The following is a 59187-nucleotide window of genomic DNA, read 5'->3' as shown; positions in this document are numbered from 1 at the left end:
AGACCCTTGATTCTGCTGAGCATCTGACTCATTTGGTTGTTATTGGGAACCACAAAATCCCAACAGTTTCAATATGCTTTTTCTTTCCAGAAACACATTTAGCCCCCTGTATCTTTCACTCCTGGCTAATCTTCCCCCCTCCCCCACAACAGAGAAAGAAAGCATGTGACAAGCTATACAACCTGGAGCAGGGGGGAAGGGCTCAAATCAACCTCTCTGAAGTCTTCCTGATGGCACTGGGAATGTTAAACCTGTGTAGCTGCCCTCACACTAGATAATACATACAATAGTGTCAAAGAGAACATTCATGTTCATTTTCTTTAATTCTTCCTACTATTGTCCAATGACATGAGTCTTAAAACTCTTGATCATCTTACTGATGGCTAACTGTCACTGTCAAATCGGCTCTTCCTTCTTTTTTAAACTAGCATGTCTTTGAGCAATGTCTGTGTCATTGTTTCTCTAAACACACATTACTGGTCCTGCCTGTCTCTGTAGATTTGCTCATGTGCCTTAGATGGACCATTGCTAGATTAGACTGACCTTAATTTCTTACATAAATGTTCTACAGAAGGTTTTTAAAGCTGTGTCATCCTTTATTCTCAGACTTCACTTGTGAGTGGAAAAAAGGTCAGTTGCTTTATTTCTGTACTGTCGCTAAAGAATAGAAATAGAAGAGAGTGATTCGGTCCCATCTTGTCCTTATGCAGGGAACTATTGGCGGATAGGTTTCTATAGCATGTTCTCCAGTTCTTTGTCCAGTCTTGTTTTATGGGGCTCAAGCACTGGAGCTTTTGCCATTTCCCAAGAGTGACTATCGATAATCTTCTGGATACACAGATACTACTACTATTTGTATTTTCGTAGTGCCTAGAAACCCCACTCAGGGACCAGGACCCCACTGTGCTACATGGTTTCCTTTAAAATACAGCTCAACTTGAGGGAATCTTTCCCAATGTTTATTAGTAATACTTTGCACTTCCTACAGCACATTCCATTCATGGATCTCAAAACACTTAAACATGCTTGAAATACCTCTCCCAATGACCCCTGTGTGAATAATAATACTTACCTATTGCCCCCATTTTATAGATGAGGAAACTGAGGTACACAGAGATAAGGGCTCAATTCTGCAAGCACTCCACACTTAGATATCCCAGTGACTCAAATGGGATAGCTGTAAAAGGAGGGAGTGCTGGATTGGAGACCTAAGCACCCCAAGATCACACAAGGAGTCTCTGCAATCCAGATTAGAACATGGACTTCAACTCACAGTCCTATGCTTTAAGCCCTAGGCCATGCTTTCTCTCAGAAGACTATAAGGGGAGGATGTGGTTTTATGGGGGGATTGGTTGGTAACACCATACTCTTTCATCAGCCAGAGCAAATAGGCAACAGTTAAAAAGTCTCACATACTGCCCTGCTCTCCCTTCCCCCGTTATTTACAGTGTAAGCTCTTTGGAGCAGAGACCTGAGGGCGTAATGTGGCCCAATCTTATCCAGTAATAACTGTGCTTCTTGTTTGGGACTTAGAAACTATGGTGAATGGTACTCTTAAAATCCCTTAGATTGATTTAGATACAGTAATAGCCTTACTCAGACTTTTGCACAAGCACCCTGGAGTGCCTGCCTTTGCTTTCTGTGTTTCACCGAGACACTTCAGTGGGCTTCTGTCAGTTCTGATTACAAAGCAGAAGCAACTGACCTTGTTTTTTCTTCATGGTAAACTCTCCCTTGAATTTAACTTCCTCTAGGATACTGGACTCTAGCTGGGAAGCTAGGAAGAACTCTGAAGGCAGCAAACCATGCTCAGACTGTTATACAGACATACTATAGGTATCCATTAATTTATTTCTAAGGCTCCTTTCAGATTCTGATAGAACCATTGAAAACCACAGGGCAGAACTACGGAATAGGAGGAAACTACTATGCAAACCAATAGAAAGGTTTTCAACCTGAGTTAACATCAAGAGCCCATACGCCTTATCCTGCCCAAACAGCTTGTTAAAAATGTGGATGTTTGTGGTTTTAAAAACTGCCTGTTTGTTTAGGTGATGGGTATTAGAAAACCAGAGGTCCTGTGACACTGGAAAAACATTTAAATAAGTGGCCTAAAAAGATTTAAAATAAACATATACAAATTCCTCTGACTCATTTTGCCTCATCCACCACAGCCAGCCTTCAGCCAACCGGAGATGATCACCAGAAGTCACGCTGACATTGTCCTTCTGGAGGCCCCTTAGGCCTTCTTCAGAAAAGAAAAACAAAACAAAAGGGTCAGCAAGAACCTCCTAGGAGTGAAAAGAAAAGGAGTGCTTGTGGCACCTTAGAGACTAACAAATTTATTTGAGCATAAGCTTTCGTGAGCTACAGCTCCCTTCATCGGATGCATCCGATGAAGGGAGATGTAGCTCACGAAAGCTTATGCTCAAATAAATTTGTTCGTCTGTAAGGTGCCACAAGTACTCCTTTTCTTTTTGTGAATACAGACTAACACGGCTGCTACTCTGAAACCTAGGAGTGAAAGGAAAGGATGTCTCTGAAGACACATCTCACCTGTCACTTAGAAAGAATGTCCGCAACTACCTCTGTAACATCCACCAGCCAAGCATTTACACAGCACTTCATCAACACTGGGATCTCCTTCTAGACACTTCCTGGAGCAAATTGCTTCTAGCTGGCATGTGTCACATTGCCCTGTGTGATGGAGGGAGCAGAAGGCGATAACCTACCCTCTGCCGCAGGTTATTTGGCTGCAGCACACAATGCTCGGAGGAGGCTTATTAGAAAAAGCTACCACAGTGAGCCAGTCAGTGTGAAGGCAATGGCCAGGACACTGCATACAGCCAATATATACAAAAAAGAGACATGGCTTTGACCAGTCTGACATGTGGGCAGCCTAGATCTCTCTGGGCACATCGACACAGGAATTAAAAAACCTGCGGCTGGCCCATGTCAGCTGACCTGGGATTGTGTTTGAGAGCAGGTTGGGAATGGTACCTGCTCACCTGAGCATTTTGCTGTAAGGTGTCAGTTTGAATCCTGCCCACAATTACAGTGATTGCAAATGGCTACTCTTAGGGGTTTGGAGGCCTTGGTGAAATGAATTTCTGGTCTCAATTCAGCTTCTCATGGGCAGGTGTCCATACTTCAAAAACCAGCATCACAACCAGCACTCTCAGCAGAGAATTGAAGAATGGCTCCTTCAAACCACAGTTGAGGCACATTGTTTCATCTACACTACCCTGTCAATCTTAAATGATATATAAACATTGCTGTAGGAGCAGCAGTGATCTGTATGCTCTGTATAACCTGTATGTTCAAAAGATCTGTTACACCTCCTCCCACCCCCCTTTTGTCTCCTCTCCCTCTTTGAATACCTGTGAAGTGGCTTTCCCCCTCCTTCCTGGAATGCTTGTGGAATGAATGGGCTGCTTGAGTAGCTGGAAGATCAGAAGAGCTCCCAGGTAGACCAGGTGTCTGGAACGCTAATTAGGCAGTGATCACACACCCAATGCATGGACACTGTCGGAGGTGGAGTGTGACCAACCTGATGCGGCCAAGTCATCTCTAGTTGCAGGCCATGAGGAGCAGGTCCTTAAAAGGGGAAGGGGCCATGTGCTCGGCAGTGCACTCACAAGACTGTACCTCCCGTGAAGGCCCTTCGCCCAGACCGCCTGGCCAGTGGTTTGTCGCATTGCATTCCATCGTGCCTCAGGAAGACTTACCTTCATTGCACCGTCCATCGCTGCGCTGTGGGACACTTACCTTGAAGGATCCTGACACCTCCAGTGCCATGCCTGTTCTGGGAGCACGAGTATATGAGTGTGACCCCTTCCCCCTTTCTTTTGAGCTTAGCTATCAGTATAATAAACATGCTGCTTTCTGCCAAACGCTGGTAGGTCATTAGATCTCCCTAAGCTTACTAGCTGGCCCAGTTTCAGGTAACAAACATAATGGTAAAATCCTGGCCTCAGTGAAGTCACTGGGAGTTATGCTATTGCCTTCAGTGGAGCCAGGATATCACCCAATATGTTTCAGAATATTCATTGATTGCCCAATAGAACTGATGACAAAAATAGATCCCTATATAATATATTATGTATGATAAACTTTCCCTCTTTGTACATGCTTAATTAATGACTTTCTTATACTTGGTTGTTCCTGTTTTGAGGACAAAAAAAGGTCATCAGTCTCAGGGCTGTCAGTACAGCATCTTCCACTGGAACTAAACTCACTTAAAAGATGTCAACAGCTCTGATGAATGATGAGGATGAGTGCAAATCTTTCTTCCCAACAGCAATGACACTAGAGGATGAACTGTGAAACATGCGATCTAACCATTTGTATAGCTAACGCTTACTCCGCATGCCCCCATTCTGAAAGCCACATCAGAAATTGTCTCTGAGGCTTTTTCAGCACTCTGCCTCCCAAAGAGGTTTGCCATTACATGACCCTCTCCCTAGATGCTATTGTTTACCAGTGAGAGCCATGGCGGTGACAATAGACAAGTGTAGAAAGAACACTGAGAATCACTGCATGCAGCACTGAAGGTAAGGGGAATTCCAGGGTGCTGTGCTAAAGGAGCCACACATTAGCTGGGCACTCTCACAGACAGGCTCTGGAGTGGTTTCTCTATGGGAAAGGGGTATACTTACTTCCATTTATTGTTTTGCTGGATTGGAGGAGTGGTGGTTTGGTTAACTAATGTAGGTTTGCTGGAAACACACTGGATATTTTTACAGCTCGTACTGTATACATGTCTAGAGACTGGATAAATCTCACCTCGGTGCAATTTTTAAACCCTATGTTAAGCACTTATGTATCGTAATCAGTCCTTATGATTGAATACAACCCAACTCTGACATTACATATAACAAACTAATTTCAAAGCTGTGCAAGTTTCTGGACAAAAATTTAGCCAGTTTTCTTTCCTTCTACTAGTGCTTTTATTTGAAGAAACATAAGAGAATCAATTATTTATGATTTCTGTACACATAGATATGAAGTTTCTTACGAACTAGAGAAAGCACTTTGAAGTCTCTGAAACTTAGCGATGTTTCAGCATTCATTTATGCTGGTCATTGTCTATTATTTGATCACTGTCAGTTTGCTTATAGAGACAAGGTGGGTGAGGTAAAATCTTTTATTGGACCAACTTAGAAGTTACCTTACCCAGCCTGTGTCTCTAAACGGCTACAACATCCCACCATCAACCTCAGCCGGGACCAGTCCACACAAGAGATCCACTTCCTGGACACTACAGTGCTAATAAGCGATGGTCATATAAACACCACCCTATACTGGAAACCTACTGACTGCTATACTTACCTACATGCCTCCAGCTTTCATCCAGACCACATCACATGATCCATTGTCTACAGCCAAGCTTTACAATACAACCGCATTTGCTCCAACCCCTCAGACAGAGACAAACACCTACAAGATCTCTATCAAGCATTCTTACAACTACAATACCCACCTGCTGAAGTGAAGAAACAGACTGACAGAGCCAGAAGAGTACCCAGAAGTTACCTACTACAGGACAGGCCCAACAAAGAAAATAACAGAACGCCACTAGCCATCACCTTCAGCCCCCAACTAAAACCGCTCAAGCGCATCATCAAGGATCTACAACCTATCCTGAAGGACGACCCATCACTCTCTCAGATCTTGGGAGACAGGCCAGTCCTTGCTTACAGACAACCCCCCAACCTGAAGCAAATACTCACCAGCAACCACACACCAAGCAACAAGAACACGAACCCAGGAACCTATCCTTGCAACAAAGCCCGTTGCCAACTGTGTCCACATATCTATTCAAGGGACACCATCATAGGGCCTAATCACATCAGCCAACTATCAGAGGCTCATTCACTTGCACATCTACCAATGTGATATATGCTATCATGTGCCAGCAATGCCCCTCTGTCATGTACATTGGCCAAACCAGACTCTACGTAAAAGAATAAATGGACACAAATCAGATGTCAAGAATTATAACATTCAAAAACCAGTCAGAGAACACTTCAATCTCTCTGGTCACTCGATTTCAGACCTAAAGGTCGCAATATTACAACAAAAAGACTTCAGAACCAGACTCCAGCAAGAGACTACTGAATTGGAATTAATTTGCAAACTGGATACAATTAACTTAGCCTTGAATAGAGACTGGGAGTGGATGGGCCATTACACAAAGTAAAACTATTTCCCCATGTTTATTCTCCCTCCTCCCCCTCCCGCCCAGTGTTCCTCAGACGTTCTTGTCAACTGCTGGAAATGGCCCACCTTGATTATCACTACAAAAGGTTTTTTTCTCTCCTGCTGGTAATAGCTCACCTTACCTGATCACTCTCGTTATAGTGTGCATGGTAACACCCATTGGTTCATGTTCTTGGTGTATATAAAATCTCCCCACTGTATTTTCCACTGCATGCATTCGATGAAGTGAGCTGTAGCTCATGAAAGCTTATGCTCAAATAAATTTGTTAGTCTCTAAGGTGCCACTAGTACTCCTTTTCTTTTTGCGAATACAGACTAACACGGCTGTTACTCTGAAACCTAACATTACTTATATTCGCAAAAAGAAAAGGAGTACTTGTGGCACCTTAGAGACTAACCAATTTATTTGAGCATGAGCTTTCGTGAGCTACAGCTCACTTCATCAGATGCATGCCGTGGAAACTGCAGCAGACTTTATATATACACAGAGAAAAATTTTTCATATTCTCTGTGTATATATAAAGTCTGCTGCAGTTTCCACGGCATGCATCTGATGAAGTGAGCTGTAGCTCACGAAAGCTCATGCTCAAATAGATAGGTTAGTCTCTAAGGTGCCACAAGTACTCCTTTTCTTTTTGCGAATACAGACTAACACGGCTGCTACTCTGAAACCTGTCATTACTTATATTATAGTCACAGAACTCCCTCTTGTGGCCAGCTTAATACGGTTAGACCCTTACTAATTTACACTTTGCTACTCCACAAATCCTATAATTCAAGTAAAACCCTGCCACTTCAACAACCTTTCAGCAAAGATGGCTGAGCCAAGTGCTGTGCCTGTTCACGAGTATACTACAAAGTGCGTGCATAAAGAACAGAAACTATTGAATTTTCATGCCTTCTCGCTGCTTTTTGTCCATTTGATTTTCAACAGTCAGGGACAAGTAGTACAGCCAGGGAGTCATCCTGAAACCATTTTCTAACAGATATTCTGCAAGGGTTATTGTAGTCCTGTGGGCTTACCATGGGGACAGAGGGAGACCAAGCCCAGCAGAGAACAACTCAAAGGAGCAGAATGCCTCCAGCACTTAGCACCTGTGGGTCCCACCGATGTGGAGAAGAAGAGCTCCTCTACAATTCCTTTGATCCTGGTGACAGATGGGCCACTTTTAATGAGTCAGGGAAATAACCAGTTTGCACAGGAGGAATTAATGTGCTCTTGTCAAGGTTCCTCCCCCACTCTGAACTCTAGGGTACAGATGTGGGGACCTGCATGAAAAACCTCCTAAGCTTATCTTTACCAGCTTAGGTCAAAACTTCCCCAAGGTACAAAATATTCCACCCGTTGTCCTTGGATTGGCCGCTACCACCACCAAACTAATACTGGTTACTGGGGAAGAGCTGTTTGGGCGCGTCTTTCCCCCCAAAATACTTCCCAAAACCTTGCACCCCACTTCCTGGACAAGGTTTGGTAAAAAGCCTCACCAATTTGCCTAGGTGACTACAGACCCAAACCCTTGGATCTGAGAACAATGAAAAAGCATTCAGTTTTCTTACAAGAAGACTTTTAATAAAAAAATAGAAGTAAATAGAAATAAAGAAATCCCCCCTGTAAAATCAGGATGGTAGATATCTTACAGGGTAATTAGATTCAAAAACATAGAGAACCCCTCTAGGCAAAACCTTAAGTTACAAAAAAGATACACAGACAGAAATAGTTATTCTATTCAACACAATTCTTTTCTCAGCCATTTAAAGAAATCATAATCTAACACATACCTAGCTAGATTACTTACTAAAAGTTCTAAGACTCCATTCCTGGTCTATCCCCAGCAGAAAACCCGCATATAGACAGACACACGGACCCTTTGTTTCTCTCCCTCCTCCCAGCTTTTGAAAGTATCTTGTCTCCTCATTGGTCATTTTGGTCAGGTGCCAGCGAGGTTACCTTTAGCTTCTTAACCCTTTACAGGTGAGAGGAGCTTTCCCCTGGCCAGGAGGGATTTCAAAGGGGTTTACCCTTCCCTTTATATTTATGACAGCTCTCTTCTCCTTTACAGGGTAAAAGCAGGCCAGTGTAGATACACCTACACATAGGCGCCAACTCCGTGGGTGCTCCAGGGGTGGAGCACCCATGGGGAAAAATTAGCGGGTGCTCCGCACCCACTGGCAGCCAAGCTCCCCCCTCCTTGCCTCCTTCTCTCCCCACCTTCCCCAAGTGTGCCATGTCCCCGCTCCTCCCCCTCCCCCCAGTGCTTCCCACAGCCTAACAGCTGTTTGGTGGTGCTTAGGACTTTCCGTGAGGGAGGGGGAGGAGCGGGGATGCAGCACGCTCAGGGAAGGAGGCAGAGAAGAGGCGAGGTGGGGACTTGGGGGAAGGGGGTGGAATGGGGTCAGGGACTTTGGGGAAGGGGTGGGGTGGGGTGAGGCAAGGGGGGTGCAGAGGCGGGGCCAGGAGATGGCTGGGGGAAAGTTGGCGCCTATGCACCTACATAGCCCCTAGCAGCAAGCCTCCCAGCCCGGGTCGATAGACTTGGGCTCACAAAGCTTATGCTACCATGCTAAAAATAGCTGTGTAGACTAGGGCTGTTGATTAATCACAGTTAACTCACGTGAGTAACTCAAAAAAATTAATCACGAGCATTGTTAAACAACAGAATACCAATTAAAATGTGTTAAATATTTTGGATGTTTTTCTATTTTTTCATATATATTGTATTCTGTGTTGTAATTGAAATCAAAGTGTATATTATTTTTATTACAAATATTTGCACTGTAAAAATGATAAACAAAAGAAATAGTATTTTTCAATTCACCTCATACAAGTACTGTAGTTATTATTATTATATATAATAATATAACAATATTATTGTTTTAACAGTGCGATTAATCGCACAATCAATTTTTTAAATTGTTTGATAGCCCTAGTGTAGACCTATTGCAGCTCATGCTCTGAAATCTAGGGAGCCTTGACTTGGCTTCAGAGCCAGAGCTCCAGCCTGAGCCACAATTTCGAAGTGCTGTCAATACAACTATTTTTTGAGCACTAGCGTGAGTCCTACTAGCCCAAGTCTATCAACCTGGGCTGGAAGGCTCACTACCTCAGGTTGTGTAGAAATACTCAATAAGGCCCTAAGGGTATGTCTACACTACGAAATTAGGTTGATTTTATAGAAGTTGATTTTTAGAATTGGATTTTATACAGTCGATTGCGTATGTCCACACTAAGCACATTAAGTCAGCGGAGTGTGTCCTCACTACCATGGCTAGCATCGACTTGCAGAGTGGTGCATTGTGGGTAGCTATCCCACAGTTCCCGCAGTCTCTGCTGCCCATGTAAATTTTGGGTTAAGCTCCCAATGCCTGATGGGGTAAAAACTTTGTCACGGGTGGTTTTGGGTACATGTCATCAGGCCCCCCTCCCTCCCTCCGTGAAAGCAACAGCAGACAAGCGTTTCGCGCCTTTTTTCCTGGGTCCCGTCTGCTGGCCCCACTCAGCCCACTGCCTGCCTGCTTACCTGGATGATTGGAACCCCAGGCAGGCAGCGGGCTGAGCGGGGCTGGCGGACGGAGCCCCAGACCGGCAGCGGGCTCCCGCTGCCAGTCTAGGGCTCCGTCTGCCAGCTCCTGCCAGCTCGGGTCCTGGCCACCGGCCCTGCTCAGCCTGCTGCCATGCTTGCCATACCACAGCAAGCATGGAGCCTGCTCAGCTCACCGTCGCCGTACGTCTCCTGGGTGCTGCTGGCAGACACGGTACTGCATTGCTACACAGCAGCAGCTCCTTGCCTTTGCAGAAGACAGTGCAGTAGGACTGATAGCCATCGTACGTCTCCTGGGTGCTCCTGGCAGACCTCGGTGAGGTCGATCAGAGGCGCCTGGACAGACATGGCTATCCTCCTCTTAGAGCACCGAGTGGGAGTGACTCCAGGTCATTCTCTTCTTTAAGTTTTGTCTTATGGAGATTCAGTCCTGCCTGGAATATCATGCAAGCTGGAGGCTTCTGCCTCAGGCTGCTCTCCCAGCCAGCAGCACTGTGTGGTCACACCTACCCCAGCCTGCCCCTTGCTCCCATGGCTCATGAAACCTGGACAGTAGTAAGGAGCAGTTCAACTTGTGGAAAGACAAATCCAGAATGAAGGATTGCACTCTATGGGCCACGTTAAGATTATTTTAGAGTCCTAGATAGCATTTAGTCCCTATAAAGGGCTTCATGAAAATTTCCCCCCACCCCTAACAAAAATGTTAATTTATCAGAGCAGCTGAAAGGGTAAGGAACCCGGGACTATAACTTAGAGAGAGCTTCCATATTATTTAACTCATAATTGATATAATTCAAAGTAAAATTTCACAGCGCGGTCTCTTTTAAGACTAAAAATGCAGGAGGGGAGTCAGAAAAAGGAACAGAGACCTGTTTCAAACCAGGGATCTTGCCTGTGTTAGGTGAATGTGATAACCACTACACTACAGAAACCCAACTTGAATGTATCCCTCGCGTGGTCCCTATTATACTTTATGTAACGTGTGGTTGTGTATTATTAATAGTTTGGTATGTCACAGGGCTTCTCTTTTTTTGCTACAGACTTTCCGACTGCACAGGAATGTTTTCTCTAGCTACAGAAGCTACCCAATGCAATGTCTATATCTATGGCCTTCCTGCTCGCAAAGTGGTCATGCCGCCACCCAAGGCTGACACAGCGTGGAGTGCACAGCGACACAGCGACCTGGCTCGGGCAGGATCACTAGTGAGGCATGATACTTTTGCTGTTAAGCAAACACAGCAATTCTTTCCTGGCCTCTGCCACTGAATGTCTCCATGCATTAAGCTGTGCCCTATCAGTGCGGGAGGACTGCATGAGCTCGGAAAACATGTCATCACGAGTGCGTTTTTTTCGCCTTCTAATCTGCGATAACCTCAGGGATGGAGATGACAGGAGGAGCGGAGAAACATTCTACGCTCTACGATTCTGGGGGGACTGCATGGTCACCTGTGCTGCGGAGTTTGCCAGGCTGACCAAACAGGAAATGAAATTCAAAAGTTCCCGGGGATTTTCCTGTGTACCTGGCTAGAGCATCGGAGTTCAAAGTGCTGTCCAGAGCAGTCACAATGGCGCACTCTGGTATAGCTCCCGGAGGCCAATACCGTCAAATTGTGTCCACACTACCCCAAATTCGACCCGGCGATGTTGATTTCAGTGCTAATCCCCTAGTCGGGGAGGAGTACAGAAATCAATTTTAAGAGCCCTTTAAGTCGACAAAAATGGCTTCGTCGTGTGGACGGGTGCCGGGTTAAATCGCTCTAACGCTGCTAAATTCGACCTAAACTCGTAGTGTAGACCAGGGCTAAGGCTGTATTTGCACTGGAATTTTCCATAAAGGCTACCACTGTTGCACTAACTGCTGCAACTCCACTGGTGCTAGAAGCAATGGTGGGAGGACTAGTGTAGACTGGCCACCAGCATTTAACGCTCTGCGAGTGATCCAACGTTTAATGATGCTGGTGAATTCTAGACCCATATCTACACTAGTGCTCCCACCAGTGGAGCTGCTAGCACAGTGATGGGAGACTCTGGAAAAAATTGAGAATGCAGACTTGTAAAAGTATGATCTCACTTATCTCCCACCAGTAGTCAGCCCTCCCAGCTACGTTCTATTCTGGTTAAACCTCTCCTTATTTTTCTGGATGCTTAGTGGACAAACACCATCAGCCTTTGTGTTACCTTAGCACAGGTGACAGAATCTGGAACAGCCTGGGCTGTCACAAAAAATCTTTGTTAGGTGGAGGAATTGAGAGGCAATCAGAACAAGTGCCAAGACGAATTGTGTTAGAAAGCACAAACTAGCTGCATGGCTTTGAGTAAACTGATTCTTATACAAGTTTCTGCCAGAAACTTGTAACCAGTAGAGAGAACTTGTTTTTTCACACTTTGGGTCCAGGAATAAGAGATTTTCCAGGGTAACACTGCAAACTTCAAGTAGCAGTATGGATGAGAGGCCATGTCGCCCAATGGACAGAGCACTAGACTTGGATGCAGGAGACCAGGTTCTATTTCTGCCGCTGCCTTATGGGTGACCTTGGCAAATCACTATGCCTTTCTGTGCCTTAGTTTCCCCCTCCGAAAAATGCAGGTAATGGTTTTGTCCTTTGAGATCCACTGATGAATAGCACTATATGAAATGTATGTAGGAGTATTTTATAATCATGACATGAGTTCCATTGTTCCCAACAGCTATTTAGGCCAGACTTTGAACTCCACTGAAATTATTCACATAAATTACTATTCACTAGTATAAATAAGGGGCTATACAAGTTATAAGAGCTATAAAAGCAGGACCCTTTTGTTTGGGCCTCTTCTCCTGAACATAATTCCGCACTCTGCAAACTGTGTCAGACATTTCAGAAGGTGAGGGAGGAGGAGTTTAATGCATACAAACCTATCAACCAAGGGTAGATCTATTTTTAAAGTAAGTTTTGTACTGAAAACAAAAGGTGGGAAAAAATTGTGAATAGAGGAGTCTGATTCCTATCTTGTATCCATATATTAACACCTGAAATAAAGATACAACCAAAAGCCATGTTGTGTAATATGTTCAAAAAAGGGAGAGAAAATAAAAAATAAATCCCAATAGTCAAAATAAGGTGGAGGGGGGGAGAGGATGAGTTCCTAGTTGCAACACATTTTTGTCTGTGCTACTACAGCATATTTGCTGTTCTTCGGGAGCTAAAACTCCAAAATTACTCTGACCAAGAAGATTAAAAGGCAATGGTCATGTGTTTCTTCTGATAAGAAGCCAGTAATGGGATTTCAAGCCCGCAGCAAATCATCTGAGGTCCTAAAGATATAAAATGTCTAAAGACATGAATCTGAGTAGGGTGGAGATGGCAAAGTCTTTTAAGCAAGTGTCTGTTCATTTCATCAGGGTGCCCTACAACCCAGCAAACAAGGAACACAAGGAGTCATTTTTTTCAGCAGCCTAACAATGGAGTAGCTGGTACATAGTCTCCTGTGGGTCACCTTCCATAACTGCAGGTGCAAGGACTTCATTGACAAAAAGTTCACTGGGGAAGATTTCAATGGTGCAAAGAACCCACACTCTTGCATACTCCAGAGGACCCAAAATGGCCAGGGGACAATGTTGGTCAGGGAGGATGTCCAAAAAATGGGCAACGTTGATTAGTAAGGGGCATAACTAGAGTAGCTAAGGGTGTATCCTAACTGCAGCACATGCTGCTAGGACTTCGGTAGGACCCTCAGTGAAAAGTAAGGAAACTTACATATACTGAGGGAAACCCCAACCAGTGCAAGTGACCTGCTCTCCTTTGCCTGAGTTTTGGCTGGGGCACAGTGGACAGGCAGTTGCATGGAAGTGTAATTTACATCTGCTATTCCAGGAAAAACAGATCTGTCCCAATCTTTTCTACCTAGAAGGTCAAATATTTGATTTTGGACATCGCGAAGCTGTGGGCATGACATGAATGATCAACTTTTTTTTAAAATGTCACTCTTTAGTCTGCACCTTAGAGACTAACAAATTTATTTGAGCATACGCTTTCGTAAGCTACAGCTCACTTCATCGGATAAAGTGAGTTGTAGCTCAAGAAAGCTTATGCTCAAATAAATTTGTTAGTCTCGAAGGTGCCACAAGTCCTCCTTTTCTTTTTGCGAATACAGACTAACACAGCTGCTACTCTGAAACTCTTCAGTCTGAATTTCAATTCTTACTGGCCTTACAAGTAACACCACCAACTACTTTAAATTTGTTTATTGATTTGATTTCAAGCTGTGTCCCTTTATTTAAAAAAACCTTCTCCTCTGCTGCATTACTAATCCACTTTATTAAATTACAGAATTAATGAAGCCTAATTTACTAATTATTATCTATTCTGATTACTTTTCGCAGTCAATTCAGCTTGGCCAATGAGAATAGACTAGTCAATTTCACTTGTATTTAGCATCATGTCTGGATCTGGGATCTCAGGTGCTTGAACCACATTGCAATACTTTGTGCGTCACTCTTCAAGCAGATGACAGCAGGGCACAGAGCTCTTTGGTTTGCTAACATGCTCAGTGCTGGAGGAACAATAAAGCATCCAGTCAGAGGGACAAGGGAATCATAGAATCATAAGACTGGAAGAGACCTTGAGAGGTCATCTAGTCCAGTCCCCTGCGAACCTGCTCTTAAAAATTTCCAATGACGGAGATTCCACAACCTCCCTAGGCAATTTATTCCAGTGTTTAACCACCCTGACAATTAGGAAGTGTCTCCTAATGTCCAACCTAAACTGCCCTTGCTGCAATTCTCCAATTGCTTTTTTTTCCTATCCTCAGAGGTTAGGAAGAACAATTTTTCTCCGTCTTCCTTGAAAGAACCTTTTATGTACTTGAAAACTGTTATCATGACCCCCTCAGTCTTCTCTTCTCCAGATTAAACAAAGTGTTTTCAATCTTCCTTCATAGGTCATATTTCCTAGACCTTTAATCATTTTTGTTGCTCTTCTCCAGTTTGTCCGCATCTTTCCTGAAATCTGGCACCCAGAACTGGGTAAACTATTCCAGTTGAGGCCTAATCAATGCAGAGTAGAGCAGAATTACTTCTTGTGTCTTGCTTATAACACTCCTGCTAAAACATCCCAGAATATTTGTGTTTTTTTTTTTTGCAACAGTGTTACACTGTTGACTCATATTTAGCTTGTGATCCATTATGACCCCCACATCTCTTTCCAGTTCTCCTTCCTAGGCAGTCATTTCCCATTTTGTATGTGTGCAACTGATTGTGCTTTCCTAAATGGAGTATTTTGCATCTGTCCTTATTGAATGTCAGCCTACTTTCTTCAGACCATTTCTCCAGTTTGTACAGATCATTTTGAATTGTAATCCTATCCTGCAAAGCACTTACAACCCCTCCCAGCTTGGTATCTGTCACAGACTTTGTGAGCGTACTCTATACCATTATCTAAATCATTGATGACGATATTGATCAGAACCGGACCGAAGGGGCACTAAAACGCAGTTTCCCCAGTGAAGCGTGAAATGCTTCACCATCTGAATCCCTGCCCCATCTGAATGGCCCAGCTAGATAGGACCTGGGTGCTGCCCACCGGGCCAGCCACCTCTTGTGCCCCAACTCTCCCAGCATGGGGCACAGCCTGGGGTGGCACGTAGCCCCTGCCCTGCGACGCCGAGCCTCGCAACCAGCGCCTGTGGGCCCCCCTGCGAGACCGTCCCAGTCACCCACAGCCTGCTCCCGCCCGCCTTTCTCCCGCGTAGCCCCGCACAACCACGGTCCGGCGGGGACCCCAGGACACGGAACAAGAGAGTCGCCGGAAGCTGAGCTCACGCCCAGACTGAGGCTGACCCGACCTGGCACCCAGCGACTAGTAAAAACACTTCCCCCAAACACCCCACCCCACCCCCTCCTTTACTGAGTCTGGAACTGCCGCGAGAGCGGCCACACACACCACCCTCCCCCCAGCACGGCTGCTAATTCTCGCGAAATCCCCCCTATTTTTCCTTTATTGCCATGACCCAAGATCTCGCGAGAACTGTGTCTGCTAATCGGAAGGGCGGAGCTCATTTCTAGTCTCGCGATGTTAGGTGCTGGCTCCGCCCCCCCGGCCCCCTCCCCGAGTCTTCCTCGTCCCCCTCCCCACGTAGGGTTAATATGGTCGCCAGCGATGGACCCTGCAAGGCCAGGTCAGTGCGAGCCGGGCTTGGTAGGGGAGGGGCGATCCCGCTCCCGAAGGGCCCCGCTTCTGCCGACCCTCCCCCTTGCAGTTAGCGGCCTGGCTTGTACCTCGGCCCCAGCCCCCCTGGCCTGGGGCCGCGACAGGTGCCCCCGGAGTGATGGTTTATCTCCCCCCACCCCCCCGCTGTCTTTATCGCCTCATCATCCCTCCCCCCGCGCCCCGGACCGGCTCCGCTTTCGAGCCGTCGCTTCCCCCCCTCCGCAGCCGCCTTCGCTGTCTGCCGTCCTTTGTTCAGCCCCTTTCCGGTATCACCGACTTGCACTGACATGTTCACAGCCCCTGGGCGGGGGGCTCGGCCGAGTCCGGGCGAATCCCTTGTCCGCTGGGCAGGGCCCAAGGCCGAGCCTAAGGCGGCGTGGAGAGCCGCCAGTGGGCACCACTGAGCGGCACGGAGAGCAGCTGCCCCCTCGCTCCTGGCACGCTCCGTATAGATCTAACGGTGCTGCGTAGCGGCTCCTGCTGCTGATGCCCCGCACCCCATCCCAGGGTAGCGCTCAGCCTTCACCCCCCCGTGCCCCCCGTTGTCTGCACACCTTTCACCTGCCGGGTAGGGGACCCGGGGCTTCCAAGGGGGGGCCCCCGCCCCGCAGCAGCTGCCTCCCACAGCAAAATGGCCAAAAAACCTGTCCTGTGATTTGGGTGGAGGGGGGTGACAGCTATACCGGACCCTGAGCTGGGAAGGGCCTCAAAACACCTGTTATGTCTGTGTAGGTGAAGTGAAATGGGATGGTGGAGTCCCAGCGAACATGATGTAGTGGGCCCCAAATTTTCTCAGGACAGACCTTTCTGTGACCCAAGCCTCTCAATCTTTGGTAGGCTCTTTTCCAAGTCATGGATCAAAAATGGGTTGAAAACAATGGATCTCATACTTGTACTCTTCTTGGGTACCTTTTACAATAGATAGGCACAGGGCAGACAGGGCTTTGTTTTTTAACCTTTAATTCAAGAGCCCACCATGTAGATAATTGAGCTTATGTAGTTCATTACTTCAGAAGGTTGAAGGGCATAGGTTCATGGTGTTACTATTTATTAAGCTGTCTCACTTTAAATATTTGTGAATAGATACCCTATCTCACTCAAAAAGAAAAGGAGTACTTGTGGCATCTTAGAGACTAACCAATTTATTTGAGCATAAGCTTTCGTGAGCTACAGTAGCTCACGAAAGCTTATGCTCAAATAAATTGGTTAGTCTCTAAGGTGCCACAAGTACTCCTTTTTGCGAATACAGACTAACACGGCTGTTACTCTGAAACCTATCTCACTCAGTATCTCACTCCCTTTTTTAAAACTAGTATCTCCAAATCCTTCAGTTATTTTTGTTGACTATTTCTGGTTCTTCTTTAAGTTTGTTAACCTGCGAACATTTAAGCACATGAGTAACATTATGCGCATAAATGGACTACTTGAGCATGTTTGCAGATTCAGGGCCTTACCATAAATGCAAAATAATTTGTAAAGTACCAATGATGCTGCATTTACATTACAATGAAAATGTAAACAAAGTAGGAGGTGAAAACAAGGCAACCTACTAAAAAAGATAAGCTTTTATTGCTGATACAGTCTTTTAAAATCAACAGAGGCCCTCTGCCTGCAAACACGCATATACTTAACTTTACTCACCTGAGTTGTTCCATTAATTTCATTGTAAATGTTTGTAGGACTGGGAGTGGGTGGTGTCACAGTTTTAACTTTTGTTTTAAACCAAATTTGAATTTCTTAAACATGCACTATATTGAGTTCTTTGGGCCTTCCTAAGAGATGTTACTGACATTGTTCATTTAGGTTAATAGTATTTGAGTGGCAATAAATATTCTTTTTGTAAATTCCATTACTTCAGAAAATAATTTCAAATTAATATGCAGTTCTTTTCTACAGATACTTTTAAAATAAGGTCTGTATTAAAGTGCATTTCTGTCTATTATCTTTAGGTACTTATATGGCCCCTGTTGCCATAGTACTTCACAATCTTTAATGTACTTATCCTCACAACTCCCCTGGGAGGTAGGGAACAACCATTTTGCAGATGTGGAACTGAGACTAGATGCCAGATTTTTAGTGGTATTTAGGTACCTCGTGGGACTTACAAAAGTTCCTGGGTGTCTAACTCCCATTGAGTGCCTGACTCCCTAAGAGGTTTTGAAAATCCCACTAGGTACCTATCTGCATCTTTAGGCACCTAAATATCTTTAAATATTTGACCCTGAGTGATTTGTCCAAGGTCACACAGGGATATCTGTGGTGAAACAGGGACTAGAACTGCATTTGTTTGAGCCCCAGCCTACTGCCTGAACCATCCTTTCTTTCCACTTAATATTTTGCTGCATTATTTTTCAGAATGCCCGTTCCAGTACTTAATTGAAACATTAAATGACAATCCAGAGAAGAAGTTCTACAATATCCCTAAACTTGGAGGCACTAAGTATGGTAATGCTACTTTTTAATAGCTTTTTAGTAGTATGGTTCCACTAGTAAATATGCAGCAGTTATGTGATGCAGGACGAGTGACTACATTGTCTTTAGTAGGTTTGTATGAAAGCGTGTAATTTTACCCTAAACATGCTGTTTTATTAAGTTGATTAATAGCTTGCTCAAAGTGAGATTAAAGGAATGATGCTTAACCAAACTTTTCTACTAAAGGAAAAGTGAGGGATACTTCTTGGCCTTTTACAGGCATAGTAGTCAATATAGTAATAAAAAACATTTCCACTACAGAAAATCACCACTTCTGTTATGGAATTAACAAGCGGTGACAAAAACATAAACTCTGTGTTACCTTACATGTAAATAAATGTTTGTACTGAAATGAATTCATGGTGGTCACATAAATGCGGAAGAATTATGCATCATTGACTCATTTACTCTAATGACAATCTCATATTTCTTTGAGGGTTTCCTTGTGTCACAGTTTAGGGCCAAAAGCATCTGTATTTCTATGCATGGTCCAACAAGAGTACCTGCTGTCAGGCTTCTGGCTCCCTCGCTGTTGTCTTTCCTGGATGGAGACCCACCTCTCCCTCCTGACCGAGTATTTCCTGCCTGAAAAGTTCTTTGATTATACTGTGAATTCACCATCAAAGTCAGACTGCCTGCTTTGCCTTTTTCCTCAGAGATGGTTTACAGTGCAGTTGCCACAGTCATAAGTTATCAAACAGCACTTTCTATGCAAGAATATTTATTCTTTGGGTATAAACATTACAGAGAAAACATTAAAGAAATAAAAGAACCTACATGCATGCTAATAAGCTTACCAGAGATCAGCACAGCTGTCTTTAGTATGGGCTCTGGCAAGTGAGTCCTTCAGCACCCCTCCAAAGAGGTTTCTTTTGTGGTCACAAGTTCATAACAGCCTTAGCTCAAAACTAGTGCACACGTGAAAAATTTAGGCCCTCTTTGTACAGTTTGGAGGTCTTTGTACTGAAGTTTTCAGGAGCAGGTAATCAGTAGACAATTGGTTTCTCTCCCCAGGGCTTAGCTTCAAAAGGATGGATTCATAGTGGGTCATTTGCATTCCTCTCACTCCCAAGTATTTCTTAGGAAATCCACTTCACATGTATTGTTCCAAAAAGTCCTTTGAAGTTCCTAATATCTCCCTGAGATTGCACTCATCCTTCCTTCTGCCTCCTAAAGAATTTCCATACAATTCCACGCTAGTGCACAAACATTCGCATTTTCAATATAATGGATCCCAAAGGTGTTAAATGTAGTTCAGTAAGGTTTAATTCCCTAAGATTTGTCCATGATATTGCAGAATACGATCATAAGTGTCACATCTTGATTTTAATTTTTTGGGTGAACTTGGTGTTCATGAAAATGATGAAACTAGCTAGAGCCAGAGAGGCCTTATGAAAGTTTTCTTGTAGAGGTCTTCAAATACACCTTTGTCCTGACACACAGTTGACTTCTCTCCAGCTGTGGCTCACCGACCTGTTCATCTAATAAGTAGAAAACTACACATACATCAATTGGGTTTCATGTATTTTGTGGAGTGAACTTTGTCAGGGGCGTGGGCTTAGTCCAATAGTCTTGGTTGCTGGCGACTTTCCTAAAGCCCAGTTCTATTCAGTAGGACTACTGCTGTTAGCCTTATCTCTTTTGCACTGTTTCTTGCTATCCCATATCTCTCCTCTTCAGGAATTCCAAACCATGGATAAATGCCCTGTTTACTACCTGTTGCTAGATAGGGCATAATATCTATTGCAGTTGCTGCAGAGGGTTCAGTTGAACTGAACTGTATGGAAGTTTTTGTGAAGTAGACAAATATTTCATCTCAGCAGATAAATTACTGTATAAATATATTTATTTGTGTGTACTTTTAGATGTCTAAAATGAACCCATTAGGCCTGTCCCCCTTGAAGCATAATTAAATAAAAATACACTTACACAATGTAAATACAATACAGAATATTGTTGATCAGTGACAACTTGAAATAAACTTCCCCATAAAATTTAAGTAAAAGTTACCTCCATCATGATCTCCCCAGGCAAATCAAAATTCTGAGTAAATAGAGGAGTTTGAGGCTCTTTGGGACTTTTTTGGGAGGTGTGGGTTATACTTATATGCTCACTGGACCATTAATGCACTCCTTTGCCGCTGTTTCAAATGGATGTTTTATTTAAATCAATATACATGTTTGGGAGCAGTAAAGCAATTACTTTTCTTTGGTTTGAAGTTTATGTATAATATAGCTTCAGGGCTTGAAAAAAATTCACTTCCCGGTAGAGAGACATAGACCATCAACTTATGCAGTATTTAAACTTATGCTTTAAAAAAATATCTCTAGTTCGATTGGCAGCAAAGAGAATCTTCCAAATGTGAATGGCAGACAGACTGCTCCTCTGCCTGTACTCATAGCTCTTCAAGCAGCATCAGTAGAGTAGAATTAAGAAAACCAGTCAGTTTCACCTGTTCTCTTCAGAACCTTAAGGACAGCCGTGAAATTGAACATAATTATTTCACTTTCTGTCTGGATGCTTTGGAAAGCTATGAAGAGCAGCAGAAATCACTGGAGCTATTTAGGGCAAAAGACTGTGTAAATGGAGACTGTGGAGGAGTAGACTAATAGTGACTCCAACAGTCAGAGTGCTGGGTTGTGAGAGGGAGAAAACCCTCTCTTCCAGCAAATATGGATGCCTTCAAAGTTATCAAACATGCATTAAAACAGACAGAGATTGTTATGAAAGATAGAATTCCAAAGCAGGGCCCCGAGACAGCATTCTGATAGGAATCCTAGCCCCTGCATCTTTCCAGGTCATCCATCCTGGATCTCCTTTGTGACTCCTCTGTCCTGCAGTTTAAAGGTTCATTTGATTTCTTTGGTTCCAAATTGCTATAGAGAGTCTGATTGTCTTAATATTTAAAGTGGGAGCAGAGGTATTCAGTTATGAAAAAAATTGCAGCTAGGTGACTGAGACTGAAAGACCTTTTCTGGTCAGCGCTCTCTCTCTCTCTCTCTCTCTATATATATATATGTGTGTGTGTGTGTGTATATATATATATATATATATATATATATATATATATATATATATGTGGTAGTGCATTGGAATGACTTTATTCTTCATTAAAGGGAAGAACACAACTGACAGGGATATATGGTCATTTTGTTCTGGTAATTTGAATATTAAACACACTTAGTGCTGACATTACACCACATTTATTTTAATCAGATTTCTGTACAATTTGCTTTTTATATGAATCATCTAATTAGATAATTACAGTGACTGCCCTTTAAAATGTATCTCATGTAACAGAAGCCACCAAACCCTGAAGCAATAGTTTATAGGAAGACAAAGTCCATGGACTTGGTTGAAACTGCCAAACTCATCTGTTTGTTAACATTATTCAGATCTGAGCTTTGGTCTCCAGAGCTGAAACACTAGTACATGAACCTGTTTGACCAGTTACCTAGCACCCTTTATACTTGCCCCTATTACTGTACTCTCATCTGACCACCTGAATTATTGCTGAATGGAATGATGTTTGTGAGCGAATGAGTGCTCTTAATTTAGTACCTAAGAGCTCCTTTACTGCCTTCAGTGGTGACTGGCAGCCCTTTCTTTTTTTTAATCTATTCCCCCCCCCACCCACACACACACACGTTTTCCCTTCCTTGAGAGCTTCTCCCAATATTTGCTTTGCTGTTACGTTATATTAATCAGTTTAGGTCTAGATTTCTCCCACTTTTGGAGCCACGCTGAGATTATTTCTTGTCTTACTGTCACCTTCTGTGAACAAAGGGGAAACTGCACATAGTGATCCATATTCTGTCATTAAAGTCAGTTCTGACTTGATATCACAAAGTAATTAAATGGTCAAGTTTAGGCTTCTAAAAATTATCTGTATTAATAGTTAGCAGCATAGTCTCATTGTGTCACACCTTCTGCTTTGTCAGTGATACCAGCTTTGGCACTCCCTACAGTTATTTCTGCTACCAGTCTCTCCATGCCTTCTCTTTCTTTCATCCTATACATGGGGTATCATTGCTTCTGTGTTCAATCAAGTCCTTATTCTCTTCCATTCAAATCCTTCTTAAAAACTCCTCTTCTCTAGTGCCTACAATAAGTGACTCACTATTCAGTGTTTGTTTTTATATATTTAAAACAAAATCCCCAACCCTCCCAGATGTGCTCACTCCTAATCATACTGCTGTAGCCCTCATCCTAACTGACTGTTTGTCACTGTCATAAATATAAAGGGAAGGGTAAACCCCTTTAAAATCCCTCCTGGCCAGAGGAAAAATCCTCTCACCTGTAAAGGGTTAAGAAGCTAAAGGTAACCTCGCTGGCACCTGACCAAAATGACCAAGTAGGAGACAAGATACTTTCAAAAGCTGGGAGGAGGAAGAGAAACAAAGGGTCTGTGTCTGTCTGTATGCTGCTTTTGCCGGGGATAGAACAGGAATGGAGTCTTAGAACTTTTAGTAAGTAATCTAGCTAGGTATGTGTTAGATTATGATTTCTTTAAATGGCTGAGAAAAGAACTGTGCTGAATAGAATGACTATTCCAGTCTGTGTGTCTTTTTTGTGACTTAAGGTTTTGCCTAGAGGGATTCTCTATGTTTTTGAACCTAATTACCCTGTAAGGTATCTACCATCCTGATTTTACAGAGGTGATACCTTTACTTCTATTAAAAGTCTTCTTGTAAGAAAACTGAATGCTTTTTCATTGTTCTAAGATCCAAGGGTTTGGGTCTGTGGTCACCTATGCAAATTGGTGAGGATTTTTACCAAACCTTCCCCAGGAAGTGGGGTGCAAGGGTTGGGAGGATTTTGGGGGGAAGGACGTGTCCAAACTACGTTTCCCAGTAAACCCAGTTAAAGTTTGGTGGTGGCAGTGGAAATCCAGGGGCAAAGGATAAAATTAATTTGTACCTTGGGGAAGTTTTAACCTAAGCTGGTGAAAGTAAGCTTAGGAGGTTTTCATGCAGGTCCCCACATCTGTACCCTAGAGTTCAGAGTGGGGAAGGAACCTTGACAGTCACTCTCACATATTTTGGTCCATCTGTAATAATGTCCTGACCCTGCAATGAGCTCTGTATGATTGGACCTCTACACTTGGGTGGTATCCCTTTGACTTCAGTGGGGCTCTGCCTGGATTCACATATTCAAAGCTCATTGTACGATCAAGGCCATTTTTTTCAGAAGCTTTTATACTAAGGACCAGGTCCTCCTCTCTTCTGTGAAACACTGTTGCACCCTTCTGAATGCTATAAAATAATAATAGAGAGCAAATGCACATTGATTTAGTGTTTCCTTGTAACTTTATTGTATTCCTGTGCTCTTATGGGGTCGGAATGAATTTCCCTGCATAATTTGTCAAATATCTTTAGTATAGTAAGGTGCTATTAATTAAAACATGTATAGGCTAAAAGTGTTTCCTTGATTAATTCATTTACTTTCCCATAACCAGATACTCTGCCTTATTCCATACGGGTACTGTTGGAAACTGCTGTCCGTAACTGTGATGGCTTCTTAGTAAAAAAGGAAGATGTTATGAATATTTTAGACTGGAAAACAAAACAGAACAATGTTGAAGTGCCCTTCTATCCTGCCAGAGTTCTTCTTCAAGACTTTACGTAAGTGAGATACTTTCTTTTTTTTAATTACATTTTTCTAACAACGTTTTCAAAATCTGTCTTGGTTCACCGTGCTCAGTGAGGTTACCAATCTTTTATCAGGCCTGAAAGAAAACAAAATGAGGTGGCCCTTGTGATGTTTAAGCATTCCATTAATGAATGGAAATCATAGTTTTTGTTTCTTAGTGCACCTTCAGTGATGTTTCTACATTGTAAATAAAGCCTCTGATCCTGCAAGTTGGTCCAAGAAGGCAGATGCCTGTGCCCACATGGAACTTCGCTAACTTCAGTGGGACTCCATGTGGGTGAAGGTTTCTGTCTGCATGGAGTAACTTGCAGAATAAGGGCCAAAGAACCAGCTTGGTGGCACTTTAACTGTAGTAGGATTGTGTGATGGTGCAATGAAATATTTAGAAATCTTACTTGTGATAACCTAAGGTCAAATCCTGCTTGTTTTACTTGTGCATATAAGCCTATTGAAGCCAATGGGACTACATTCATGAATAAGAAAAGCAGGATTTGTCCATTAGAATGTTACCTATGGATTATTGAGATTTGTGGCTGTGAGGCGGCTAAAAGGAATATTAAGCAGCTACAGAATATTAAACTAGGCACATTTAATTTTGCCAAGCTAGGCAATCATTTATTTGTCAAGTAGCCATGCAGAATAGAGAAGAACTCTGTAAATTCAAAAGCTCATCTCTCTGACAAACAGAAGCTGGTCCAGTAAAAGGTATTAGTTCACGCAACTTATCTCTCTAAGAAGTATCCTAGTTTTATAAAAATATATGGAAGTGATTTAAGTGCTTAGTTAACAAATCAAATCATAAGATTTTCATAACATTTCAGTTTATATCAGTATTCTTATTCTTTCCTTTGGTTTTGTATGTTGTCCTTAAAGAGTGTTTTTTATTTGTAAAATGGGGATAACAGTACTTTTAGATCCTGAAATGAATACTGTTATAATATAAGTGAAAAATACAAATTGAAAAGTAGTAGTAGAATAAGTAGCATACACGTTCATTTGTATAGCAAAGTGGTGGTATACAGTAGCATACGTCCAGAAGTGGGCATTATGCCAAGGTTTCCTCACATACCAAGACAAAAGGGTAAATACCAAATGTAATCAGTTGGCCAAGGATTTTGCATATTCCTAGTTGACACGGACTTTAAATGCGATGGTGGTTATGCTTGGGGTTAGGATGGCAGACAGTTTTTATTTAGATATATTTAAACAAACCCAGCACATGAATACTTAATATTCCTTAAAACATGTTAGACAAAGTAAAACAAGCATTATGAGATGGTATTCAAATAGGCTGCTATGGAGGGTGAATTAAAAACAAGCGTCTACAGTTAGCTTTATTTTAGAGAATTGTCAATGCATCATAATATATGTAAAGTGCTATTTCTTTGTTCTTTGTTAGTGGAATTCCTGCAATGGTGGATTTTGCCGCCATGAGGGAAGCAGTGAAAAATCTTGGAGGAGATCCTATGAAAGTCCATCCTGCCTGCCCAACTGATCTCACTGTTGACCATTCTTTGCAGATTGACTTCAGTAAATGGTATTTAATCTACAAAAGCCAGTTCTGTTTAATAATTAAATTTCAGGGGTGGTCAGTATTCTCCATTGTGCTTTGTTCACTGCTCCTTTGGTAGCATAGAGGTAGCCTATGTAACCGTCATGGAGTTACTATTTAATAATTCACGAATATCATATGTTCTACACATTTGATGAAAGAGGGTTTGCTATATGATTATAAAGTGAATTCAGACAGGGGTCAGTTGCATATATGTAGGAAAGAGGACAATAGCCTGAGATAGCCACCTATTTACCTACATTTGAGGGACAATATTAGACCCATTTGCTTCTAACCCCCCACTCAAACCCATATCGTGCTCCATGAACCAGTTTATTGGGTGGGTGGGGATCACAGATTGTAGATGCATGGAAACCTAAGACAAAGGGCTTCCTGGGGGACAAAAGACATTCTCAAGTGAGGAGGACAGTAGTTGTCAGGAGCTGTTCCGGAGCAAGAGGCTGACAGACATACCCTTAAGGAGGTCATCTGAAGCCATTGGACCTTTTTAGCTTCCAAGTGATGGTTAAGTTTAAACAGTACTTTGTTTTAAGAACATACAAACGGCCATACTGGGTCAGACCAATGGTCCATCTAGCCCAGTATCCTGTCTTCTGACAGTGGCCAATGCTCAGTGCTTCAGAGGGAATGAACAGAACAGGTAATCATCAAATGATCCATCCCCTGTCGCCCATTCCTGGCTTTTGGCAAACAGAGGCTAGGGACGCTTCAGAGCATGGTTTTGCATCCCTGCCCCATCCTGGCTAGTAGCCACTGATGACCCTATTCTCCATGAACTTACCTCATTTGTTTTTGAACCCTGTTATAGTCTTGGCCTTCACATCCTATGGCAAAGAGTTCCACAGATTGACTGTTCATTGTGTGAAGAAATACTGTCTGGTCCCTCAGAAAGCTGTCTGGTCCTGTATTGACTGGGGGTCGTACCTCCTGAAGGGCAGACTTGCAGGTGCCGAGCCCAGTTGGGCCTGCTGAAAAATCACGTTGGTATGCAGGGCTGTAGCCCAAGACCGGTATAAGATTGGCAGAATTCCAGCCCAGGCAGGTTGAGGGACAAGACCTCATACCTGAGGAGGTGCATGCAGAGAGACTAGAAAAGCGGTCCGAGGCAGTGATGTCATGAGATCAATTTGGGGCTCTCCTTTATGTCTGGAAGTTTTGACAGTGTGGAAAAGAAAATCTTTAAATTACACTTACCTTTTGCCTCACTCATGTAATGGTATGTTACACAGCAAAAGCTGTGCATGTGCTAGCCTACTCAGGCTAGCTTGAATCTAGCTAGCATGACTAACAATAGTGGGGAAGACATCACTGTGAAGGGTAGCAAGCAGAGTACGTACCATGGGGCCTTCCAGGCTTGTACTACCCATGCTGAAGTCTTCACTGCTTTTGCCACCCTGCTAGATGGACTGAAGCTAGCTTGGGTAAGCTAGCCCAAGCACAGATTTCGCTATGTAGACATACCCTAAGTGATTACAGCTCCTTTTCTTCTTTCAAAGCATGTAGCCTCCTAAAGGGCATATTGACTGGTCTAACATGTGGAATAGTGATTTCAGTCTCTGGAGAACTGAAAAAGTTCAGAACTGCTGTGAAAGACAGTCTTGTGTGCATATTTGGTATTTGCACGGACCTTTTAAATACATACACAACTCCAATTTTGGCAGTAGTAATTTAGAAGAATGAAAAACAAGAAAGTACAGTAGAACCCTGTTAACCGAGCCTCCATCATCCAGCTCTCCAGTATTAACCAAACCACCAGCCACCCCAGGCTGACAGTGGCAGGGGCTCCTGCTGTCAGCCTGAGTCCCAGCCACCCATTCTCCGGTTTATCCAGTTTTTTGGTTATCCTGTCTGGCTGTGGGCCCAATTAGACTGGATAATCAGGGTTCCACTGTATAGCTGTGAAATGAAGATTATTTTGTGATACTGCTTCTCCAGCAGTCCAGTTCTTTTTTTACCCTTCCTCGTGTTTGAAGGGAAAAGCCCAAATTGTGATTAGTTAAGTATGAAATTATCAGAAAGGCCAAATGTTGGCAAGAGATCTCAACATGCTGCTTTGTACTGATAGATCCAGTTCTGCTAGCTAACTGTTGGAAAGTCCACAGGAGTCTGTCAGCATCTGCTAAAGTGTGATATGAGGCCCTTCCCCAAGGTGCTGCATGTACTGCCTCTGCATAGCTTCCAAATCCCACTAGCTGAGGGATTGTGAACTGAGCTTCGATTCAGACAAAATACCCCGTGAGGTGGTATGGTATCCTGCCACTAGACAATGGAAATGTTTCTTTTTATTTTAGAGCAGCAGAAACATTGATAGCCGTATTTATCATTGTGGCAAATTACTGAATGTAACCATTAGAGGTAAAAAGTCAATCATCTTTCATAGTGGGTTTTTTTCAGTGTGTTCATGTTAAGGTTGAATGTAGTGTAAATAGAGTGTAGTATGGTAAACGTGTAGATGGTTTTAAAAATGTTTACCTACAGTGTTTTATGTATGTACTTACATTATTTTCTTGAGCCTGAAGTATAATAATTTTATATTTGTAGTAATAAAATGTGTTTATTGCTTGAGCCCTTATTTCAGAAACACAATTAAATATAAAATATCACAACTGCTGCTTTGAGTAAACTGTAGCAAGAGAGAATTCCCCAGGGATCTAACAAATGTCGACAGTGCTGCAGTAGAGAATAAAACCAAACACAATCCCCAGCCCTTCCCTGGGACAAGACTTTCCTCACATCCCTTCCCTTCAGACCTTAAGTAAACAGTGCAAGGACCATCTGTGTCCTGTTAATAAATGTGGTGTTTTGCAGACCAATCAGATGAGTGAGTAGTTTATATGGCAGATAATATAGTTCCTTTTAGAAAAGGTCAGTACAACTTCTTTTTGTGTGGTCACCGTGCTGTATTCTTTGATTAACTAAACTTACCCAGTGACACTTTACTTTCAGCAGGGTTGTAATAAAATGGTGACCTTTTAGATACAGTTGGTCATTTGCTGGGGGTGTTTTTTCAGTAGGAAAATGTTTTTATGCACTTGTTTTATTTTCTGTTTAAAATGACAGTGCAATACAGAATGCTCCGAATCCTGGAGGTGGTGACTTACAGAGGCCATTGGCAAAGGTTTCTCCACTTAAAGTGCAGCCTCGGAAGGTACCTTGCAGGGGCCAGACTGGCTGCAAAGGGCCATGTGATGCTGGAGAATCAAGTCGTAACTCAGGAAAATTTTCTGCGCAGATTGAGAATACCCCTATCCTCTGTCCGTTTCATCTTCAACCAGTGCCTGAGTATGAAATGCTTTTATTGCTTAGCATTTAATTGTCAAATCCGTCTTTTGCTGGAGGGAATTATGGTTGTGTTTTACTGACTGGAATTCAGGCTCTTTCTGTGTGCTGTCTCCTAGTTCAGCACTTCCTTTTAGTTTGCAGTGCTTTTGGTTTAAATTTAAGGTGGAGCAGAACAATTGTACTATGCTATCAGATGATGCAGGCTTGTCTCCAGAGCAACAGTACAGCTTTTAAAGTGTTGGCCTGCCTTGTGAAAGCCTGTTGGCTAATTACAGCTAGCTTTCTGGAGTTAATTGTAAAATTTAAATGTTGCCTCCAAAATACAAAAAAGTGAGCTAGCTGTCTGTCGTCTGCAAAGCAGGCAATGCTCCTTAAGCTGCACTGAAGGGGCCTCTTGGTTGACATCCAGAATGTCTGCAACAGCTGACAGAGATGCTGCTCCATGCTATGTGTACCTCTCTGCATCTTCGTCCACTCCACCCAGAAACAGGCCGGAGCATTTAGGATGATGTCTAACACCACAGGTGTTTGAACTGATCTAAAACAGGAGAAGAACTTAGATAAAGTGTTCTGTAGAGGGTCATTTTTCTGGTGGTTGATTGTCTTTTTAAATCTGAGCTGGAGACTTGCCTCATTTCCTTGTAAGGGCAGTGATACATAGGAACAGTGCTCTGTAAATTAGTTAATGTAATAAGGCACTGCTGAAACTTTGGTTTACATCTGAAAGTCTCTCTTGTTTTATATTTCATTTAAATGATTTACAGAAGGTTTAAACTCCTTTCTTTCCTGATAAGAATTGGACATCCCATACCAGCTAAGAAAGCAGTCTATGTATCATCCCCCAGGCCACAAATAACCTCTAATTCATCTGTCACTGAGTTGAAATGCAGCATTACATCTTGGCTGTATGTGACACCCCACAAAGGCCTCATCTGCTTGCCTTTTCCCAAGATTCATTTATTTATAGGTCCTTTTGCAGCACTCTATGACAATTACATGTAATAACCCTCATCTTTCAACTGCCACCTATCGTCTCTGATAGATTGACTAGATCTCTGTCTTTCTATGGCTGACATATCTAGAATTTCAGTGCTATATTGAAGAGGAGACCCACAACCATACAGTATTTTGATTGTGTTGCAAATTTTATTTTAAAAAAATTATTTCCATCCTCTTTTGCTTTTTCCACACAGAAATAGAAATGTTATGAGAAAAGCTAAATGTTTTCTGCAATCTGGATGTTGCTGATACCAGTACACCCTTTTCTACCAGCAGTGGCATTCATTAAGCTGCAATTTGAGTGTTGACTGTCCCTTAGAGCTTTGTAAAACAATACACCATATGATCTCTCTCTATTGCAGAAGAGAAAGGGGGAAAGGTCATGATGTAAAATGCAGCCCTAAAATATCATTTAGAGAAGGGCTTTTATTACTCTCTCTCACAAAAAAGCTCCCAGAGAAGCAGTAGCTATAAAAACACAATCCAGCAATGAATTTCACTCCTTTAATAAAATTATGTTTTTCATAACAAACACATATGAAAGTTAGTCATCTGCATTTATATTTAGACACTGTGGTGATGAACGCATATACATAAGTAAATGAATACAGTTCCTGGAAGATATTTACAAATAGATTATACAGTATCTTATTGGTGTTCTAGTCAGTAGTTAGAGGACCAGAGTTGAAAATGAGCAATTCTCTTGCCAGCAATAACATAAATCAGACACCTAATTTCTTTCTCAACGTCAAATTATTTGAGGTAAGCAACTCCTACAAATATCAGTTAGAAGAAATACCTTTCTTGTTTGACAGTGCAGTTATTGTAGTCCCTCACATGCTGGGAAGGTATCTTTTTCTGATCGGTGTTTTTTGAGGTTACTTGGTTCAGGCAAACTAGAGCTAAAAACTCTCATTTATGCTGTATGTGATGAGAAGACCAGTCCCTTTCTCTGCTGTTTTCAGAGGGTATCTTCTCCTTTCCTCACTTCCTTGTTTGCAAGAAATTGCCTCAGTCTTATCTAAAAGAATTTAAAAGAATTCTGCTATTTGCAGCAATGAATCAGCGTTCCAGCAAATAGAAGCAAAAACCAAATCTCATTGTTTATCATTCAAAACATGCCGTTGTTTATCAATTAATTTTAATTAATTTCTAGGCCTGAAACAGTGTTAAAAAACCAAGAGGTGGAATTTGGCAGAAATAGAGAGAGGCTTCAGTTTTTTAAGGTATGCCATTTTTTTTCTACAGCCCTCTTACTATATTTTTCATTTGATTTGATGTTTTGTCAATCTTTCAAATGGCCTTGGCAGTTCATGATGGTAGTGGGGGAGTTATTGTATCCCTTTCAAAATTTCAGGTTTTCAGGTCAGAATTTTTGAGTGTATATTAGTACAGCTGATTAGTGCATAACATGATGATACAATTTTTTGGAAGAATGCCCAAGTAATTAATGACTCTTAGGCATTGTAGAGCCCTAATTAAGGTGTGGGGGGTTTTTTAAAGGAGGAAGGGTACAAAATGTTAATAGAAATAGTAAATAAGCTAATATTAACTGAAACAGTGTATTTATTTGGATTTAAACATTTCCCAAGTGTTTGTAACCCAAATATCAATAGTATGGTGTTCCAACCTGAGAACCAGAAGTGATGCTAACTGGAAACAAAAGTGAAACTGACCAGACACGAAGGACTTGATACTTTGAGGTGCCAAACATCCTAAATTTCCATTGAAATGAAAGTGCGTTGAGAGCACTCAGCACCTCAGAATTATTATCTGTCTGCATCTCTGCAGGTTAACTGCTTCCTCAGTCCAAAACTGTTTTCATCTAAAGTGTCATAGGAACTTTTAGTAGGTAGACAATAGAGCCCATATACTTAAAAGTTGGTACTGTCTATTGAATCAACAATCCTCAGCCTTAAGAGGATTGGAAAGAGGTGCCATATATGAGAGATTTCAAAGCCTAAATACAGCTGAGTTTCGCACCAGCCTTATCCCTAGACAAAGCCCTGATCCTGCAAATCTTTGTTTAAGACAATAGTCCCATTTAAATCAGTGGGACCACTTCTGAATGGGATTTGCGTACAAGTCAATGCCACTCTGATTACCAGTTGGTAGTTTTGGGGTTGCTTCACTGATGTAAGTCATTTCTCCCTTCCTCTGATTCAGTGTGTTTCTGTAGTGCTTGCTGCTAGCCTAGGAATTTATGACCTGAACTCTGATCACTATAAGGCAGCATGATATGCTGCTATTCAATCAACAGACAGGATACCTAACTATGTATGTTGCTGATTGGCTAGGGCATTTTTCTTCTGTATTACCATTACATATAATAACAGTAAAAGCTGTTTTATCTGGCACTTCACCAACCGGAAAGCTCTATAAAATCTTCTTTGAAATTCTGGTTGAGAGTCTGGTTGGGCTGGGGCACAGGAGGGGGTGCGGAGGGCGAGCTTTGGGGGAGGGAGTTTGGGTGCAGGAGGAGTTCGGGGCAGCGGGTTGGCGGGCAGGGATGTCAGATCCGGGGGGCTGTCACCTTGGGCAGCTCCCTGCAAGTGGCGACCTGTCCCAGCTACTCCAGGTGGAGGCATGGCAGGCGGCTCCATGCTCTGCCCCTGCCCCACCCCAAGCACAAGCTCCACAGCTCCCGTTGTCTGGGAACCACCTGCGGACGGAGGCAGTGCGCAGAGCCTCCTACTGCACCTCCATCTAGGAGCAGCCAGGACAGGTCACTGCTTGCGGGGAGGTGACCGCCCCCCAGATCCAGCACCCTGCACCCCAACCTGCTGCCCCGAGCCCCCTCCCGCACCCAAATTCCCTCGCTCTTAGTTAACCCACATTTTTCACTTACCGGCACCCCCCATTTCCCCAACATGCTGGATAAAACCGCTTTTACTGTAATTTAACACAACCAACAAAGAAAGAAAGAAATTAACAATTAAAGTGCAGTTCTCCTCTGAAAAGTGACTCTGAAAATTGGGTTTCCATGTTTGTGATCTGAGTTTACAAGTAAAATATAAGGCTGTCGATTAATCTCAGTTAACTCACGCGATGAACTAAAAAAAAAAAAATTGCAATTAAAAAAATTAATCACGATTAATTGCAGTTTTAATTGCACTGCTAAGCAATAGAATACCATTGAAATTTATTAAATATTTTGGATGTTTTTCTGCATTTTCAAATATATTGATTTAATTTACAACACAGAATACAAAGTATAAAGTGCTCACTTTATATTATTTTTATTACAAATATTTGCACTCCAAAAATGATAAACAAAAGAAATAGTATTTTTCAGTTCACCTCATGTAGTGCAATCTCTTTATCGTGAAAGTGCAACTTACAAATGTAGACTTTTTTGTTACATAACTGCACTCAAAAACAAAACAATGTAAAACTTTAGAGCCTACTAATCCACTTAGTCCTACTTCTTGTTCAGCCAATTGTGAAGACATACAAGTTTGTTTACATTTGCAGGAAATAATGCTGCTCGCTTCTTGTTTACAATGTCACCTGAAAGTGAGAATAGGTGTGCACACGACACTGTTGTAGCTGGCATCACAAGATATTTATGTACCAGATACGCTAAAGATTCATATGTCCCTTCACGCTGCAACCACCATTCCAGAGGACATGTGTCCATACTGATGACTGGTTCTACTCGATAACGATCCAAAACAGTGCAAACTGATGCGTGTTCGTTTTCATTATCTGAGTCAGATGCCACCAGCAGAAGGTTGATTTTCTTTTTTAATGTTTTGGGTTCTGTAGTTTCCGCATCAGAGTGGTGTTCTTTTAAGACTTCTGAAAGCATGCTCCACACCTTGTCCCTCTCAGATTTTGGAAGGCACTTCTGATTCTTAAACCTTGGGTTAAGTGTTGTAGCTTTCTTTAGAAATCTCAAATTGGTACTTTCTTTGCGTTTTGTCAAATCTGCTGTGAAAGTGTTCTTAAAATGAACAACATGCTGGGTCATCATCCAAGACTGCTATAACATGAAATGGCAGAATGAGGGTAAAAAACAGAGCAGGAGACATACAGTTCTCCCCCCAAGGAGTTCAGTCATAAATTTAATTAACACATTTTTTTAATGGGCGTCATCAGCATGGAAGCATGTTCTCTGGAATGGTATCCAAAGCACGAAGGGGCATATGAAGGGATTGCTCTACAGCAGTGGTCTCCAAATTTTTTTGAGCGCGCATCCCTATCAGTAAAACTTTTTTGAGCACACCCCCCCAATATATGTATATTTATTTATGTATAAATTATATATCTGTCCTACTGTACTAATATATTGTGTAAATTATAAACCATACACAAAAAATAGAAATTAAAAAACAATGAGATAAAGATGATATATTTTTCAGATTTTTTTATTTTATTAACGGTACAAAAACCCTTTTTGCTCTCACTTTAAAAAATTTATTAATAATTTTAGTGAGAGCAATGTGATTGAATATGCTTTATTATTTTTGAAAATCTTGGTTTAACACTTTGTGATACAGCAGGCGCTCAGGGTGGGGTGCGGGGTCTGGGAGGGAGTTAGGGTGCGGGAGGAGGCTCAGGGCTGGGGTGCAGGAGGAGGCTCAGGGCTGGGGCAGGCAGGAGGTGCAGAGCACTTACCTGGGACAGCTCCTGTTTGGTGCAGGGGGTGTGCAGGTGGCCCTGCGAAGCGCAGCACCACCCCCATGGCCGCGATTCTGGGAGCTGCCGCCCCACACCCCCCCACCCCCCCAGCAGGCAGGGCCACCCGGAACGCAAGGGCTTTAGGGGCTTCAAGGCCTTGGGCTAAGGGGGCCCCGGGGCCCTGGCCTGCAGCTCTAAAGCCCCTTTCGGAATGCAGCCCTGTGAGCACGAGCCGGAGGATTCAGGAGGAGCAGGGGCAGCCGTGCAACCAGCGGCCGGAGAGAAGTCGCACTTTCCCTTCAAAGCACCGCTTCTCTCCAGCCGGCTTTGAAGGGGAAAGTGCCACTTCTTTGCGGCTGCCCCTACTCCTCCACAGGCCGGAGGACTTGGGGCTGCCCCCCCTTTCCCCCCCCTTCCGGCGGTGCTCCTCCTGCCACACCGCCCTTTTGCTCCGACGGTGCTCCTCCTGCTGTGCCCCCCAATCCATCGTCTTGTGCACCCCACTTTGGAGACCACTGCTCTACAGAACTTGAATTGAAAAATACTATTTCTTTAATTTATTATTTTTAGAGTGCAAATATTTGTGATAAATAATATAAAGTGAGCACTGTACACTTTGTATTCTGTGTTGTAATTGAAATCAATATATTATAGAACGTAGAAAACATCAAAAAATATTTAAATGGTATTCTGTTATTGTTTAACAGCGCAATTAATCATGATTAATTTTTTTAATCACTTGACAGCCCTAGTAAAAAGATGTTTTTCTAAGTGTCAGCTTTGCAATCTCAGCCAAGTTTGTGAGAATCAAGCTGTATTTTTTGCAATCTCATAAAACATAATCAGTACTGAAGGTTCTGCTGGCCAAGTATTACCCTTGGTTACACTTGTGCTTCTCTGTTGTCTCAGTTCAGTGACATCTGTGTGAGCCCGTTGCTTTCATTAGGTTTGTACATAGAAGTGATTAAGAATTTAGTAAATTTTGTTGATGAACAAGAAGGAATAGACTCCAACTGATTCTCTCATACCTGTGATGACTTTGCAGTACTAACAGAAGGAGTGAAAACCACAGCCAGGAATATCAGAAAATGTCTTTCTATACTCACAGGAAACAGATGTGTGGATTTTTACATAGTCACTTTTCAGAGTAGAACCATGTGTAAATGCTGAAATTGCATATTTCCCAATTTACTTGAACAGCCAATCATATCTGAAGAGCAAGTATGATGACGTTCATTTTTTTAATTCTTTATTATGTGTTCTTTAAAGTTATGTGGCTTTATGTCACTAAACACAGTTTAGCACACCTTCTGTACAAATGCAAAACACCCTGGTTGATTTAAATATAACGCAATAACCTTTTTTTTATTCTCTCTCAAAAAAAATTTAGTGGGGTTCAAAGGTTTTTAGGAATGTTGCTGTAATTCCACCTGGAACGGGAATGGCACACCAAATGAACTTGGAATATTTATCAAGAGTTGTTTTTGAAGTTAAAGATTTCCTATATCCCGACAGTGTAGTTGGCACAGATTCTCATACAACTATGGTAAATGGTTTGGGGATCTTGGGATGGGGTAAGTATTCTGTACATGACTTGATAATTTCAATTGTATTGTAAGGGTTTTTTTACTATATAAATGGAAAATAATTACTATTTAATACTTTCTTTATATTGGATATTTCTCTGTTTCAAGCCTAACAGCATTTCAGAACTTGAAATTTTATTTAGGGGAAACATATTTTGAAGATAATTTCATGACATACGAATAATGGACTGAAATTGTTTGCAGTTCTTCTAAAACAAGGGTGGGCAAACTTTCTGGGCCGAGGGCCACATCTGGGTGGGGAAACTGTATGCAGGGCAGAGGGTTGGGGGGCGTGCAAGGTGTGGGAGGGGGTGCGGTGTGCAGGAACGGGCTCAGGGCAAGGGATTGGGGCATAGGAGGGGTGTGCGGTGTATGGGGGGACTCAGGGAAGGGGGTTGGGGTGCAAGAGGGGTGCGGAGTGCAGGAGGGGGCTCGGCGGGTACAGGAGGGGTGCAGACTGCGGGAAGGGGCTCAGGGCAGGGGGTTTGGGTGCGGGGTGCCATGGGGCTCAGGGCAAGGATTGGGGTGCGAGGTGCAGGCAGGGGGCTTAGGGCAGGGAGTTGGGGGGGCGGGGTGCAGGAGGGGTTTGGGCTCTGGCCCGGCGCCACTTACCTAAATCAGCTCCGGGGTGGCAGCGGTGCGCACCGAGGCCAGGGCAGGCTACCTGTGTGCCTGCCCTGGCCCCATGCTGTGCCGCTCCGGGAAGCTGCCGGAACCACGTCCTTGCGCGGCCTCTGGGGGAGAGGGGCTCCCATTGAGGGGCTCCGTGCGTTGCCCTTGCCACGCCTCCAGGTACCTCCCCCGAACCTCCCATTGGCCACGGTTCCCCGTTCCTGGCCAATGGGAGCTGTGGGGGGTGGTGCCTGGAGGCAAGGGCAATGCACTGAGCCCTCTGCCCCCCGGGGACATGGTGCAGGCCGCTTCTGAGGGCGGCGTGGAGCCTCCGTCACCACAGGAAAATCCTGCAGGCCGGATCCAAAGCCCCGAGGGGCCAGATCCGGCCCGCGGGCCGTAGTTTGCCCACCCCTGTTCTAAAAGAAACTAGAGAGATTCCATATAGTAAGGCCAGTTTCATTCCCAGGATAATAGTGATTCACAGCCTAAATGGTGGGGTTTTTAAGACATTTATATAATGCATAGATGAGTGTTTTGATGTTGTCATTGGAAATCAGTCAAGAACTGTGTATCCTGAGAAGGGATTTGAAGGAAATCATAATATTGCAAAGCTCTTGTTACTGTAGTTCGATGCACATTGGCATGGCAGTGTGAGGAAGTTTCCATGCTGCATGTGTTCTCTGGATGAATAGAAAATTTCTATCTAACACCTTTATATAAAATCAGTAGTAGATATGGTACACCAGTAGGATTAAAATGTGATAATTTGAGCAGTAGTTTTGCAAGATTCTTTCATGTCCGTCTTTTTATTAGAAGACACGTGTATTGAACATATTGTCTTTCAGTTGGAGTCAGATACAAATAAGGATGTGTTATTGTACAGATTATTATGGCCTTTAGCTTCAATAGGAGGAACTTCATTAGACTTTAATATGCACTTCAAAATGTTTGTTATGTTAATTGCTTAGCACAATAAAAACAGTTTAATATTCTACCTCCAGGTGTTGGCGGTATTGAAACAGAAGCAGTAATGCTGGGAATGCCAGTTGCACTCACTTTGCCTGAGGTAGTTGGGTGTGAGCTGACAGGCTTAGCCAGCCCACTTGCTACATCCATAGATGTTGTTCTAAGCATTACTAAGGTAATTCAGAATTCTGTTTATCCTAAATCAAGCAGACTTTGTTATGGTGGGAGTTCTACCAGAGATGCTTAGGAAGTGAAATAAAAGCTGGATATGAGTCAACAGTGTGCCCTTGTTCCCAAGAAAGCTAACGGCATTTTGGGCTGTATAAGTAGGGGCATTGCCAGCAGATCGAGGGACGTGATCATTCCCCTCTATTCGACATTGGTGGGGCCTCATCTGGAGTACTGTGTCCAGTTTTGGGCCCCACACTACAAGAAGGATGTGGAAAAATTGGAAAGCAACCAGCAGAGGGCAACAAAAATGATTAGGGGACTGGAACACATGACTTATGAGGAGAGGCTGAGGGAACTGGGATTGTTTAGTCTGCAGAAGAGAAGAATGAGGGGGGATTTGATAGCTGCTTTCAACTACCTGAAAGGGGGTTCCAAAGAGGATGGATCTAGACTGTTCTCTGTGGTAGCAGATGACAGAACAAGGAGTAATGGTCTCAAGCTGCAGTGCAGGAGGTTTGGGTTGGATATTAGGAAAAACTTTTTCACTGGGAGGGTGGTGAAGCACTGAAATGGGTTACCTAGGGAGGTGGTGGAATCTCCTTCCTTTGAGGTTTTTAAGGTTAGGCTTGACAAAGCCCTGGCTGGGATGATTTAGTTGGGGATTGGTCCTGCTTTGAGCAGGGGGTTGGACTAGATGACCTCCTGAGGTCCTTTCCAACCCTGATATTCTATGACACTCGCAGTCTCTGATGCGGCATCATTAACTGTAGCTATATGAAACAGCAACATCTCTATTAACCGCCTAAGTACGCAACTGCTCATTTAAGTCCTATTTATTTTCTTTTTACCAATGGTCCCTTAGAGGCCTTACATATAACTATGTATTTACAGACATTTTATAAATGTAATTAATGTCAGTGTTCCCTAGTGAGAGCACTTACAGTCTCTGCAGTGGAAAAACCCTCCTGTTTGACTCTTTGCTCCAAAGTGTTCCTGCAAAACCCTGCTTTTGCTCTCAACCTGGGGTAAATCAGGAGTAACTTTACTGAAGTCAGTAGTTACAGTAGTGTAACAGAAATGTAGTGAGAGGATATCTGTCTCTCTGGATCTCCACTCCTGGGCCTCTGGTAAATGGTGTCAGAGTGATTTGTGTCAGTATGGTGAATGCTTCCTTCCTTTCAGACCCTTAGCAAGATTTAATCAGTTTCTATTTTTCAGTTTTTCACTGCACTTGGAGTTTTGTCCTTATAAAACAGAAGGTGTAAGAGGGGGTAAATGTCAATGAATCCCTACTCTCTAAGCCCGGTGAACTAGTTACAGTGGATTGCACAATCGCACAGAAAAGTCTTGTTAGATTTCTGTTCCCAGTTTCTTGCTTGGCTCCAAGAGATGAGAGTGTAATTTTTCACACTGTTTACCAGCAGCTACGCTAGCCTAAGGAGGACAGGTGGAGGCATCCTGGAAGGATCAGTGGGGCAGTGTACAGTGCCTCAGAATGTATGGGGGTTTTCCAGGGAAATTGGGGGACCATCAGGGATAAAGCAGCACTTAGGTTTCAGTGACCACATCCAACAAACCAGTAGTGTCGCTTTGCTTAACTGTCTGTTAATTCCAGTATGGTGGTTTTATTTTCAAAAGTTGTTCCAGTGACATATGTTACTGCTTAGATATTTATTTGTCTTCTTATCCTGACCTCTACAAATATCTTTTCCTTCAAGTAGTTATCCCTTTCTTTTCATTGCCATCCGCTGTTCTCTAAAATTTCACTGACTTCACAGCTAGGGTACCTTGAGGAACAAGAGAGAGGGAATAGTGTCTAACTAGGCTTTCCTTGTGATAGTACAAAGCACCGTCACTAGCTCACTGGGCTTAGAGTAGAGCTTTAAATTCCTTCCTTTGAGTCTTTGTCACCTTGATTACCAAATGAAAAGCCACACGTTGCCTTGTGAATTCCTGACTCCTCCTAGCAACACTTTAAAAAGCATGTTTCAGAGTAACAGCCGTGTTAGTCTGTATTCGCAAAAAGCAAAGGAGTACTTGGGGCACCTTAGAGACTAACCAATTTATTTGAGCATAAGCTTTCGTGAGCTACAGCTCACTTCATCGGATGCATACAGTATGCATCCGATGAAGTGAGCTGTAGCTCACGAAAGCTTATGCTCAAATAAATTGGTTAGTCTCTAAGGTGCCACAAGTACTCCTTTTTCTTTTTTTAAAAAGCATGGTACAGTCACTGCTTGAAAATATGCAGAACTGAGTGGGTGGGGAGACATATCTTGAGGGTTTTTACCTCTGTCAGAGTCCAGTTTAAGTGTTAAAGTTTTGACGTTTGAAGTTTGTGGACATGATTTAGATATAAAGAAGTTTTGCACTGTATTTCATTTTGTAAAATTAGTAATTGTTACTAATTTCAAACTGTTGCACCAAACATTCCTTGTAGTATATCTTCTTATATTCCGGATGTTTTATAGTTCTGTATTTCATTTTTAATAGCAACTCAGGCAAGCAGGAGTGGCTGGAAAATTTGTTGAGTTTTCTGGAACTGGCGTTTCCCAGCTGTCTGTAGCTGACCGAACCACAATAGCAAATATGTGTCCTGAATATGGTGCTATTTTGAGCTTTTTCCCTGTTGATAATGTGACGCTAAAGCACTTAAAGCATACAGGTAAGGATGAAATTAAGGTGTAACACACATGATTCAGCATATTAGCATTTTAAAGTCACATGGAAAGTATTTTTTATCTAAAATTGCATCATGCGTTACATTTGGACAGTATTTTTCTTCAGGATTATAACCTGCTTGATGGAGATAATGTAATGAGTTCTGCTGGCAATAATGTTCTGTGTCATGGGGAGCTACTTTGCAGATCCCGCCCATGAATAGCCTCATGGACACAATGGAATTTTAAATTTAATAAAAATTATATTGCTTTAATGAATATCAGCTACCTTTTTCTGTGGAAGTGGCCATTGGGCCGTGGAGCTTATTAGCATGTAAATTTCCTTATGGCACTACATTTCATTAATTACTGTTTTTCTAGTTAAGCTAGGAAATAATTTTTTTAAATAAATCTTGACAGATGGATAGCTGGCGTGCCTCTGAAGCTTGTACCAAATCTGTACAAGCTTTATATTATGTTTGCTGTGATCAGTCTGATCATTGCCATCACTGTTCAGGGTCAGCTTATTCTTGAGCATGCAGAGGTCTTCTTTGTCAAGACAGACCATTTTCCGCCCCCCATGAGTTATTCTATAAGGCCAGGAATGGCAACATGGTAAAGTGGTTCCTCTTGACAATTAATGAAATCTTCTTTTTATATTATGGGAAAAAAATTGTGAGCATATATTTTAAAGCGGTTTCTGCCAGGATGGGTTAAACGTGATTTGCCTGGTAACTACGGACCTCACAAACCATTACTTCATCTAACCAGTGTTTTAAACAGTGTTAGAGAACCATGTTTAAAATGGTTTATCACAATTTGAAGACAAGTTCAGACAGAGTTTGGTGGCTGCTGGGAATGGTCTTCTGCAGGATTATTTTGGTGCATCTCAGCTTCTTTGGTTTTTGAGTTACCTTTTGGTTTTTGCCTTTTCACCTCCTACGAAAGTGAGATTCAGTCGCTCCTCTTGCCTAATTTGGCTCAGAGGATCAAGAAGTTTCTGCTGTTGCTCCCCATAGATCAGGTCATAATGAGAAGGGTACCTGCTGAATGGATGTTCCTTTTCTGAGTTCCATCTTAGACTGCAGTGAGGTGATCAGATGAAAATGAAAAAAGCTCTTAATTATGAACTAATAGTACATATGCTTTCAGCAAGCTATTCAGTTTGTGTAGCTTGTCAGTCCTTGTTTCAAAGATTGAAGTATATCACTTTTAGATTTTGTGGGGGTTCAACAAACTGCTAATAGGACAGAGGTAGAATGTGTAGGGACGATTATATGGCAAGAAGACTGATATTCAGGGCAGTTATTAAAGTGCAAAGTCAGATTTGTCATGCACATCAATAGTGCTTGATTCATGGAATCCATGGGGCGGCACACAGATTGTGTGAATTTGTCACAATATTTATTTCTGAGAACCCTAGTTACAAGTAAGTTATGCTCTTTTTCAGTAGCATACCTTTTCCCATGTCTGGAAATTTTTTCCATAGGCTTTGACAAGGCCAAGCTTGAGTTCATGGAAGCATATCTTAAAGCTGTGAAGTTATTTCGAAATGATCAGATTTCTTCAGAGGAACCTGAATATACCCAGGTATTTATAGAATGACTTTTACTTTTTCAACTATTTGTATTCATTATTCATAACTTATTTTTTATCATTGTAATTGTTGCCACTTTTTAATTGACATTTGTACATGAATATCTTAACTCATAGCTTTGGATAGTTAGATACTTTACAAAAAAACCCAACAACCTTCGGTAGTGTAGCTAGGGTGGGGAGCGAGACAGCGGCCGCTCTCCCACTGAGAAGAAGTGGTGCCTTTTTAATTTTTACTCACCTGGTGGCTCTCCGGATCTTCGGCAGCGGATCAGGCGGCGCTCCGGGTCTTCAGCGGCACTTCAGCGTCGGGTTCTTCATTCGCTCCGGGTTCTCCGGTGGCAGAGGGTCCTTCAGTGCCGCCAAAGACCGGAGCAAGTGAAGGATCCAGTGCCGAAGTGCCACCGAAGACCTGGAGTGAGTGAAGGACCCGACACCGAAGACCCGGAGCACTGCCAGGTGAGTACAAGCGGGCGGTGCCTTTTTTAATCTCCGCTCCCCCTGTTTTCTCCACCTGGCTATGCCACTGACAACCTTAAGCACTATAATAAGTGTAGGAGTGTAGGAACGGCTGATGAATCCCTTTCGTCAACCAACTCTTTCAGGGTATCTCATAAGTCTGACTTCATGAGAAATTTTGGCAGCTGGCATCAAAGCTCATGGATTGTTCATGATAAAGCATTGTTAGTAATACTCCATCTTGAAAATGAAAGCCTGACTTTTTAATGGAAAAACACCACAGACTATTCAGATTACTAAACTGGATGGGCCCAGTTGCCTTGAAAAACTAGGGCTAAATGTGCTCTTACCTATTGGGCAATGTTTCCTAGCATGTGTTACTGGGTTTTTTTTCTTTTCCAGATAATACAAATAGATCTGAGTTCTATAACGCCATATGTCAGTGGCCCAAAGAGACCACAGGATAGAGTGGCTATTACTAATATGAAGAGTGATTTCCAAGCCTGCTTAAATGAGAAGGTTTGTACAACTTTACTTTTAGTGGTTTGGTAGATAGATGTATTGTAACTCATTTTTTGGCTTTCATACTGAACACAATAGTTTATAAAGTCATAATCCATAATCTGAAGCATTTATTTTACAAATACTCACTACCTCAATGAGTGTCCCTTGGGCATAGCTCTGTATGCTAACCATCACAGGAATGTTACTGGGCCTCAAACAGTAGAAAATTTGAATAAAAATTGCAAAAAGCCTCAATTCATATTATGGACCTAAGAATCTACTAAGCAGAAAAGTGAAAAAGTTAAGCAATCAGATGTTCCAAACTTCTACAGTTTGTCCATTTAAGTCATTTTTAAAATTGCTAAATTGGTTAGGCACATGAGTGGGTGGGTTTTTTTGAGAATTTCTATTTTAAAACAACAGTGGGGCAAAAATGATTGTACAGTGCCATTTCTTATGAGTGAGTTAAAAATCCCTCCAAATCAGCTTCATTGTTTGAAATTGAAACGATGATTCTCAGTGTTGTTGGGAGGTAAATTCAGTTTCGTCCAGCTTAATATAACCGTTGATTTTAATCAATTGTTAAATTATCCAAAACTTAAAAAAAAAAAAAAAAACAGAATGTGCCTTAACAACCATGAGCCTCCAATTTCCAATGCTTTTGAATGGGAGCTGAATTTTCAATCCTAACATGTACTGTTAAGTTCAGTGATCAAGAAGAGCTGGTTACAGCACCGAGTCAGAAGTAGAATTGCAAGTAGCATAGAGTCTGATTCAAAGGCCATTGAAATCTCTGAGTCTTCTGCTTCAGTGGGCTTTGGATAAGACCCATAGTGTGTAGCAGTCAGCTGTGGTAGGCTTGCCTTATGTGGGAGAAAAATCAAAGACTCAGTAGTGAAAAAAAGAGATGTTTGTGGGGAAGCTGGGTGGGCCATGAAGACTTCTGGGAGATTAAATGTTACAGATCCAGACCGTGTTTATCTTTAATCCTTTCCCAGTCAAACTTGGTTTGACAGCTTCCTGTTTGATTAGCTCATCTTTATTATATTTCAGACAGTTATAAAATAGTGCTGAAGAAATATATGTAATTAATTAGGTTTAGTGCAGGGATGGGCAAACTTTTTGGCCCAAGGGCCACATCAGGGAATAGAAATTCTATGGCAGGCCATGAATGCTCTCGGGTTCAGGGTGTGAGCTCTGGGGTAGGGCTTGGGATGAGGAGTTTGGGGTGTAACAGGGTGCTCTGGGCTGGGACCGATGGGATCAGAGGGCAGGATAGGGATCAGGGCTGGGGCAGGGGTGCAGGAAGGGGTGCAGGTTCCAGCTGGGGATGAGAGGTTTGGGGTGCAGGAGGGTGCTCCGAGCTGGGATCGAGGGGTTTGGAGAGGAGGAGGGGCATCAGGGCTGGGGCAGGAGTGTGGGGAGAGGCTAAGGGGTGCAGGCTTCAAGCGGTGATTACCTCAGGCGGCTTCTGGAAGCAGTGGCATGTCCCTTCTCCGGCTCCTACGTGGAGGCGTGGCCAGGTGGCTCTGCACACTGCCTCATCTGCAGGCACTGTCCCTGCAGCTCCCATTGGCATGCCAGAGGGGGTATTAGAGTGCGTAGGAGCTGGAACGGGGCCGAGCCCTGACCCAGCGCCCCGGCTGGAGTGGGGCCAAGCTGCGTGGTCCAGCCGGAGTGGGGCCAAAACGCTGCTCCCCAGCGGGAGCTCACAGGCTGGCTTAAAGTGGCTCCAGCCCGTGGTCCATAGTTTGCCCACCCCTGATAGTGAGTAGAATATCTTGTATGTGATGCTGGAGGAGTTGTTTTTAATGGACCAGTTATGGTTTATATTAAAAGTCTTGAGCCTTGCCACATGATACACACATTTCTAATTTTGCAAACTACATATACCTGAATGAATGCCTATTCCTTTAAATAAGGGAATTCACCTAAAAGAAGGGGGAAAATACTCTAGGGATTTGATCCTGCTTTTGATGCATAGGCACTTATTGCCACACATTTTGTACTATTAACAATGGCAGTTATAAAGGTATATGGATGAGCGCATCACTGTTCATTTGAGGGCAATGAGTCCTTGCACGCATCTCTGAAGACTTCTTTGAAAACCTATTATATTTCAATGTACTCATATGACTGATAAGCACTTTCATGGAGTACATGAGTCTTAAGTGAAGGTTCACATAATCATGCTATGATGAGGTACATATCTGTTTTAAGTGTGATCTATAGTTGTTGAATTGTCTCTGTTCTTGACTTGTTATATATTTTGTCATCTAGATTGGCTTTAAAGGGTTTCAGATTGCTGTTGAGAAACAAAATGACATTGTGCCTGTTGAGTATGAAGGAAATGAGTACAGATTGTCTCATGGATCTGTTGTCATTGCTGCAGTAATCAGTTGTACAAATAACTGCAATCCATCTGTCATGCTTGCCGCAGGTATGTTGTGACTGGTGACAACTAACTTTGGTTTACTATTGCAATCTGGTGTTTACATGGTCTTTTGGTCCAATTCTGCAAATGCTCAGTGCAGGGAATTCCCAGTGTCCAGACCTTTTAACTCAGTTAGACTGTTCATTGTACTTTTAGGCCTGAATTCCTGTTATATGTATTGAGAACTGTGTTAATGAGAAGTGGCCTTTATTGTACATAGTGCTGTATAATTTCAAAGTTTCTGTGGCCTTATCAGACATCTATAAAAACTAGATGCCTATGAAGGTAGGTCTAATAAGTTTGTGTTTGTTTACTTTATGATCCGACATTACCAGTCTGTTTAGAGCTCCTTTCAAAAGGCTATGGATATCAACATAACCATTGATAGTGTCAGGAGGTTTTGATCCCTGAATGAAAGGGTGAAATTTAGCCTTTAATCAGATGCTAGCTGAGCTTTAACAGCAGGAATTGAAAAGTCAGTGACAGAACTTGAAATAAAACCCAGACCAGACCACCCTTCCATGCTCTGACCACTAGACCATCCATTAAAACACGGAGAAGAGATTTTCTGTCAGGTAAGGGGAAGAAAATGGATATGTTTGATCTGAATAAGAAAACAAATATGACTTCTTATTATTGATAAAGCAACTTTGTTATATTACTTGTCTAAGGAATATTACAAATATATACTCCTTTTAAACAGTTTCCTTAAGAGACAGTAAATGGTGATTTCCCTTATTTTCCCCTCGTCACAGTAATTTATCTACCTGACACCATCTTGGTAGTTATAAATTCAGTTGCTCTTCCAATAAATATGCACAAGTCTTATTTAACTATTGTTTTGTTTTTCTTTAGGTCTTTTGGCCAGAAAAGCTGTCGAAGCTGGACTGATGGTTAAACCTTATATAAGAACAAGTTTATCTCCGGGTAGTGGGATGGTTACACATTACCTCAGTTCAAGTGGAGTGTTACCATACCTCAGTAAACTTGGGTAAGTTTAACGTCTTTATTCATGCTGACGGAGGGAAAAGTGGTGCATGTGTAAGTGGATTTATGTATAGTCCTTAGATATGGCCCCAGTTCAGCAAGGTGCCTAACTTTAAGCATGTGAATAGTCCCACTGACTTTGGGACAACTTGCATGCTTAAAATTAATCATACACATAAGTGTATGTTGGATCAGGTCTTGGCCCTTGCACATACAATTTACAAGGTGCAGGTGATCTCCTGTGCCTGAGCAGAAGCCTGTTTTCTTTAACAGAGCTCCACAGGACTGGTGGCTTGGATTGTAAATTTTTCAGGACAAGAACCAGGCCCTGTCTTGCTTGTCTGAGACACCTACTGTACTTTTGACTGCTCAGTAGCAATAATAATCATAATCAAATCACACTATGTATTAGCTTTGTTTTATGCATGAACTTTATTGTCCTTGCTTACGTTTCACTAAGTAATGGCAATACATCAGGAGATATTCTGGAGACCTGACTTATTTTTTGTAATTCACCAAGACAAGTGAGAAGTAATGAGATTATTATCTCTTTTCAGTGTACTCAGTATAAAAAATGCCCAGTTAGCAAAACAAATTCCCTCAGCTTCAAATATTTCACCAACACTCATTTTAAATAATTGAATGTGCTACTTACTCCAGTTTTTCAATGCAGGTTTGAGGTTGTTGGATATGGATGTTCAACATGTGTTGGAAACACTGCTCCCTTGCCAGAAGCCATTCGGAATGCGATAAAACAGGTACAGCTTAAAGATTCTGACAGTGCATATACAATGTAGCAGATTCTTTTCTACTCAAATGGTCAGGAAATAAAAGAATCTGTATAAAATAATATACTTTGTCCTTGGCTGGAATTTTGCAGTGCATTTAGAGATGCATCTTTGCATGCCACATGGAGTATATAAAGTGACTAATTTGGTGTCTGAAATAATAATAAAGTCATAGTGAATACAACTTTATACTACACAAATCTCAGCTGTAAGATGAAGTTTGTGTATTCTTGCAAGAGTTAGTCATATTGTGTATGATATATACATATGCTAACCTGAGTTTCTGCTATTTTCTTGTCATTGGCAAAATAAGGTTAATGATACAGAAATGAGCCAATGGTTGATACTTTCTTTATTGTATATCTAGTAAGTCTGTAAAGCACAAATGTATTTTGGAATATTAAAAAAAAATCACGAAAGTGAGCAGTTTTAGACAGCTAAATGATAAGCTGCCTTTAGCCTTATCAGTGCTAAAAGCAGCTCAATCCTCAAGGCTGCTGTTAGCAATGAGGGAGTAATAGAGGCATCAGCCTGGGAAAAGGTGATGGAGAAGTAGGAGAAAAAAGGAGGGGAGAACTAATCCAGCTGACTAAGAGGAGACATGAGGGAGTTCTGTGACTGGGGAGACAGAGTGGGAATAGTAGTGGTAGAGAGCAAATGACCTTTCATTTTAGGGGCTTCTATAAGTACTTACGGTACCTTTAGCTTTTTTTTTTTTTTTAAGACAACAGAAATCTAAGCAAACTGTCATTAATGCACCTATAAGTTCGTAAGGAGTGCTGAGAAATGTATTTGTTTCTACCTTTCAGGGTGATTTAGTTGCTTGTGGAGTTTTGTCGGGAAACAAAAACTTTGAAGGCCGTCTCTGTGATTGTGTCCGTGCCAACTACCTTGCTTCTCCACCTTTAGTAGTTGCTTATGCTATAGCAGGCACTGTTAATATAGATTTCCAGACTGAGCCTTTAGGTAACTATTTTTTTATATCTCATATTTCAGAATAGTACCAGGTTTTCTTTGGGTGCTTTGGCTTAAAATGTCTGCCTGTTAAATGGCAGCAACTTTTGCATTTTCTGTTTTGAAACAGGACGATCAGCCTTAGACCACTTCATCTCTTCTTTTATTTATACTCAGATATTTTGTCTCATGAGAGAAGGTGGAAATTACATATTTCCTCAGTTTTTCACAACGTTTGTTTCATTTAACTGGCATTTAAGCATGCAGAGAGCATTACATTATTACAGCACTAGACAAAGAATGACCATGCTTTTCATTCCTAACAGCAAAGAAATAAAAAATCACTTAGCCGATTACTTTTTTGGAATCGGCTGTAGCATCTTTGAATAAAGTCTCAACATATATGGGGGGTTTTGTTCGTTTGTTTTTGTTTTTGCTTACAAAAAACCTTTTACATAGGCATTGATCCTAATGGCAAAAATATCTACCTGCATGATGTTTGGCCTACTCGAGAAGAACTTCAGCAAGTTGAGGAGGAGTATGTGATATCATCCATGTTTAAAGAACTGAAAGAAAAAATTGAGGTAAGATAGGTCTGTCATTTTAAATAGTTTAGAAGACAGTGCATTTCTGTATAGCTTTGCTGTATCTTCTGGTTGAAACAGCAGCCGTTTTGGAGGGTTCTGATACCGTGACTAAGATTAAGTGACGAAGATATGGCCACCTGTATTCTGTTATACTGGGGTTCTTAAACAGTGTACGTTACGATGGTATCTCCCACAGTATATTACAACCTCAGAAAAAAAACTTTAAGACTGTATAAGATAATTGTAAATCAGTTTCCCTGATAGTCTAATTGGCTAATATACTCTCCTTTTGTAGAAAGGCAATAAGCGATGGAATTTTCTGGAAGCACCAGAGTCAGTTTTGTTTCCATGGGATTTGAAGTCCACATATATCCGATGTCCTTCTTTTTTTGATAAGCTTGTAAGTACAGTGATTCCATCTAAAATAATATTTTGGGAAGTGCTGAATACTAAAGTAAGGGGAAAGTTGCGTTTCAGTAAGATTTGGTTGTATCTGATTAAGTTGTGTAGCATTAACCATGTCTAACTGTCTCTAACTGGTGTTCACACCATTGGAATGATTGGAGCTCATGGATGGATGCTCCATTTTTGACGTGAACAAACCTGTTTAAATAAGATTTGTGCTAGGAATCCTGGGGGGAAAGTATGTATTTTTTTTTTCTTTTTTTCCCCCTTAATAGGCTAAAGAGCCAATTTCACTACAACCAATTGAAAATGCCCATGTCTTGCTATATTTGGGAGATTCTGTAACTACAGATCACATATCACCTGCTGGAAGCATTGCAAGGAATAGCGCCGCTGCGAAGTATCTGACAAACAAAGGGTATGGATCGTAACGTATATTTAAGCCCCTTCATTTTCATTTTTTTAACTGATTTTTACCAAAAATTTCCCGGGTTTTACAAAAAGTATTATTCATTTTTTTTCTGATTTTCATCCTACTTTTGTATCCTTCAAATATATTTTAAAACCCTTGTTTTATTAGGAAAATACAATACCTTGCATGAGATATATGTATTACAATAATACATTAGTTTGTATATACATGCAAAGCTGACTGAAGTAAGGCTGTGTATTAGTCTACTCTAGAAGATACACATAATAAACAAACAGGCACACATGCAAGCTCTGAAGTGTGTGTGCATCTGAATGTACTGATGAGTCTCACGCCCACCACGTACACATTTCAAGCTGTTAGCAGATAATGGTTTAAAGATTTGACACACTAAAATGGGAAGAAAACAAAAATCTGTCAGAATACATTTCAGAACACAAGGAAGTATTCAAAAGGAGAAAAGAAGTCGAGTGTGTGCGCTGCAAATGGTGTGGCCCAGTTATCAAATGTAAATATTTATAGGTAATAGTTCTAACTCTACAAAAGTAAACTGTTGATTCAAATGAAAAGTTGTATTTGGGGATAAGAGATGTATTATTTTCTTAAACTCAGAGGTGAAGTTGTGTTTTGAGTTCTATTCTAGTTCTGCAGCAAACCACACTGATGAACGGAATTCAAAGAATTATTCTGCTGAATACTTTTTCCCTGTCTTTCTGTCCAACAAAATAAACCCCTATATTTACCCAGAAAAATAATATTTTTGCACTGATTTTTCACCTGTTTTTTTGTTGTGGTGGTAATAAACATTGATAAATTCCCAGGAAAAATTAAATAAAAACAAAAGCTGAAAACAAAGGGCCTTACGTATATTTTATGAAGCAAATGAATCTGCTTTAGTTTTTGTCTCAGTGGGGAACTTAATTTACCAAATAAACAACTGATCATCAAAAATTGTTTTGTTCTGTAAATGCCATTATGCATTAGAGAAATTAATTGTGTATGTCCTGGCTAACATGTAAACTGTCACTACTGTGATTGTAGGTCATCACCAGAAATGTATTTGAAATCTCTTTTGCCTTGTGAACAGCTGAAATCTATTTTAAAAGATCACATCGATGAGATAGACCATTGTAAAAAGATAATGGTCTGCTGCCAAATCCATCTCAAAACAAAGATACATTGTTAATTTACAAAGCAGATAGCACTAATCTTGTGCTAATGGTCTATTCTATGTCCATTGATTTTACATAAGAAATGATAATGTTGCTTTCACTTCATTTGATGGGTGTTGAACACAGTATAGGGATAATTGCTTACTCCACTGCTGTTGCAAAATTATTGTTCTTGGCAAAGAGAGCAGACTGGCAAATAGATGCACAGAACACATCAGAGACCAGCTTGTTCATAACACGCCTCGTTTAAAGACTGAATTGCCGCTGTATGAATGTGAATTTGGCTGAAGGTTTGATGTAGATTTATTTGAGAGATGAATCAACAATTCTGGACCCAATATAATGAGATGTTAAACACCCTTAACCCCCAGTGAAGTCTGAGGGTACCCAGCTTTTCACAGGAGGTGCAGAGCTCCTCACAGAATCAGACCTTCCATTTGGTAGCACTTTACACGGACTAATTGTACGGTACTGCACCAACAAACCCCAGTTTATCAGCCGAATATCTCAAAATAATGGCTTCCGGTGCCCACTGTTTACCCATGACTATCTCCCTCAGTCTAAATTAAGGGTACTTTCTAGAAGTAAAAATGAATTGACCCTCACTGCCAGCTCAGCTATCTCACTCATGAGACTAGAACTTGTAGATACTACTCATGTTGATTTTTTCTACAGACTGCTTAACCAACATTTGTTAGAAAATTAGTCCTCCTAGATTGTCACCAAAAAGCCACTTAAAACTTCAGTTCAGCTACAGTTGTAATGTTCATTAGCTAGTGCTCTATACCACCTAATGGTAAAAACCCTCCAAAACAATATCAGTAGACTTTCTGTTGAATAGTAAATACTGTCTTATGATATTTGTAGCCTCACACCTCGTGAATTCAACTCTTATGGAGCTCGAAGAGGTAATGATGCTGTGATGACCAGAGGTACCTTTGCAAATATGAAGCTTTTGAATAAATTCATAGGAAAACCAGCTCCAAAAACAGTTCATTTCCCATCAGGACAAATGGTGAGCATGTATTTGTTCAAATGACTCTATTAGCTAAGAGCTATGGATTAGAGCTTGTCTAATGATTTCACTTTCTTTTTTCCTGCAGCTAGATGTGTTTGAAGCAGCAGAGTTGTACCAGAAAGAAGGCATTCCTTTGGTTATTTTAGCAGGGAAGAAGTATGGACTGGGTAACTCAAGAGACTGGACTGCAAAGGGGCCTTTTTTACTGGTACTGTTATATTCTCATGAAGTTAGTTTCAAATGTATTGTTTTAAGAAGATGTCTTTAAGCATCAATTCATGTTGAACTGCCTTCAGTTTAAATTTAAATATTTGCAAAATATTGTTTGCTTGAAAATGTATAATCTGTAGTTTTCCTTGGTAGAATCTGCATAGAAGAGAACAGGTGGTTACAGGGCCAGTTTATTAAATTTCAGAAATGTATAATTTATCAAGTTTGGCCCACAAAATGGGGATCCAACATAAGAGGTTCTAGACTTAGCTAGATAAATGACATACACTATTGGTCTAGGGCCCCAGTCCTGTGGGGGTGCTCTGTATACCCCCCAGCTCCTATAGGGGTTAGGGGGAATGAAGGGCAGCCTTTGTAGTAGCTAAGGTAAGTGCCAGTCAGTTATTTTTGTGTGCTTGCTTTGGCTGCAGTATAAGTAACTAGGGTAAAAAGTATGTTGAAGTTGGCTAGCCTACTAATTATTCCTTTACCTTTGTAGTTTCTTAAATTTAGTTTTAAAAGTTTCATTCTCTCCCGTCACTTCCCCAGAATCATTGCTCTCCCATTTTAGTCTCTGTTAAAGTTTTTTAAGCAAAAAGAGGAACTTGCTGCCTTTTTTTCCCCCCCTGGAAGCTTTATTTAAAAATTATGTTCATATTTTTTAAATGTTTGATTTTCAATTTTCAATTCAATCCACATTTCGCAGTCTTGTGAGTGGAAAAGCTGCACACCATTATTTGGGGTTGAATTTTTCACTAGTGAGCTAGATCACTGCCAATTTTCAGCTGAGTATTGTAAAACTGCAACTCTTTCTCAAGAAAGGAAAACATCCAGACAAACTAATATCTCTCGTTACCAATGCTCTGCATTTTTGATGAAGGTTTTCTCTGTTTAGTTTGTGCATGTGGTGGTGAAGCCATTGGATACATTGCAGACTATTCTGATAAACTGCATTTATCATATACCTCTGTCTGTCACTTGCTCCCTGTCCATCTATACTCTCCATCTCTCTGGGAAAGCATCTAGCATTCCATGCCACCTCAGCAGCTTCAGATAAACATTTTTTTAAAACTCTCAGAGAAGTGTTTCCTTTTGCCTTCAAACGTCAAAAGATCCCCCTAATTACTACAAAACAACAACAGACTCTGAAGCCCTCGGTGGACAGTGTTCGGTCCTGCATTGCTAATAGATTTCAGTTTCAGAAATGTTCTGAAAAATAACTAAAAATGACACCACCTTATTGCACTGGTCTGCTTCCTTGGTTTATTCACTGCCATCTGCTTGTTTTATTGCCAAAAATAAGTTGTTACTGCATTTTACCCCGCTAACACTGCAGAGCCAATAACGAGGCATGTCCAATAAACCAGACTTCCACCAGCTTAAGATACAGGAGTCTGGAGGTCACTGCCTCTGTGTTGATCAGAAAAATATTTGGTGTTAGTTTTTATGGTTATTTTCATTAAACTTCATTATTATGCAGACTGCTGGCTGAAATCGGAAACCAATTATTTTATTTACATTTTATAGGGTGTTAAGGCAGTTATAGCTGAAAGCTACGAAAAGATTCATAAAGGTCATTTGATTGGAATTGGCATAGCTCCACTTCAGTTTCTTCCGGGGGAAAATGCAAACGTTTTGGGCCTCACTGGCAAAGAACAGTTTTCTATATCTTTTCCTCAAGAGCTGTTTCCAGGAATCACATTGGATATTAAGGTATTTCTAAAATATATCATCTCTATTTCAAGGTGCAGACCATTGGAATTATGAAGTAATATGCTGATTTACTTGAAAAAGCAAACATAGTCTTGCCTTGTGCTTAAACTGCTAGTGAACATAATTTGCCAGAATATCTTGAAAGTACATATAATTTTAGTTGCCTTCTTGTTCCGTTATTTGTCTGCATGTGCAGCCCCTAATCACTTCAGTTTTCCCCCAACACAGAAACTTTGTTAAAAGCCAGTTAAAGTTTAATCAAATCCCACTCACATAACTTGCCATTTCCTTGTTTCTAAGGGATTAAAGCAACAGTCTGCATGATTCCTTTCCACCTAGACATCGCATTCAATGCCAACTATGACACAGTTTGCACATCCACAGGGAAATCACTCCTACTTCCAGCAGAGAATGCAGCACAATATGCTCCCCAAAATTATCTAAAATTGTGCACTAATATAAAACGTAATCGTGGTCTTAGCAATGTGAACATCTGGAATGGTTGGCATATGCAGTTTGAGTTTTTGTCTGTCTCATTTATTGTTTGTGGGTAGAGTATGAGTTCAAAAATTGGAGACAAGTTTTTAAAAGTAATTAACACTAATTGTTCTTTTTTATTTTGAAGACTAACACTGGCAAAGTGTTCAGGGTGATTGCCTCGTTTGAAAATGATGTGGAAACAACAATATATAAACATGGTGGAATTCTAAACTATGTGGCTCGAAGATTCTTATAGTAGCTACTGACTATATGGATACCTTGCATAATTGGTAATTCTGAAAATGCCTTGTGTGAACCCAGGAATCCATGCTATGGAACTGCAACAGTCCCAGTCCGCTCAAAGTTATTTCGTCCATGGATGTAGAAGATTGTGAATCATTGTAGTGACCGCAACAAGATCCTTCCTGATTTTAAATAATATTCAAATGGTGCTATTAACATTGCTAAAATCGACATACGTGTTTTGTGGCAGAAAGCTGTAAGTATGGGGGGGGGGATATTTTATCACACCATTTTGTAGATAAAGGATGTGAAATCCAAAACTGAATTGTGCTGAAGATTATTCTTTAAGACGACTCCTCCTGCAGTTGTTTTCACTTAGTTTTGCACCTGTAAATCTGTGTACTGCTATTTGTTGGTTTAAAGGTAGCAGATGATATGGAATGTTAAAGGCAAGAGAGATGGATTCTTCCATGGTAGTAGCTAAGAATCCAGATCCGAAGGTTTGAATTCATTATGCTTTAAATTGGGGGTTGACCAAAAGAAGGTCCACACGAAGCCCAAAGAGTTCTGTAAACATAGGCCGTGGCTTTCTTTACCTTCACTGTGGAGATGGTGTGCTCTGTCTGATCCAGATCAAACATCACTCAGAGTAAGATGAAATATTGTATGCTGGTGATATGAAGTCTCCATGGGCCACACCTCTGTATTTAAAATGAGGATGGCTGCAATAAATTCTATTTCATGGAAGATGCAGCTCTGAAACTTGGGGCAAGTTCCTGTGTCCCTCAAGTGGGCAGCTTGCCCATCTTTGCTGTAACTGGAGCAGCATGGTTGTCCCCCTTGTGTCACCCTGGGAGTTAACGTGTACTGTTTGCAATGTCGCTAACCAAAGTACTGACAAGCTGAGTTGTGAAAACCTACTTTTAAAAAATGTACTAGACTTTTAGATTTTCTTCTTTGCTTTTAAGTGTGGCCTACGATTACTGTGTTTTCTTTCTCTTAAATTACATTGTAACGCATTACAAGGCTGAGATAACCATATTGTCTCTTAAAACTTCTAATGTGTTCTCTGAATACTCTTCTCATGACACTAGAACTCTGCTTAAGATCCCAGTTTTCTAACCAAAGCTAGCTGTTACTGCATTGCCTTTTGAGCTGCTGTAGTTTTGGTTGTGTCAGCACTTCCATGATAAAAGCCTGTTTTCCATGAGTTTACAATTGGAAATCTACTGTCTCAGCACAGGAACTTATTTGGTTTCATTAGTTTAAAACACCATTTTACAACTAATGATTTTTAAATTACTTGTATAAATCAATTTCTGATTTTTTTTTTCCTCTTGAAGCTCTTTTCAAAGTACATTTTAAAAATCGGCTTGTGATTATCTATTATATGTTTATAGTTCCCTTTGGGAGAGAGAGAACATTTATTACCATTAAATATTAGCTAGTCCTCTGCACATGCCCAGTAAATTATTTCCATAATTATGCGTTAGGATTTCTACTGCAAATAACATGTATATCAAAACTCTTGAGAGAACAATTTCAGCTTTATTGCATGATGGGGGGTTGGATTTTAATATAAATTACTAACTTATACTCAGGCAATAGACTGTAGTGGTCTTTCAGTCAAAAAATATAGGGCATAAAAATACTTTTCAAGTTTTTACATGAAAATGTAATTTTTAAAAAATCCTGTTTTAAACCATGTTACAGTTTTGACAAAGTCCTGAAAAGACATGGTTAAAACTGGCAAATTTATAGCACTTTCAGGTGGTGGTAATAATTTTCATGATGTGAGATAACATAGCTGTCAAACTGAACTTTGAATTCCTTGGCTACTTCATTTTATGTCACAACCCTAGTGACATTTAAACACCTTTGTGTGTAATATGCTTTTTGAAGAAGGAAAGTTTTTCTACACAAATTCCAAAATCCTGTGTAATCTTTTCCTACATTTTACCAGCTGAGCTGTGCTTTCTTTTAGCAAAGATAAAAACCATTGACAATTGCCGCTGCTCAGTAAATTAATTTAATACATTTAAGACAAAAACTACTCAGCTGTATGACTGCTGTGTGAATTAAGCATTCAAAGATCCATTTCTATCTTGGATGTTTGTAATGACAGTTGTGATTGAGGAGCCAATCTTGTTTATTGTATAAAACTGGCCTATCTTAATCTCACTCTGTTTTTCAGCTGAGTGGTATATTCTCTCTGGGTTCAAGTAAAGGGGAATGTGTGTTCATTATTGGGGAGCAAACAGTTATGCTAACTGATAAAGATGTCCCCCCCCCAGCCGATTACTGTAAGTGGAAATCCTGTTATTTGGCACGAAAGAGTTTAGTTTAAACATCTCTCTTGTCCGACTACCATTGCTTGAGTTCAGCACACAACCTCCCAACTTCTGCAGTCTTGCAATAAAACACTTGTTGCTGCAACAGTAAAATACTCAAGAGAAGTGATATAAGACACATCAGAAGTAAATCAATATTGTGAGAGAAAATGCAATTTAACAAGACATTTATCAACCTACAATTTTTCCAACATTAAAACCAGTAAATTCTGTTGAGGCATTCCGATGTCTCTCCTGTAGTGATTACTTTAATTCTGCTGCTCTTATGCTTTAAAATCACTGAAAGAATATTATGAACACCTCAAAGTAAGCTTCTGTTTTCATAGTTGAGGTCCTGTCATTGCTATTTCACATGGGCTGATCCAAAGCCCATTGAAGTCAATGGGAATCTTTTCCTAGACTTCAGTTGACTTTGGATCAGGTCCCCAGTGCCCACAAGTTTGAAGCATGGTGAATGCTGAGGAAAATGGCACCTATCTGTTTTGCTTGTCACAAGTTAGCAAACTGCTGTAGAAATGAAGGAACTTGCTTGGCTGTCTTCCCCTGTCCCCCCGTCACGTGCATGTGATCACAGGCATTACATAACCCCCTCTCAACACAGCAGCAGGGGAAACAAATTAATTTTGACATAGTGCTAGGATCTAGTAGTTTGAGATGCGATAGCCTGATTAAATGACATCCATCTCAAAGCAGTGGCAGGATACAGTCCAATTAAAGGACTGCTTTCACCATATAAAATACAATGTTCAATAAGCTCTCTTTCCTGTATTTTAAAGCATAAGAGGAAAAAAATAAAGTGACTCTCCAAGTGTTAGACATATTTAACTTATAATTTTTTCCCCCAGAACTTTGGGATAGTGTTGATGTTTATAAATTTTACACATACATATAGGGACATGAAACAAAATGTATATTAAACACATTTAAGCAACTGCAAATCAGTGTCTGCTGTTTAAAGCCAACAAAACAGTATAACAGTTTTAAGTTCAATAATGTTAAGTATTGTATAGAAATATTATCTTGAGACAAAGGTCATTTGCTGACAACTGTGCATAAAATGTTACTGATGTTGTAAATTATTTTTAATAAAGAAAATTGTATCACACTACTTGTATGCAACAATCTGTTTTAAAACAAATCACATAAAATGTGTTTAAAATGCCAGCATAATTCTTTATAAAAAGGAGGCAAGGATATGTCTCTCAAAATTTGGGAACCATTATACATTAAATCACTGGAAATGCAAACTGCAACTGTCATGTATGGAGTACTCTGTCTGCAGTGAACTGAACAGCTCAGAAGTAGTAAAAAATAAACAAAGGACTTCTTCCCTCCCTCTCTTATGGCAAATGCCTCTGAGATTCATCTTTCATCATATTTATTTTCTCTTTTTACCTGCTAATACAAATGGTAATGATGTATCAAATGTAACAATCTGCTTGTTACATAGACCCTCAATTACTGAGCACGTGATAAGAAAGAAAAAAAAAAAGTTAGCCATAGTGCTGCTTATCACCTCATAGTAGTGGGGCTGGTTTATCTGCCTACCCTCTTAGTTAGCTTCTGGCTTGTTCGGGTTACTCAGCAAAATGCTCTGTATTCTGCCTAACATTTTTAGAAACTTGGGCCTCAAGTAGGCTCAAGATTACTGGCAAGTACCGTATTATTAATCACTTAAGTCCATATTCTATGCTGTCAACATCACAACTGGCTGGTTTTAGCGTACACTCAACATGCCTCAGGTCGCACATGACCAGGACTCATCACTGAATTTGGTCCGCTGGTTGGATCATTAGCTTCCTCGGCCTGAGCTGGGTACTGACAGGGAGTGCGATGTGAATGCTGATCTGTGCCCCCAACTGGCTGGTGAAAGATAATTAAGGAAACAGACGTTTGAGTCCCCAGAGTCTTCAGTCAGTTTAGAAAAAGGGATGAACCTGTAAGTGCCTCAGTCTGGCTGTTAGGTATGTAGCCCCGTTACTGTACTATCGTGATCTTTAATGTAGTTGTCCTCCTAATGCCCCTGGGTGGTAGGAAAGTACTGTTATCCCCATTGTACAGAACAGAAACAGGCAGAGAGAGACTTAAGTAGCTTGCCCGAGGTTCTGTTACAAGTAGTCTGTAGGGGCTTAGGAAACCCTATCTCCCAAATCCCCTGGATTCAACACAGGGTATTTGATCTCCATAAACCCATACTTCCTGCCTGTATGTTAACATCCAGGAAATGAACTCAGAGCCTTTCAGGAATCTGATAACTGACAAAATTAGGAAACTCCATACCCATGATGAACTACTCATGTATGATGTCTGT

At 41.5% G+C, this 59187-nt stretch overlaps 1 protein-coding gene across 5 annotated transcripts; it reads left to right on the top strand.

Moving 5' to 3' along the window:
- The first annotated feature begins 15808 nt into the window (after nt 1-15808).
- IREB2 (iron responsive element binding protein 2) lies at nt 15809-57981 on the top strand. Of its 5 annotated transcripts, none has more exons than XM_073303542.1 (22): nt 15809-15914; nt 18302-18391; nt 23877-24042; nt 25470-25607; nt 28704-28925; nt 31081-31150; nt 35938-36121; nt 37750-37889; nt 40379-40550; nt 42035-42135; nt 43003-43119; nt 45385-45544; nt 46394-46529; nt 47199-47283; nt 48123-48279; nt 48727-48851; nt 49150-49254; nt 49535-49677; nt 51729-51876; nt 51965-52087; nt 53617-53802; nt 54428-57981. In XM_073303542.1, the coding sequence occupies exons 1-22, from the start codon at nt 15809-15811 to the stop codon at nt 54536-54538; spliced, it is 2985 nt and encodes a 994-aa protein (XP_073159643.1). In that variant the 3' UTR covers nt 54539-57981. The 5 variants fall into 5 exon arrangements, with proteins under 5 accessions (XP_073159643.1, XP_073159647.1, XP_073159644.1 ...); XM_073303543.1 differs by lacking the exon at nt 15809-15914 and adding an exon at nt 16339-16779; XM_073303544.1 differs by lacking the exons at nt 15809-15914; nt 18302-18391; nt 23877-24042; nt 25470-25607; nt 31081-31150 and having other exon boundaries at nt 28837-28925.
- The last annotated feature ends 1206 nt before the right edge of the window (nt 57982-59187 follow it).

The sequence above is a fragment of the Lepidochelys kempii genome, chromosome 10, assembly GCF_965140265.1.
Source record: "Lepidochelys kempii isolate rLepKem1 chromosome 10, rLepKem1.hap2, whole genome shotgun sequence".
Classification (NCBI taxonomy): domain Eukaryota; kingdom Metazoa; phylum Chordata; order Testudines; family Cheloniidae; genus Lepidochelys; species Lepidochelys kempii.
The sequence above is the reverse complement of the archived record's forward strand: the minus strand, read 5'-3'. Positions and strand labels throughout refer to the sequence as shown.

What these genes read in the sequence shown, in the direction of transcription:
- IREB2 (XM_073303542.1), top strand. Translation starts at nt 15,809, where the DNA reads ATGTTAGGTGCTGGCTCCGCCCCCCCGGCCCCCTCCCCGAGTCTTCCT. An exon ending in GATGGACCCTGCAAGGCCAG is followed by an intron (nt 15,915 to 18,301) that starts GTCAGTGCGAGC and finishes ATTATTTTTCAG; the next exon opens with AATGCCCGTTCCAGTACTTA. An exon ending in CCATACCTCAGTAAACTTGG is followed by an intron (nt 46,530 to 47,198) that starts GTAAGTTTAACG and finishes TTTTCAATGCAG; the next exon opens with GTTTGAGGTTGTTGGATATG.